The sequence below is a fragment of the Sycon ciliatum genome, chromosome 2 (genome assembly GCF_964019385.1).
Source record: "Sycon ciliatum chromosome 2, ocSycCili1.1, whole genome shotgun sequence".
Lineage (NCBI taxonomy): Eukaryota > Metazoa > Porifera > Calcarea > Leucosolenida > Sycettidae > Sycon > Sycon ciliatum.
Window position 1 is genome coordinate 15,975,662 of NC_088644.1, and position 71,678 is coordinate 16,047,339.

General features: G+C 47.4%; 6 protein-coding genes across 6 annotated transcripts; 3 read left to right on the forward strand and 3 right to left on the reverse strand.

Annotated features, from left to right (window-relative positions):
* Positions 1-3,774: 3,774 nt before the first annotated feature.
* Positions 3,775-4,254, reverse strand: LOC135810407 (antifreeze protein Maxi-like). The gene has a single exon (XM_065323899.1). The coding sequence runs from the start codon at positions 4,252-4,254 to the stop codon at positions 3,775-3,777; it is 480 nt and encodes a 159-aa protein (XP_065179971.1).
* Positions 4,255-19,442: 15,188 nt separating this feature from the next.
* On the reverse strand, positions 19,443-20,366 carry LOC135810408 (uncharacterized). Its single transcript, XM_065323902.1, has one exon. The coding sequence runs from the start codon at positions 20,364-20,366 to the stop codon at positions 19,443-19,445; it is 924 nt and encodes a 307-aa protein (XP_065179974.1).
* A 6,860-nt stretch (positions 20,367-27,226) lies between these two features.
* Positions 27,227-28,632, reverse strand: LOC135808919 (uncharacterized). Its single transcript, XM_065322167.1, has 2 exons — positions 28,488-28,632; positions 27,227-28,403 (listed from the first exon to the last, which is right to left on the reverse strand). Exons 1-2 carry the CDS (start codon positions 28,539-28,541, stop codon positions 27,651-27,653), a joined length of 807 nt encoding a protein of 268 aa, XP_065178239.1. The 5' UTR covers positions 28,542-28,632; the 3' UTR covers positions 27,227-27,650.
* A 6,179-nt stretch (positions 28,633-34,811) lies between these two features.
* On the forward strand, positions 34,812-35,615 carry LOC135810409 (uncharacterized). The gene has a single exon (XM_065323903.1). It carries the CDS (start codon positions 34,812-34,814, stop codon positions 35,613-35,615), a length of 804 nt encoding a protein of 267 aa, XP_065179975.1.
* Positions 35,616-39,300: 3,685 nt separating this feature from the next.
* On the forward strand, positions 39,301-40,104 carry LOC135810410 (paraneoplastic antigen Ma6F-like). Its single transcript, XM_065323904.1, has one exon. It carries the CDS (start codon positions 39,301-39,303, stop codon positions 40,102-40,104), a length of 804 nt encoding a protein of 267 aa, XP_065179976.1.
* A 6,567-nt stretch (positions 40,105-46,671) lies between these two features.
* Positions 46,672-47,453, forward strand: LOC135810411 (paraneoplastic antigen Ma6F-like). Its single transcript, XM_065323905.1, has 2 exons — positions 46,672-47,182; positions 47,245-47,453. Exons 1-2 carry the CDS (start codon positions 46,672-46,674, stop codon positions 47,451-47,453), a joined length of 720 nt encoding a protein of 239 aa, XP_065179977.1.
* Positions 47,454-71,678: the final 24,225 nt, after the last annotated feature.

Consider the following 71,678-nt stretch of genomic DNA (forward strand, 5'->3'; position numbering starts at 1 on the left):
AGCTGTACTGGTGCTCACTGATGTCTCGTCCTGAACTGCACTGGCCGCGAAAGGAACTGTCTGCGTTTCCTGCTCCATATCGCCACCACTCTGGCCTCAGCCCCGTGAGAGTGGACCAGCTGCAGTTACAGAACTGGTGTTCTGTACAATGTAGATATGTAGTTAGCAGTGTCAGGAGTCAGGACTGTTGCTGTACTATTGTCACCCAGTGCAGAGGTGTACTCTTTAGCAGTGAGCAGAGGTACTGTGCGTCGATGGAGCAGGAAGTGAGGTGGTTTGGCCAACAGAACAAGTACTAGCAGAATGATAATCCAACGCACTTAGATTGAAGCCAAGGTCGAAATGAAACGGTGCCAGTTACAATGAGTAAGTAATTATTGCATCTATATGCCACGCAACGCTAGATGCAAACACGTTCCGCTGTGGGGGCCAGTGCAATACGGACAGTCACCACGCAATAACTATAATGACAAGTCCACTCAGGGGCCGGGGCATCGGATCAAATATTGAAGCATTCAACTCTTCAAGCACTTGTTCAATTACTCCTACTCATAGTTGTAGCATTCACCTGTCGACCAGTCAGACATTGATCGAACATTGTACGTCAACGTCATGTCACTTCATACCTTCATGTACATTGGCGGACAGTAGTTCGCACAATCAGAGCCAGGGTCTGCCAGTCACAGTCACGACGTCAGTCACCATGCTTTGTTAGCAAAATGATCAGGAGACAGCCAGGACATCATTAGAAGCCCTGTGCAGGTGCAACTGTTGTGTTTAGAATGCTTGGAAGTTGGAGTAAAGACTATCAGTCGTATTGGACTTTCCTGCATCATTTGCTGAATGAGGGATTATCTGGTGTCTGTGGGCGGTGTGCTAGGAACTGCATTCATTACGTGTATCATTTTGAGCTACATGTAGATTATTTCCGGTGTCTGTTAGGCAGGCCAAGAATCGGTTGACCCTGGACCGTACTGTAGTCAGTGTCGGTCAACATGTGCGATTGCAGGTAGATCTACATGTGCATGTAACTGGACGTGTACGGTGTAGGCATGATGACCAATACAGAATACAATAGTAAACACGTACAGGTACAAAGTAAAATAATTATTATACATGTGCATATCAGAACAGGCAGGCATAGTGGGATGGTCTAAGACCATGATTGAGAAACAGAGGGTACCAGGTTCAAGTCCTGCTTGGAAGCGGAAGGAATTTTTCCAGCCGTGCTGCGACCCACAGTTAATTGGGAACTCGTGGCCTGGCACGAGGGTAACATGGATGCAGCTAATGGGATTTCGGTCTTTGACCACTTGGTGGTGGGTCTGATCTACTCACCTCCCACCGTTTAGGCGCTGCATCTGCGCCTTTGATCCTAGAGGGTGGTGGCGTTCCCACGGCGGATGCGGAAAACTCGGCTTCCAGCCGAGTCTCACGCGAACCGTGAAATTTTTTATTTTTTTATTTATGTGCATATCATAAGCGAAGCTGTGGACGCAGCATACTGCTGCTACACTTCAACGCGGGAATGCGTATAATAATAATAATATCATGTACACACACTTGAGAGGGACGAAAAGCGTTTCTTCTGTAACTCTGAGTTTCACGGTTTTAACCGATCATCAGACAGCAACTTGAACCGATGAAAATATATTTTTAATAATATCATGTACATGATATATTATATATATTACTTTTTATCGAACATACACAGACTCCAACGAAGCCACCACCACGTTGCTACAACCTCGCTCATACTGCACCAATCGTGATCTCTTTACTGCAAGCAAACGGCAACTGTACATGTACTTGCATTATTGTTGACTGCATTTCCGGGTTCATTGACGAGACGAAAATGGAATTGTCAAATCATGGTTTCACAGTACATCACGGCACATGTGCATCACGGCACATGTAAAATGTACATGTGCCGTGATGCACATGTGCCGTGATGTACATGTTGTACATTTTACATGTGCCGTGATGTACATGTGCAGTGATGTACATGTGCCGTGATGTACTAGAATGGACTTTTTATCAGCGCATTCAGAAGGGTGAATGTGCTATCTTCAAAATACCTACTTTGCTGGAAATATTATTTCTGGCTTGCATGTGCATTGCCTAGGAATATGTCGGCCATTTTGGGACAGGGCTTCATGGGCCCTGTCAGTCATACATTTCCATTATTTTAAACATTTGGTTTTGTTCTCAGCACAGATGGGCATCACGTATTAACTTGATATGCCAGCTGTACAGTTACATGTATATTTTGCTGCTGCTCTTGTAGCAGTTGAGCACTCTTGCGTGGGGTAGTGCCTTTGCTGTTTGCGTTTTGCAGAGCTCACTGACTTGTCAGTTTGAGCACTTTGGCAAGGTACATTCGGGCCTGATTTAAATCTGACTTTGGCAAATTTATTTTTCATTGCTATCAGGTTCGGCCTCGCTTCCTCTGTGCTGCGCTGATGAGTCCACAAAGGCCGAAACAGTTCTGTACGCAGATTTCGTGTTTCGCTCCTGCTGTCGTAGCAGTTGAGCACTCTTGTGTGGGGTAGTGCCTTTGCTGTTTGCGTTATGCAGAGCTCACTGACTTTTCAGTTTGAGCACTCTGGCAAGGTACGTTCGAGCCTGGTTTAAATCTGGCTTTGGAATATTTGCTATTCATTGCTATCAAGTTCGGCCTCATTTCCTATGTGCTGGGCTGATGAGTCCACAAAGGCCGAAACAGTTTTGTCCGCAGATTGAGTATGCCAGGTATACCGGGTACATGTAACACGTGATTGATTGATTGATTTTATTTGGATTCGCGGGACCAAACGAGCAGGAGTGCTCAATAACAGGGTAGCGAATGGTTGAGTTGTGCTATGTGACAATGTAGTGTGTGCGTGGAGGGGGGGGGGGGGGGGGGGGAGCTGCGGAGGCCCAATACAATACACGTGAGACGCTATTGGTAGGTCAGTACTGCATATCATACACGTGACCAATGACGATACAGCCAGAAATAGAGCAGGAAAGGGAAAGGCAAGTATTGTACCCAAAGGACTTGGAAGCATTGAAAGCGCATTAAAAAAATAATTGAAAACGCATTGAATATCCCGGGCAGCAACTTAGATAGGTGCGAGGTACGCCAATGTGGCTAGAGGGACGAAAACTCCTTCAAGACCAGAACAGGTGTCACACTATTGAGGTGTTGATTAATTAAAAGGAAATTGGAGAGAAGACAGCGACAAAGGAGATTAAGCATGCGTTCGGATGATGGGAACCTGGACGGTTCATACATCTTGGGATTTTATGGCCGATATATTGGACTCCAATTGTCCCACCTTGAAGACGATACGAGCTTCAGACTTGATCTCCGGGTCCTTGTTGTCCCAGGTTTGCACCGTGGAGAGAAAGGTTTCCGCTGCTTTCACAAAGGCATTCTTAGCGTCGTTCACCGCACCCTCTATTTTTCCAAGATCCTTCTTCTTGACAACGCCTCCCACCTCGATAATGAATGGCTGAAAGCTCTCCAGGATAACTTCGACTTTGGCGTTCATCTCCTCGCTGAAGACCATGGCTTCGTACGGCTTCGTCCCATTAGGCAAATTGTCGTACTTTCTCAACTTTCCTTTTCACACAGCTTTCGAGATCTGAGTGTTCCACGTCTTGAGGTTGTTCTTGGTATCCGTTATTGCCGTGAGAAGTAAGTCAAGAACTTTCTTGATTCTGCCGTTTCTTTCAATTTGTATGGTGTTGCGAGTGAGCTCTTCAACCACAAAAGCAGCAATCGTCGTTCTAATCACTCGCCAGACGATTCGAGACTCCGTTCTCCGCTGCCTTCTCGACTGCTTCACCCACTGCCATTTCCGCTTCCTGTTCACCGGCTTTAGCTCCGCATTCAGCTGCTGTTTCGGCTACAGTTTCGGCTGCTTCCTCTCCGGCTGCCTCGGCTGACCCTTCAGTGGCAGCTGTGGCGGCGAAGTCTGCCGCTGCCTCTTCTCCTGCCTCTGCGGCTGCTTCGGCAGCAGCCTGTGCTGCGCGCTTCACTTTCTCAGCAGCTACTCTTGCCGCAGCAGAGGCGTCTTCCAGAACCATTTTGGCGGCACGTCCTTTGTCAGGAGCCGTTGCTGCATCAAACGCTGCCTCAGCAGCTACTTCTGCCGCAGCAGCTGCAGAGGCTGCTTTGATAACCACTTCGGCAGCTACTTCAGCCGCAGCAGCTGCAGAGGCTGCTCGGATAGCCCCTTCGGCGGCAATTCCAATGACGATTCCCATCTTCAGAAATCCTAACCCGATCATTTGTTCAAGTAAGCTGCAGATGGCGGACTGTGCACTAAACCGTGACTGTCGCCTTCATACTTTTCACATGAGTGAGTATGATTATTGTCTTGTGTCCGTGGCGTTTCATACTGAATGCTGTTATAAGCGTTCTGAAGATTTTTTTGATCCGTACCATTCTCCATCACACCTGACAAGGATTGCTGAATAAGTCAGTGATCAAGCTAGCCCTCCGTTGTAGACTGTGTTGCGTTTATGTATACTGACACTTCCCTACTCCAGTGACGAAAATACATAATACGTAGGTGTAACACAAGCCCAAGCATCCTAACTACTCACCCACGATTGCCCACCGGATACGTTGCTCTTCATTCGTATACTGCAGCTTGCTTCTGCTAAATTGTAAAAGTGAATAATCAAGAAGCATTACGCTAGCAGCAGCAGAAGCAGCAGTTAGGGAATCTAAAGTTGTCAATCACCCCGATTGACAACTTTAGATTCACTAACTGAATTCAAGCGTCATTTTAACTCATTTACATAATTCACATTGCAAAGTATCAGTTCGACTGCACTGGTACACCTTTGATGTGCAATCATTGATTTACAATGTACATGCTTGTTCTTTCCTTTTTTCTTTCTTACTTTCTTTCCCTGTGTTTCTAATTTTTTCTTTTTAAATTCAATATTTCACACTCAACATTTCACACTCACTCACCGTTAGGCGCTGCATCTGCCGCTAGGGTTTATCGGGTGTTAGCGGCCGTCGTGAGTTCCCTTCGGGAACGGATACAATAATTTACTCTTTTTTTTGCGTACCTTCTCTCTTCTCGCCAACTATGTTACTACAAGTAGTACATACACAAATAGGAACTCCCGCAGATAGGCTTTAGCCTTTGAGCGTCAAGGTTGGCTCCGCTTTGTCATCATGGAAATCCATTCCAGCTGGAGTACCCCAGGGCTCTGTCCTGGGGCCTCTTCTTTTCCTGGTGTACACGATCGACCTCCCCCCAGCATGTACAAACTCTCACACTAAATGCAGCCAGTTCGCCGATGACACGGCACTCATCGCGACGCATTACACGAGGGATTTGTCAGCTGCATTCCTCCAACGTGCCGTGGATGCAGCAGGACGATGGTTGAAGGATTGGCATCTCCTCGTCAACACCACGAAAACCGTCGTCCTTTCCTTCCAACCCCAACACACCATCCACATCACGCTCCACTCGACTCGGCTGCAGCAGGTCCACCAACATAGGCACCTTGGTGTTACACTCCAAGACGATTTGCGATGGACCCAACACATCATAGAAACCACCAACAAAGCCAAAAAACTACTACACCAACTCCACAAGACACGTGGCACAATGAACGCTTCCAGCCTATTGTTAATATACACAAACTACATCCGACCCGTTCTCGAATATGGCAGCCTTGCCCTCTCGAACACCACACAGCAACAGCGGGACACACTGGAGAGAATTCAACGCCGTGCTATACGCATCTGCCTTCGGATTCCCCTCTTTGCACCAGTTCACCACAGCTCCCTCCTCCATCACGCAAAGCTCCCCACCCTTAGCTCACGACTCCTTGTTAAACAAGCCCTACTAGCATGGGACATCCACCACCAAACCTCCCCACCACACCTGCAACAACCACATCTTGCACCACAACGTCAACACCAACCATACACCCTTCGACAGACAAGGACCTACTCCATCGGACACGCACACACGAACAGGCACCGAGACTCCCCCATCAACAGTGCCCTCACCCTCTACAACTCACTCCCTATCGACATCACAACCCAACCTCGTAGAAATTCTTTCCGAAACAATGCATCCAGTCTTCTTTTGAGCAGTACATGCTCCTGCTCCGCGCATCCCCCTGGTTTCTGATATCTCGAACGTGTACTTAACTATCTCGATCACCCCTGCTAACATTATTGCCCCCGCTTGTTTTTCATGATCCATTGCTTCTTGCCTCCCGGTTAATTTCCATCTAGCTGTTTCTGGCTAGTACCAGTTCTATCGCACTTATTAATCATCCTTATTGGCGTCACGCCATCGTGGAATTAAAAAAAAAGAAAAAGAGTTTGGGTAACCCTGAAATAAAGAGTATTATTATTATTGAACTCGGATGGTGAGCCAATATAATTACTTCGAAGCGCATCATGGCTCCGTTTAAATGCTTTTCGGCTAGTGTGTTTCTGTGGTATAGCGGACTGAAGAATAGTAAACGTGTTTTGCAATATATGTATGAAGCTATTTTGTATATAGTATGTTCCCATTCCGTTTTTGCTTTGGTGTAGCCCTGAGGTTGATTTGCTTATTTATTTCTACCCTTCCTCTCTCCGTACTTCTGCCCCCCCCCTCTCTCTCTCATTCCTTCTGTCGTCCACATGTATCAAAGGAGGCGAAATCGCCTGTTTGTGGTGCGACGTTAAATAAACTTCTACAACAACAACAAGTATGATGAAGAAAGGAAAAGGACAAAATGTTACGAGTTATGACAAACTGTCCACCAACGTAACCAGATCTTATACAGTTGTCGTATCCGGACGGCCCGGGGTTAGACCCCAAAGCTGCGGTTCGACATGAACTAACTTACTTACTAAACCTTCACATTACAAGGCCGTGCAGTGGTGGCCACTTGGAGAGAGTCCACCAACAGAATTACTCTTACGCACGCACGCACATATACCTAGACATACTCTCACACACACACACACTCAGGCATATACAGACACGTACACTCACACCAGCGTTCAGGTTGACTCACATCTTCAAAGGAGCTAACTTGGTTCAAGAGACGATGTTGAGAGCACAAGGCAAGACAGACGAAAGGCTTTGTTTTTTCACGGCTGAGCGTAGCGAAAGAGTGCAAAAAACGTATTTTTCACTCACAAATATTTTCGTGCATTTGCTCTTGTTCTGCGCAACTCCATTGAACCTGCCATCGTGGTCTTTGTTTTTCCTCGTGGTAGTTGAAGTTTTCAAGTGCTCCAGTTTTTAGTTTCCACTCGTACTCGCAGCCACACAACTCCACAACTCATCTTATTATTTTTTCAGAGTAGATCTACAGTGTAATAGTCCGGGAGAAAGAAACGACAGTGCGGTGCACCGTCTATAATGAATCGGTCCAGCCTACAAAAGGTCCACATCGCCTGGTTGGGCCTGCAAACTGATGTACCAGTAACCTGACGTTTTTGGGAGCTGCAGATCGATCTGCGAAAGGCGGAAACAGCTAAAACGAGCTGAGCGTAGTCCGCCACACACAAGCAAGTTTGGTACCAGGCGGAGCAGAGTCACCGTTGACAGCTACACAAATCAGGGCGTTTCGGACGACCAGCAAAGATTGTGGAAGAAAAATTTAGTTGACAAAACAATTGGTCACTCAGTTCCGACATGTCGAGTCGACACCTACCTGTACCGCAACCATACTCTTCAAAGCTTCAGCGAGTCCTTGAGAGTTTTCCGTGGGCGCAGTGATGAGATCGAGAGTCTACGGAGTCGGTGATGAGCGCTGTCGATCACAACATCGTGTCCCAAATGGTGGCGAAGCTCCTGGCAGAGGTGACACCGCAGTCATACTGCAGTAGTTGTCTGATATCGTGGCGAAGGGCAGCAAGGTCGTAGCTGTCTGTTGACAACACCAACCGGAGTTCATTGGGACAGCCAGCCAGTTTTCGGACCGCACATGGACCGGAGAGAAAAGATAAGTATCAGTACTTGAGACTGTGGATGTTTTTTCGATAATTTAAGAAGTACATAATCATGTAGTTGACACGATCGAAAGGGGTGTACATGCCGTCGTATTCAAGGGAGCAAACAAACGCCCAGTTCGTACCGCTCTAGGCCCTACACAGGGTGCATGATCAATGTCACGGGACCATCAGAATGTTATGGATGTGCAGAGCGATGTACATGACTGTATCGTGTTTGTAGAGGCAACCATGAACAACAAGAGTAGTTAGTTTGTCAGTCTGAGTACAAAAATCGGGCAACAATGGCAGGGCAGTAAATGTTGTCCAAGTCAAACATCGTGCAAAATGCTAGTAGATTTCCGGCCAGGTGTAATCGGGGTGTAACAGATTTCGACGTCCGCTGCCATCGGACACACAAGGGGGGACAATTGGCCGGCAGGACGAGACAAATGTTTGTTTGTTTTTTCACGGGTGGGGCCCACCAGACATGGTTCCGGAAGAAATTCACGCAAAAGTTGACTGCTTGCTGACTTCAAACTTGTGTTCCCGAGGTGCCCATCCACCTCACTCACGTCAGATATTAGTAGTATTATTCACACATTTCTACCGAATGAGTACACGGCTAAGCAGTACAGGGAGCCAGCATATGTTCTCTCAGCATAAAAGCAAGCAAAGAATAAGGAGTACATGGGCAATGGAAACAGTTCCAAAGTACAGCCTGGGATTGTATGAGTGCAAACAAGTACGACAATAGTCATGGGCTATTGCAGCAAGCGACAACAACACAACAGATAATGGGACAGCAACCGCAGGGGGACATGCGATGTTGACCAGGGGTGGGAAGCAATACTGTCCAGGTTTCCTTCGTCCAGAGAGTAAGACTAGGGTTCCCGAACACGCTCAATATCAGGGTACGTTCCAGACGGAGCGATAACTAAAGCGGCAGGTAGCGCGTAATCCTCGCGAGGTGAGGTAACATGATGGCACACTGCACAACTCCACTGTTGTAACGCCAAACCAATTCATAAAAGTTAAGCCACCACTTTGATTGTGTACGGTGTGCGAGACACCCCAGTCAGCTGCCAGGCCAAGTCAACTGGCTAAAGCTTTACGTATCTTGATCTCGCTTGTGCATGCCGTCCTTATGTTGTCGGTGTTGAATATTAATGAAGTATTTATATGTTTTCCTCTTGCTGTCCTTTCAGTACCAAGCCAGTACCTAGGCCGTGGAACAGACACCGGATCACCCACGACTGGACATGATGCAAGCGATTGGGAACGGCCTTGTGTGGTGTATAAATGGGTAACCCGGCTTGCCATTATTTAGTGTGTATGTGAGTGATGATGGAGTGAGTAAGAAGCCCGATGGGCAGTGATGACACATGATTGCGTAGGGCTTGATGCCATACTCACGGAGAAGCCCAATGGGCAGTGAGGACACAAGATTGTGTATGGCTTGATGCCATAATGAGGGAGAAGCCCGATGGGCCGTGATGGCACATGGTTGTGTATGGCTAGATGCCATGATGAGGGGGAGGGAGAAGCCCGATGGGCAATGATGAGTATGGCTTGGTGCCATGATGAGGGAGAAGCCCGATGGGCAGTGATGACACATGGTTGTGTATGGCTTGATGCCATGATGAGGGAGAAGCCCGATGGGCAGTGATGGCACATGGCTGTGTATGGCTTGATGCCATGATGAGGGAGAAGCCCGATGGGCAGTGATGACACATGGTTGTGTATGGCTTGATGCCATGATGAGGGAGAAGCCCGATGGGCGGTGATGACACATGGTTGGGTATGGCTAGATGCCATGATGAGAGAGAAGCCCGATGGTCAGTGATGACACATGATGGTGTATGACTTGATGAACGATCATGTGGTTATGAGTGATTACAGACATGTTGAAACCGAGAGAGAGAGAGAGAGAGAGAGAGAGAGAGAGAGAGAGAGAGAGAGAGAGAGAGAGAGAGAGAGAGAGATAGAGAGAGATAGAGAGAGTGAGAGTTACATAGAGGTATGTGGGTTTTTTATGTCTCGGTACCGGCTTTTCACCCCGTTTTTTGTCGGGGCACGCGGAGGAGTGTACGTACACGGGCAGTACGTGGGTGTACAGGATGTGTGTGTGTGTGTACAGTACGTGTGGGTACAGTGAATGTGCGTAAGGGTGCATGAGTGTGCAGTAAGTGTGTGAGGGGCGGACGTGTGCATCCGATACAGGATTCCTTCTCTTGCAGGAACTGAACGGACGTCCAGCCCAATCACGGAAGTACAGCACCTCACATTGAATTTACTGGCAGTACTACTCCATGATGTAGCACTCGCAACCTAGCAGGGGAACTTTCGGGCATTTCGCAGAGATATTGTCTGGTCGGAGTGCACTGCTGATCATGTTATCCTGGCTGATGTGTGCTCGCCCGGTTTGCCACCGGACCCAACTTGGCCTACTAGTGAGCATCCCAGGGCAAGTCTGGCCGGGTCTCCATAATGTTCATAGTAACTATACACTTGGCCACAGATGGTGGTCACAGTGCTCAAGACTTTGGCACACTGGCGCCATGCGCCACACTGCTCGTTTTCCTTGTCCAAATCTATGTGTGCTGCTCTCCTATCGGCCTCACTATCCTTTACATCGTGAGTGTGATTGCTCTGGTAGACCACTACCCCATGTACTGAACAGTCGCTTTGTGAGTGAAAAGTTTTGTTTTTTCACGGCTGAGCGTAGCGAAAGAGTGCAAAAAACGTATTTTTCACTCACAAATATTTTCGTGCATTTGCTCTTGTTCTGCGCAACTCCATTGAACCTGCCATCGTGGTCTTTGTTTTTCCTCGTGGTAGTTGAAGTTGCCCGCCCACCCACCCTGGTTTCATGGGAGTCGTCCGCTGTTCTTCTTGACAATCTATGCCTATGTGTGTGGCTTATGATTATGACATACACCGGTTATTACATACCATTTCTTGCTATCTCTATTCTTGGGTCTGACTGGCAGCGGGGCAGGAATTAATGAAGTAGAAAGGTTTTTTGGCCGAAAGGCGAGTTTTTCCTCTAGCCCGGTTGAGCGGTCGCGGCTAGGAATGTAGGGAGTCATTGTTTTTCAGGCGCTCCCCTGCTGCCCAGTCACCCATGCTCACCACTGGCCATGCTGTTTCACTTGATTTCACGGCCTTTTCTCCCGCTTGCTGGCGGTTCTTTGATGGATTTAGATGTTTTTCGGCTATTTATCTATTATGTGGCTGCGAGTGTGGTTTTTTGCTTCTACTCATTTCTGGAAAACCACCACGGTGGTGAGTGTGATTGCTCTGGTAGACCACTACCCCATGTACTGAACAGTCGCTTTGTGAGTGAAAACCGAAGCTTCCGCCTGAAGGCGGAAGGCAAGAGAGAGAGAGAGAGAGAAAAGGAAGGTGATGGCAATAGTATCTAGTTGCGGCCATGGAAGTCCATGGCCACGAGATTGCTGGTCCCGCATGCAATAGCGTATCAAACCGTAGTAAATAGAGAGGTTCCGCATAACGTAATTACGTTAGTAAAAAACGTAGTCGATCTACGGAAAGTCTTACGTAACAACTGCATGCGGATCTGGGTTCCGCCATACGGAGTTTTCAAATCACGTAGCTGCCCTTGGCAACTCCAAACGCGGCAGTGTACGACCAGATCGACCTGGGGAGAGAGTCATAAATTTGTACCCAATCCATTAACGGACCAGCTACGTTATCAGAGCCCTATCTACGTACTCTCCGTAGACAACTTTCCAGTGGAGTGCAAACTCGCGAATTCACGGGTTTTTCCCGCCCACTAACGTAAATTTGCTCAACTAATTATTTTACGTAGTGCGGAACCTCTCTAATATGTGTAGATCTACGAACTGTTGCATAAAGAGCGGGAGCCATGTGGGGAAATAACAGCGTATACCAAATAAGGAAGGCCCCAGGCCTTGTGTGAAGACATAAAAATTAATAAAGACGATTATGAACCCGTTTACGGGAGATAGATAAATAATTAGACACCTAAATACTTGTCCCGTAGAGGCCTAAAAGGCACGTGTCAATAGTATGGATACGACACAGTCAGCGAGTGCGACAAAATGGCACAAAACTGACAAGGAATACTGAGACATTCGGCGACCTGACACCTAGCTCCAACACTTCTCCAAGGCGCAAACCAACAACCTTGGAGAAGTGTTGGAGCTACATGTAGGTGTCAGGTCACCGAATGTCTCAGTACTCATTGTCAGGTTTGTGCCATTTTGTAGCACTCGCTGACTGTATTAGATCTGGTTACGTTGGTGGACAGTTTGTCATAAATCGTAACATTTTGTCCTTTTCTTTCCTTCATCATAATTATCATTATTATTATGTCTCCTACGTATCGAAAATATCACCAACACCGGTACTCGGGCAGGCCTGAAGAAGGAACGCAACCGCATTCTTCACAGCATCAGAAGAACAGCGCTGAAGGAAGCAGAATTACGGCTGGACGAAAAGGCAAAGGAGGTGGAGAAGTTGCGGGACGGTGCTCGAATGTTCAAAGCTGTTCAGTTAATGCGGAGACGTGGAGCTGTGAAGCCTACAGTTGCTGACAACACCGGAAAAATCATAGTAAACGAGAAGGAAGCAGCTGAGGCAATTGGAAGCCATTTCTCAAGTCAGTTCAGCTCACCAAGCGCCACAGACATCTCACCGTTCCAGGGACAGCCACGTCCTCTGCAAACTCCCATTACATCTTCAGAGATTGCAGGCTGTCTCGGGAAACTGAACAATGGCCGTGCCGCAGGAGACGACAGTATCCCCACAGAACTGATGAAGTATGCAAGTGATGCTTTGGCTCCTGTGTTGACCAGCATTTTCAACGGCATGTTTGAGCAACACGAGGTGGTTGATATAGGCAGTGGCAGTCTGATCCCACTTCAGAAACCCAACAAGCCGCTGGGACCACCATCAAATTTACGTCCGATAGTTCTTCTCAACACGCTGCGGAAGACCCTGTCACTCCTCACTTTAGCTCGAGTCAGACCCAAGGTTGACCAGTACCTAGCCCAGACGCACAGCGGCTTCCGCCCTGGCCGATCCACCGCGGATGTGGTATGGGCGCATCGATGGCTTGTGGCAAAGACCCAGCGCTACCACAGCACCGTTCACCTGTTGGGCATTGATCTGTCGAAGGCTTTTGACACGATCAAGCGAGACACCTTGCTGACTGTTCTGGAGGCGTTTCTGAGTGACGATGACGTTCGCTTGATCAGGGTCTTGATCTCTAACACCAGACTTCGTGTTCAGCTTGGGAGGTGCCAGTCGGAATCATTTGCTACAACGAAGGGGACGCCACAGGGGGATTGCCTTTCCCCCGTTCTCTTCACGGTTTACCTGGAGGCTGCGCTCCGACAACTAAGGCAAGAGGTGCCAGCAAGACCTCTCAGCGACAACGGTCTGCCGCTCGAACTTGTATATGCGGATGATGCAGACTTTGTCAGCACCTCAAAGTCCTGGCTGGCGGACGTGGAGGCGACTGCCAGCACGGTGCTACCACAGTGGTCCCTGATCATGAACCGGGACAAAACTGAGTATACGGACATCTTCAGAAGTGCGGACAGGATCGATGAAGAGTGGAGGACAACGCGCAAGCTGGGTTCGCTGCTGGGCGACGAAGAGGATATTATGCGACGAAAACAGCTGGCGACTGCAGCATTTCAGTCCCTATGGAGCCTCTGGAAGAGGCATCAGCACATCAGCGAGAAGTTGCGTCTGCGGCTGTACAGCACTTTTATTGTTCCAGTACTGACGTACAACTCGGGTACGTGGGGGGTCAGTGTGACCGTTCTGTCTCGCCTGGATTCCTTCCACCGCCGTCAGCTAAGGTCACTCATCGGTGTGAAATGGCCACAAATAATACCGAATGATGCTCTCTATGCCAGATGCGAAGCTGAACCCTTGAGTGTCATGGTCAAGAGATCACGCTGGAGGCTGTTTGGCCACATCCTGCGGATGGCAGATGAATCTCCAGCTGTTATGGCTATGTTCGCGTACTTCGCCAATCAGCAACAGAAATGCTGGAGGGGTAGACCGCGGACGACCCTGCCGCAGGCATTGGTGGGAGATCTGCGCCAAGCCAATGCCGGATTGCTCGGGAACTTAGACGCTCTGCAGAGCCTGCGAGCCATTGCCCATGACCGACCCGCATGGCGAGATCTATGCATGAAGATCTGTGCATCGTGATATTCCGACAGGTCCTGAAACAGTCAAACTCAGGAAATAGCACTATTATTATCACTCAGGCTGCAATATTCAATGACATAATTAAAGACATATTCATAAATGACATATCTTCAATACCCATGAGCTACATTGTATATGATAATTATATCATTGTATCATCGTTCTAGCTCAATTTCTTTCCCCTGTCATAGTCCTGTTTATCATGTTCAGCATAAGCGAAGTTGTGGATCATGCTTGCATGGTTGACTCCAACGCGTACATGCAAGTAATAATAATAATTATGTCTCCTTTATTCACTTCTTTCGAAGGCGATAAGCCAGACCCACCGGGAAATACTTCCATGGGTGAGACAGCAAAAAGAAAGTGAAAAATAAAAAGCCAAAAACCAAAGGGACAAGAAACAGGGGAAGGAAGAGGAGAAAGGAAAGAAACTCAATCCGAACTCCAACATCAAAACAGTAATAAAGAATTTGCAGCGACAGGCATTGTACAAATGATAAGGACGTTGATGTTGTTATGGGTATTATTTTGACGTTGGGATTCGGAATCGGTACCAGTTTTTTGCTGACGCCTCTATAGTCCGCTCTGAAGTAGCACAAGGGACAAAAGCCGAACCCAGGACTCAAGTATGGCCTATGCAAATCGTAGCCACGTGCAAAAGCCTAAACAGGCCAGCGTCAAAGTGCTAAATCAAAGTACATCAACCAATGAAGGGAGTAACAAAGGAAATATCTTTATCAGTCGTTGTTCAAGTCTCTTGGCTATTGAATATGAAAACGCAGCAGGTGTGCATCTACAGGTACATGTTAAAGACAGTTCTTAGAATTTTAACCCAACCTTGAATAGCCTCCTGTTGCACAATAGCCAGGTCCCCTCCCTGCACAGTCCGAAGGCATTGAGGAGTCTCTCTCACCAAGCCTCCCAGGGCACTGACAACCACAGGGACCACGTCAACCTGGGTGAGGGACCAAATTCTGGAAATCTCCCGCTTCAAGTCATAATATTTCGAGCGCTTTTCAGCCATTTTCTTCTTGATGTTGTTCTCATCAGGGACGCTGATGTCTATAATGTATGCGATGCGCTCCTTGTCATCAACAAGGAGCAGATCGGGCCTGTTTGCTGATAGTTTCAGGCCAGTTGGAACCGAATACTCCCAATAGAGCCGATACCGATCATTTTTGACCAATGCCTTGAGCTGGTGGTCGAATCGTGAAGCACCAGTGGGTAAATCCCGTGCTCCACACATTTCGAAGTGCACATATTTGACTATCCGGTTATGACGTTCGATGTAACTGGTCCGAGCAAGAACTGGGCAGGCACTTACAATATGGTCAATTGCTTCTAAGCTGCCCTTGCAAAGCCTTCAATTGGCATCAGTTCGAGCAAATGACTTCATTATGGCGTATTGGTAATTTTTCGTTTTGAGAGGTTGGTCTTGTGCTGCAATAATCATACCTTCAGTTGAAGGTTTCAGTGTCCTTGATTTCAGCTACATAAAGGTAAGCTCCTTATCTAGGCGATTTTCCTCCAAGCGGCTCCAGTATGTCCCATGCAGCGGCATAGTGGAAAGTGTTTTGGATTTTCGCTCTGCGCACGCTTGTTTAATGGTATGCTTATTGGGTAAAGCTGGGGGGCTGGTGGGTAAAGCTGGTTATTATTATTATTAAATGAAAAGGCGACGAGGAGACAATAATTTTATTAATGCGATTAATAGTATAAGTGAAGCGGACATTACAAAATGATGAATGAGTTGATGATGGTTGTTCCTAATCGATTTTCTTGGGAACACTCTCACATCTTTTCTTCTAATTTCTTTCGTCTTCTCTCCCACTTTAGTTTTTTTCACACCTGACCTTGTATACTTCCCACTATCCGATAACCTATAAGTAGTTTGTTTCTCCGTATAGCCTCTATTGTGAGACGATTTTCCCTGATGATAGTCTCAAGAAAATCGATTAGGAACAACCATCTTAGATACATGTATTCTCATTCATCATTTTGTAATGTCCGCTTCACTTATACTATTAATCGCATTCTTATTATAATAATAATTATTATTATTGTTTAACTCGGATGGTAAGTCCATTAAAGTATGGTGAAAAAGTAGGACAAAATGTTACGAGTCATGACTAACTGTCCACCAACGTAACCAGATCTTATACAGTCAGCGAGTGCGACAAAATGGCACAAAACTGACAAGGAGTACTGAGACATTCTGCGACCTCACACCTAGCTCCAACACTTCTCCAAGGCGCAAACCAACAACCTTCCAACTTGGAAGGCTCAGGTTCGGAAAGGTCCAAGAGGGGAAGGAAAGCGCAACGAAGAAGAGCACGAGCTACGCATCACGGCAACAAAGAATGCCGAAAGTTACTGGATGATGACGAAACTAGTAAGACTATTGGACAGACCGGCCTTACTACAACTCGACGACGCAAAGCAACAGACCACCCAATTTGGGAGGCTCAAGTTTATGTAATAAACATAGAAGGGAAGCTAAGCGAAGACGAATTGTGACAAACCAAAACGCCAAAATCCTAGTGAACTCCATCATCATGTATGATGGACTAGTTATGTACAATAACAAGTAGTTCCACATCGCAGATGGCCTTCGCCATGCCGCTCACGATATTGACGCCGCTCCCTTCCCTTATCAACGCACTTGCCCGCTAGGTGCCGCTCGTACGGCGCAAATACGAATATCAATAAAACTATGAACATTCGCCTCTTTCTAAAATACATAAAACTCTCCTCCTCCATGCGCTCTAAAGCCGACCATTGCTTCCCTCTTTAGCCATTACTCACACCAATAATCTCAAACAACGAAGGGATCACGGGTAAAACATTTCCTTCTGACAGCTGTTTCGCCTATCAAAGGCTCTTCAGAGAAGGTGATACTGGATATTGTAATTGATATGGCAATTTACCAGTAATACTTATAAGGTAGGCTGAGGCTTCCTGCAGCTTCATCTGTGAAAGGAATTCGGGTGGACACACACCCATTCCCATAGCGCTGCACATCCGAACCAGTTCCGTTATTTTACAACGTTTCGGCACTTGGCCATCGTCAGGTAACAATGAATACAGTGCCGAAACGTTGTAAAATATGGGAACTGGTTCGGTTGTGCAGAGCTATGGGAATAGGTGTGTCCACCAGAATTCCTTTTACTTATAAGGTATAGAAATACCGGTAATTTCCAAGCTGGAAGGCTGTTGGAGTGCGCATCCAAGATGTGCTAGGGCTGATCGCCAGTTAGGTGTAGAACGTCAGTCTCAGCACCGTCGGTCAGTGTCGTGCAATGTAATCGCATGAGCTGATCGTAAAGTAACTGAAGGTGTTAGTGGATAGCATAGCGTATTAAACTGGTAGCTCCTTGGTCCTCGGTGAAGGTGAGCTACAGTTGCTTACCGAATGTAGCCGCCATCATCCGTTGACACAACAACAAGCTACTCAGCCCACAACAGGAAGACCTGCCATGCAACTGCCGAGCGAAGCCTGACTGTCCTATGAGAGGAAAGTGCCAGACACAGCAGCTGGTCCACAAAGCCGAAGTGAAAAGCAGTAATGTTAACCCAAGTATGTCTGGAAACTGAAGGAGAGACGGGAAGACTACTCGATCCAGTGGAGTATTTCGGAACGATCACGAGCCTACAGCAACATCAGCAAGAGTGGCCAACTTTGCCTCTCGGAGAAGTTCCGGATCATAACCGCGGATAGAGCAACATGCCTCAACAAGAGAAGCTAGCTCATCTCGAAGTGTAGACATTCCAACAAATTCTCGCTCGCAAACTACACTGGGGTCACATGATGAGATATGTGGTGTTTTCACACACACACACACACACACTTACACACACACACACACACACACACACATACCACACACACACACACACACACACACACACACACACACATACCACACACACACACACACACACACACACACACACACACACACACACACACACACACACACACACACACACACACACACACACACAACCACATATTGCGCGATTATCCACATTGGTATCTGCTATGTATCACATACTACCCAACCCTTTGGCGTGACACAACTCCCACTGAAACCTTTCTTGATTCCTGCGTCGGTTCTACATGTATCTCCCATCTTGGTTATAGCAATATACCTCAGTCATGACACTTGCACTCACACTACGCACAGTGTATTCCAGCGCTGCTGTTATCTGCTCAAGCTTCGTGGTTGCAGCACTGCATTAGCCTACATTACAATTACCCTATATAACTAGCGAATAGCATCATTATGGGTTATCGCCTGATGAGTGTTTATGAACACAAAACTCCGAGTTACGAGAAATATTTTCAATCCCTGTTGTTCTGCTTTTGTGTACTTCGTACATGTGCAGACTTAACAGTACAGTACAGTACAGTAGGTCCCTGTTCAGGATTCTGCCCATACGTTCATACACACGTCATAATGTCATAATGTGCAGACAAAGTGCAGCTCAAAGTAATCCAAAAATGTAGCATGTTCCTTGCCCTCGTTAACCCTCCATTTTCCATTTCATTCAGGCTCTCAGCTGCACCAACCACGGTGTGTAATGTGTATTGAAAAAGACTGCCAATAATTCGCCAGGCGAGGCATCATAAGAGCAATGATGGTGACCATTGACCAATAAGCGTAATACTCGCAACGGTTGCCCATGTTCATATATTTGTTTGCCATTTTCCAGTACCAGTACGTGATCGTCCCTCTTTTCCTGCATCTGTTTTCTATCTATTCGTAGGGCCATGGTGTTTAGGCTTAGGCCTGTTTCGAAAAGCCAACAACAAAAATTCGGTTTGCCCACTTCCCCGACACAGACTGAGAGAGAGAACACGGAAGCAGATGAGCTGCGGAAGGATAAGTTCAGGTTGAGATTTTAATGACAAGCTATTTGATAAATTGAAAGGAGCCTGTTTCATAGTGCATCACGATGCCAACGGATAACGTGACATTCACAGTACGAAACGCATGAGCTACACATGCAACAGTAACTCTGCAGTGAAACCAAGACAGCACTCCCTCACACTTTTGAATACAAAGAGAGCTCTACCTCAAACTAACACTTAACTTTTAAAGAATACAAAGACAGCACTACCTCAAACTTATGGATACAAAGACAAAGTGTGCTCTGTATGATACAGTCAATCGGCATGCTGCAATTATCACAGCAAGACCACAACCACATTATGTACCAGGCACAGACATGGATGATTGTGAACGTGGAGGACGGGGGACATTGTTCAAGCATCGTGCGTTTTGATGGCTTTAATGTTCGCCTCCAGTTGGGCAACCTGGAAGTTGATGCCAGCTTGCGACTTGATATCTGTGTCCTTGCTATCCCATGTTTTCACTGTGGTCAGGAATGGACCTGACGCCTTCATGAAAGCATCCTTGGCCTTCTTGACAGCATCCTCAATCTTGCCAACATCCTTCTTTTTGGCCACACCTGCTACGTTGATAACGGATGGTTGAATGGCGGCAAGAAAGGTTTCCACTCCACTGTTCATCTCGGAGCTAAACAGAAGTCCATCTGACCGTTTGAGGCCATCAGGCAGTTTCGTGACTTTTCTCAGTTTACCTTTCATAATGGCAGCCGTGATCTGATCATTCCACTGCTTCAGATTTGTCTTGGCATCTTTCATGGCCTTTAAAAGTAGTTGGAGCATCGTCTTGATTCTGTCCTTGGCTTCCAGAGTGTCCACTATCTTGATGGTGTTGCGGATGACTTCTTCGATCATGGACGCGACAATCGCTGCCTTAATAACTTGCTTGATGATCTTGCTGGCCCCCTTACCGGCAGCCTCCTCAACAGCCTTATCGACAGCTTCTTCTGCCGCTTGTTCACCTGCTTCCTCACCAGACTCCGCTGCCACGTCGGCTACTGTTTCCGCCGCTGCTTCTCCAGCGGCTTCGGCCGCTCCTTCGGCCGCTGCAGCTGCTGCAGTCTCAGCAGCAGCCTCGGCACCCGCTTCAGCTGCTACCTGGGCAGCCGCCTCAAGGGCTGCTTTGGCGGCTGCTTCGAATGCCTCGTAGGATGCTAGCTCTGCTGCAGTCCCACCAGCCGCCTCAGCTGCCTCTCCTTCAGCCACATCAGCCGCCTCAGCTTCTGCCTCAGCGGCTGCTTCGATTGATACTTCAGCAGCAATTCCAATAACAATACCCATGTTTTCTGTCAAATGTAGAATGAAATATTCCTCTCAGATTGTGCGATGGGAGCACGAAGGGGAGAAGTGGTCTGAGTGGCGCATGAAAGCCAAATATAGTACTCTTCTCTTCCCGATCCCGGCCGCGTAACCTCAGGTGAAGCCTGCATGATTGCACATGTACAGGACTGCACTAGTTCTGGCGTACTGAGTTCTATTGGGGTCGGTATACCCACACTACACAGTGACACACAAACATTCGCACGCTCACACATAATCATTGTGTCTTGGCTCTAGTCTAAAGCTTCGCATACTTGTACTAGTACTACAGTGCTGGCAACTGAGTAATATATAAGTGGTTGACGTTGAATGGTGTTTGTGCTAGTTGAACATTGTACGACGGGCTAATCATTATTAATTTTAGAGAATAGGAGTGCCACTGTAAACTGGACATACATGTAGAGTAAGGCTGGTCGGGCCGTGCTGGGGACCCTAGCAAAGGGGACATGATCCATTGCGGCAAAACCAACCGCCAGATGTTAAGCAGCAGTCAGCTAGCACCGCGATCGCCACTGTCACAGGTACACATAATTATGTGTATGTAGGTACAGGACAAAGAGCATTTAGTTTTGTATTTCTCAATCTCATCTGTGGATAAAGAAAAATAACCAGCCAACATCAGGCCACACCATTGTGTCCGTCTATTGATTCAGAATCAGCGGCATGTTGTTTATTCATGCCCCTCCCGGCGCCAGAGAGACAGCTGTAAGGCCACCACAGTCGCCGCCACTTTACCAGAACGCTGCTGTTATTGTCAGTGATGATCTCTGCTTGGGATAGCCAGATCAGGGCATGTGTCAGCTACCACACTGATGCCATGCAACTTCTTGAAAGTAGTTTGTTGTTGACGGCAGTAAACCTCTGCATGCCTTGAGGACTATTACTGAGTATTAGTACCTGGCTGTAGCTCCTCTACCAATGACTTTTGTATGTCAAATTTGAAAGATTGGACTGATGTCCTGTACATTGTTCTGACATGTATTTTGTTTGGTTATGCGGAGGAGTGAATTACTCTTATCTTGATACAATCGGCATCATCATAAATTAATTATAGAGCAGAGTTCATCTGGCGTGCCCTAACTCAAAACACTGAGTCTTTTTCTCCCGAGCGACAGACCTCCGGTGGCCGTTACATCACGCCTGCGCGCTGTTGACCGACCGCCAGCTAGCACTTGATAGCGATGCCTTCTGTCCGTTGCTTGCTGCCATTGACCATTGCATTGGCATCGAGACAAACCAAGCGTAGCGGCGGACAGAAATAAATACAAAAACTAACAAACAAATGGGAGTCCAACTAGGCGAATTCGCTGTCACGACCGCTCCTCTCCCGAGTCATCGCAGACGGCCTTCGCCATGCTGCTCACGATATTGACGCCGCTCCCTTCCCTTATCAACGCACTTGCCGACTAGGTACCGCTCGTACGGCGCAAATACGAATATCAATAAAACTATGAACATTCGCCTGTTTCTAAAATACATAAAACTCTCCTCCTCCATGCGCTCTAAAGCCGACCATTGCTTCCCTCTTTAGCCATTACTCACACCAATAATCTCAAACAACGAAGGGATCACGGGTAAAACATTTCCTTCTGACAGCTGTTTCGCCTATCAAAGGCTCTTCAGAGAAGGTGATACTGGATATTGTAATTGATATGGCAAATAACCAGGAATACTTATAAGGTGGGCTGAGGCTTCCTGCAGCTTCATCTGTGAAAGGAATTCGGGTGTACACACACCCATTCCCATAGCGCTGCACATCCGAACCAGTTCCGTTATTTTACAACGTTTCGGCACTTGGCCATCGTCAGGTAACAATGAATACAGTACCGAAACGTTGTAAAATAAGGGAACTGGTTCGGTTGTGCAGAGCTATGGGAATGGGTGTGTCCACCAGAATTCCTTTTACTTATAAGGTATAGAAATACCGGTAACTTCCAAGCTGGAAGGCTGTTGGAGTGCGCATCCAAGACGTGCTAGAGCTGATCGCCAGTTAGGTGTAGAACGTCAGACTCAGTACCGTCGGTCAGTATCGTGCAATGTTATCACATGAGCTGATTGTAAAGTAACTGAAGGTGTTAGTGGAAAGCATAGCGTATTAAACTAGTAGCTCCTTGGTCCTCTCTTCTTCTTATAAACCAGCACAAGTTGGTTGACTTCGTCGACCCAGCTCTCCCTAGCACCCAGTTTGCATTCCGCCCTGGAAACTCGACCGAAGATGCGCTGGCACTGCTCTCGGACACCGTCCTCCAAGCTCGAGACAATAGTTCTGTTGTAGCAACATGCCTGTTAGATATGAGTAAAGCCTTTGACAAGGTGAAGCATGCCACCCTCATCCAGGACTTGTTCAGCATCAGTATCTCCGGCACAGCCCTGAAATGGTTTCGGGACTATCTGTCTGGGCGCCATCAACGCGTTCGTATGGGCTCCCGACTGGGCAGAACTGTACCGTGCACTTGTGGTGTGCCGCAGGGCTCTGTATTAGGACCCATGCTGTTCTCCCAGAGATGTCCCTTCTGAATCTGCGCCGGCATCATCCTTGCAGTTTGCGGATGACATCGCCCTGACATGTGCAAGACGGACAGCGCAAGAGGTGTCTGATGCGCTCAGCTCGGCGGTTACCTCCCTCTCAAGTTGGCTGGACGCTAGTGGTCTTGTATTAAATGCAAATAAGAGCATGTATTGGTTTTTACCAGCAGCCGGACGTGGTTGTACGATGTCGAGATGATGTCCTTCCGCACACCACCAGTGCGAAATACCTCGGCGTCTTGATCGATGAACGAATGGCCTGGCAACTGCAAGTTGACCGGTGCATCTCACGCACTGCTAGGAAGATCCGTAGTCTGTGGCGAGCGCGACACTGCCTCACTCTAGCTAGTCGAAGCAAGTACTTCCTATCTGTCATCATGCCGGATTTGATATATGGATCGTCAGCATAATTATGGCTCCGGCTTGACCCACAACCAGCTAAACCGCTTACAGGTAGCCCAAAACCGCGCGGCAAGGGCGGTGTTCGGACGACCACGATTTACCAGGGCCAGTGGCCTCTTGGAGAGGCTCTCTGTTTATCGCCTGGACGAGGTATATCGCCAGGAATTGCTCGTGCTGGTATGGCGGTGCGTTCATAACCGTGCCAGTCCTACTCTGCAGGCACTGTTCGTTTGCAACTGCGGAGCAACTCGCCTTCAGCGCAGTCTGGGCCTACAACAACCAACAGCCAGAAATCTCGTCGTTGCCTGTTATGGAACCATAATTATACCTGACACGGTGCGAGCCATGGGCAACATCCTAGTATTCCGCCGAGCTGCCATTCCCTACACGTTGTAGACTGCTACACAGTTGTTCATACCATGATATTCAGTACCCACGAACTTTGCAAAGCCGATAATGTGATAATGTACCGTGGTGCGTGCACCAATAGTACCACCACTTCGTAGACTGCCTCCCGTTCCTTCCTGTGCTCCTGTCTTTATTCTCCTCAGCTGTGTACTTCAGCAGATCAATTCTGTGCTCCAGTCCTCTTTATTCTCGTGAGCTGTGTACTTGTTTTGCTGTTTGTTTGGTTTATTTGAATTTGCGCAGTAACCGTGTACTTCCGCTCTTCTCTCCACCCTCTTCTGAATTCGACTCTCCGCTGGCCTTCTCTTCTCACATCCCCTTACATTGTATTGGGCTTCCGCAGCTCCCCCCCCCCACCACCACCACCACCCACCACCACCACCACCACCACCCCACGCACACACTACATTCAATGATTGTCACAGAGCACAACTCAACCATTCGCTACCCTGTTATTGAGCACTCCTGCTCGTTTGGTCTCGCGAATCCAAATAAAATCAATCAAGTTATGTAGAACTTAGAAGTTGCGACTTCGGCGGTAATAGTCATGAAGTTGATTGTTCCAACTAGGAACACACGCTTCTTGCCGAACTAGACACTTGACTGACTCACGACTGCCATCCGGAGCACACGAGGAGCACGTCGCACCTTCCACTCAGCAAACCTGCAAGAAAGCACCACTCCCTGCTCAATACACGGTGTTTCGGGGAATTCACCCCTCATCAATTGAGCTTGAGTAGGCTGAGGAAGATTGTGCCTGAAAAGCAGCCGAAACACCGTGTATTGAGCAGGGAGTGGTGCTTTCTTGCAGGTTTGCCGAGTGGAAGGTGCGACGTGCTCCTCGTGTGCTCCGGATGGCAGTCGTGAGTCAGTCAAGTGTCTAGTTCGGCAAGAAGCGTGTGTTCCTTGTTGGAACAATCAACTTCAAGTTATGTAGGACAAAATATTACGAGTTATGACTAACTGAGTTACAAGTATGACTAACTGAGTTATAATAATGGTGATGCCATCTTCAGTAGGTCCGTCAAATAGTAGTGGTAGATTTTTCTTTTGAGCAGACGAAACCAGACGACACTTGCAGAAACCAGTACGAACAGTGCACCAGTCACACTCCACAACAGCTAGCAGTTTTTCCTGACAAGCTTTGTTTCGTTCCAAATGTGACGTTAGACGTCCAATATGATTTGTTGGCTGCCACTCGGCTCCTACTTTACACCCATCTTTGTCACCACGTCAGTATACTTTGTGACGTGTAGTTTTTTAGCGCAACCTAATCTGTGTACCTCTCTTTCTCCTTGTGATTGACTTAGCACCTGTGATAGTTGTGTCGGTAGTGTTCATAACACCTCCGTTCTACACTATTTCATTCGTGTTGATTTGTCACACATGACAGTTCGTTGAGTGTACTCGTATTGCGCCAATATCTTCCATAAAACAATATCATTTAGTTCGACCCATTTCATTCAACATCTACCTCTCCTCTGATGAGTTCCCAACACCATAATGGAACGAAATAAGGCTTGTCAGGAACAACTTCTAGCTGTTGTGGAGTGTGACTGGTGTCTGCAAGCGTCGTCTGGTCTCGTCTGGTCAAAAGAAAAATCTACCACTAACTGAGTTATGACTAACTGAGTTATGACGAACTGTCCACCAACCTAACCGTCCTTCTCCTGTTTCACCATAATTATTTAATTAGCTCACCATCCGAGTTCAACAAGTCATGTACATAATCATTACCAATGCGTTTAGCTGCACACAATGACCAGTACTTCGTGCATGCCAAATCCATTCGAAGGAGGCTGGCTGTCCGACATATCATCCAGTCGTGATGTATTCCGGGAGGCAGTACCGGTATACAGGAGCGCCCTGACCAGTAGCGGTCACTCTGAAATGCTGGAGTACACCGAAAAGGCAAAAAGAGGAAGAAATAAGAAAAGAAGAAGGAAGGTAATTTGGTTTAGCCCTCCGTTTAGCAGAAATGTATCAACGAATGTGGCCAGGTCATTTCTGATCCTAGGGGCAAAGCATTTCCCTGCGGCATCAAAGCTTCACAAGATCTTCAACAAGAACTCGGTGAAGGTGAGCTACAGTTGCTTACCGAATGTAGCCGCCATCATCCGTGGACACAATAACAAGCTACTCAGCCCACAACAGGAAGACCTGCCATGCAGCTGCCGAGCGAAGCCTGACTGCCCTATGAGAGGAAAGTGCCAGACACAGCAGCTGGTCTACAAAGCCGAAGTGAAAAGCAGTAATGTTAACCCAAGTATGTCTGGAAACTGAAGGAGAGACGGGAAGACTACTCGATCCAGTGGAGTATTTCGGAACGATCACGAGCCTACAGCAACATCAGCAAGAGTTGCCAACTTTGCCTCTCGGAGAAGTTCCGGATCATAACCGCGGATAGAGCAACATGCCTCAACAAGAGAAGCTAGCTCATCTCGAAGTGTAGACATTCCAACAACTTCATGCTCGCAAACTACACTGGGGTCACATGATGAGATATGTCGTGTTTTCACACACACACACACACACACACACACACACATACCACACACACACACACACACACACACACACACACACACACACACACACACACACACACACAACCACATATTGCGCCATTATCCACATTGGTATCTGCTATGTATCACAGACTACCCAACCCTTTGGCGTGACACAACTCCCACTGAAACCTGTCTTGATTCCTGCGTCGGTTCTACATGTATCTCCCATCTTGGTTATAGCAATATACCTCAGTCATGACACTTGCACTCACACTCCGCACAGTGTATTCCAGCGCTGATGTTATCTCCTCAAGCTTCGTGGTTGCAGCACTGCATTAGCCTACATTACAATTACCCTATATAACTAGCGAATAGCATCATTATGTGTTATCGCCTGATGAGTGTTTATGAACACAAAACTCCGAGTTACGAGAAATATTTTCAATCCCTGTTGTTCTGCTTTCGTGTACTTCGTACATGTGCAGACTTAACAGTACAGTACAGTACAGTACAGTACTCAGTAGGTCCCTGTTCAGGATTCTGCCCATACGTTCACTCACACATCATACTGTCATAATGTGCAGCTCAAAGTAATCCAAACATGTAGCATGTTCCTTGCCCTCGTTGACCCCTCCATTTTCCATTCCATTCAGGCTCTCAGCTGCACCAACCACGGTGTGTAATGTGTATTGAAAAAGACTGCCAATAATTCGCCAGGCGAGGCATCGTAAGAGCAATGATGGTGACCGTTGACCAATAAGCGTTATATTCGCAACGTTGCACATGTTCATATTTTTGTTTGCCATTTTCCAGTACCAGTACGTGTTCGTCCCGTTTTTCCTGCATCTGTTTTCTATCCATTCGTAGGGCCATGGTGTTTAGGATTATATTAGGCCTGTTCTGAAAAGCCAACAACAAAAATTCGGTTTGCCCACTTCCCCCGACACAAACTTAGAGAGAGAACACGGAAGCAGATGAGCTGCGGAAGGATAAGTTCAGGGTGAGATTTTAATGACAAGTTATTTTGATAAATTGAAAGGAGCCTGTTTCATAGTGCATCACGATGCCAACGGATCACGTGACATTCACAGTACGAAACGCTTGACTGCCTTGAGGTGCACATGCAACAGTAACTCTGCAGTGAAACCAAGACAGCACTACCTCAAACTTTTGAATACAAAGACAGCACTACCTCACACTTTTGAATACAAAGACAGCACTACCTCAAACTTTTGAATACAAAGACAGCACTACCTCAAACGTATGGATACAAAGACAAAGTGTGCTCTGTATGATACAGTCAATCGGCATGCTGCAATTATCACAGCAAGACCACAACCACATTATGTACCAGGCACAGACATGGATGATTGTGAACGTGGAGGACGGGGGACATTGTTCAAGCATCGTGCGTTTTGATGGCTTTAATGTTCGCCTCCAGTTGGGCAACCTGGAAGTTGATGCCAGCTTGCGACTTGATATCTGTGTCCTTGCTATCCCATGTTTTCACTGTGGTCAGGAATGGACCTGACGCCTTCATGAAAGCATCCTTGGCCTTCTTGACAGCGTCCTCAATCTTGCCAACATCCTTCTTCTTCGCCACACCTGCTACGTTGATAACGGATGGTTGAATGGCGGCAAGAAAGGTTTCCACTCCACTGTTCATTTCGGAACTAAACAGAAGTCCTTCTGACAGTTTGAGGCCATCAGGCATTTTCGTGACTTTTCTCAGTTTACCTTTCTTGATGGCAGCCGTGATCTGATCATTCCACTGCTTCAGATTTGTCTTGGCATCTTTCATGGCCTTGTCAAGTAGTTTGAGCATCGTCTTGATTCTGTCCTTGGCTTCCAGAGTGTCCACTATCTTGATGGTGTTTCGGATGAGTTCCTCGATCATGGACGCGACAATCGCTGCCTTAATAACTTGCTTGATGATCTTGCTGGCCCCCTTACCGGCAGCCTCCTCAACGGCCTTATCGACAGCTTCTTCTGCCGCTTGTTCACCTGCTTCCTCACCAGACTCCGCTGCCACGTCGGCTACTGTTTCCGCCGCAGCTTCTCCAGCGGCTTCGGCCGCTCCTTCGGCCGCTGCAGCTGCTGCAGTCTCAGCAGCAGCCTCGGCACCTGCTTCAGCTGCTGCCTGGGCAGCCGCCTCAGCGGCTGCTTCGGCGGCTGCTTCGGCTGCCGCTTCGGCTGCTGCCTCTGCTGCAGCCTCAGCAGCCGCCTCAGCTGCTGCCTCAGCGGCTGCTTCGATGGCTACTTCAGCAGCAATTCCAACAACAATACCCATGTTTATTTTGTCAAATGAAGAATGCAATATACCTCCTAGATTGTGCGATGGGAGCACGAAGGGAATAAGTGGTCTGAGTGGCGCATGAAAGCTAAAATATATACTCTTCCCGATCCCGGCCGCGTAACCTCAGGTGAAGCCTGCATGATTGCACATGTACAGGACTGCACTAGTTCTGGCGTACTGAGTTCTATTGGGGTCGGTATGCACACACTACACAGTGACACACAAACACGCGCACGCTCACACATAATCATTGTGTCTTGGCTCTAAAGCTTCGCATACTTGTACTAGTAGTGATAAGTGGGTTGACATTGAATGGTGTTTGTTAGTTGAACATTGCACGACGTGCTATTATTCTAGAGTGCCACTGTAAACTGGACATACATATACATGACTGTACAGTAAGGCTGTTTGGGGCATGCTGGTGACCCTAGCAAAGGGGACATGATCCATTGACGAGTGACGGCAAAACCAACCGCCAGATGTTAGGCAGCAGTCAGCAAGCTCCGCGATCGCCACTGACTGTCACAGGTACACACATGTACTTGTAGGCTCAGGACAAAGAGCATTTTCGTTTTGTATTTCTCAATCTCAGCTGTTGACAAAGAAAACTACCGGCCAATATCAGGCAACACGCATGTGTCCGTCCATTGATTCAGAATCAGAGGCATGTTGTCATTCATGCCCCTCACGACGCCAGCGAGACAGCTGTAAGGCCACCACAGTCGCCGCCACCCTAGCAGAACGCTGGTGTTATAGTCAGTGATGATCTCTGCTTGGGATAGCCAGATCAGGGCATGTGTCAGCTACCACACTGGCGCCATGCAACTTCTTAAAAGTTTGTTGTTGACGGCAGTCAACCTCTGCATGCCTAGAGGACTATTGGTACTTGACTGTAGCTCCTCTACCAATGACTTTTGTAAGTCAAATTTGAAAATATTGGACTGATGTCCTGTACATTGTTCTGACGTGTATTTGGTTTGGTTATGCGGAGGAGTGAATTACTCTTATCTTGATACAATCGGCATCATCATTATTAATTAAAGAGCAGAGTTCATCTGGCGTGCCCTAACTCAGAACACCAGAGTGGTAGGACAAGGTTCTCCAAACAGACCATTTTATTATTTACCTTTTTTACAGCTATGGACTCGGACAGCTGAGCCAAGGAATAATTTATACAAAAGAAAATGGCCAGCTGTAAAGCCATGCACCACAGTCGCCGCTACTCTACCAGGACGCTGCTGTTTTGATCAGTAGTACAGTACAGTGTGATGATCATTTAACGGCTAGCGCCGCCAAGAGCATGGACAGCAGCCAGGAGTATGATGTGGTCTTCTTGGATTTTGCCAAGGCATTTGATCGCGTCCCGCATTCTACCCTTCTGGCCCTTCTACAACCACTATGCAACCCAACGGCTACTACTTGGTTTGCAGGTTACCTTGAAGCTCGCAAGTTACAGGTCAAAGTTGGCGAAGACCTTTCCCCCATCGCCCCTATCTCGGCGGGAGTTCCTCAAGGTTCCCACCTTGGCCCCATCCTATTTCTCCTGTACATTAATACCCTCCCGAGATCAATCCCTGATGGCAACAGGACGGAAACATACCTCTATGCTGATGATACTGATGATACCATCTCGAATGGCGGGTGAAAGCTCTGTTTCTCTGACTTGAGCGACTGCGCTATGACCTTTGGACAGAGTCGCTTAGCTCTATAGCTGGTCTACGACCTTGTGGAGACTTGTGCTTTAGTTCATCGCTTTCCAGGAAGCTCTAGATCCGGGCAATTGAAGCATGGATGGATCCCAGAGTTACGAACTTTTTGTACATGTTGTATGCAGCTCAAATGTGAGAAGATTGGACTGATGGCCTGTGGATGTGAGAAGATTGGACTGATGGCCTGTGCATAGTACTGATATGTTTAGTACCTGTTATGGTTATACGGAGGAGTGAATTAATCGTATCTGGATACAAATGATGTCACTATTAAAACAGATATAACGCAGCGTTCATCTGGCGTGCCCTAACTCAGAAAACCAGAGTCCTAGCCCAAGCCCAAGGCTCTCGCAACAGACCATTATATTGCGCATTTCACGACGCAGATAACGTGCATGCATCAAAAGCATACTGCCCTGGGCACATTCTCAGCTCACTACTCATTGTTGTAATTACTTACGTCTGTGTGGTTCAGGATATCCAAACAAGAAACTACATGGCTGATTGTATTTCGATTGGTTCCTGGCACTTCCTGCACTCTTCGCCAGTTCATATGATGTGTAGTCCACAAGGTACATGTACATAATACAACCATGCTTCTTCACTTTTGAAACCACGCCGTGCATTATTCACACTTCTGGCCATGCATCACAGTGTTGCTAGTGGGAGAGTTTCCGTTTCGTGAGTCGCAAGCGCGCACATCCACACACAAACACACGCACGCACACAAGTATTGCCATGTTTAGAAAAATCTGCGAACAACGAACTCACGCTACTTGATAACTAGCTACTAGTGAATGCCAGAGTCACCGCGCGAATGAGCATTGTCTCCAGTCCAGTATCCATGCGCTTCCGCTGGGAGCTTCGAAGTAGGAGGTTGTAGAATCTGATGAACGGACTGAAACTAATCACTTACTGTTTCAGAGCATACACTACAGGACGACTAGTCACATGCGGAAGTTGGTTCTAAACAACACGGGCTGCACATTCTGTAATAGCACTACCACTCCTGCTATCTAATGTGTGACGCACATCATTCTTACTTGGGAACATTAACATCCAGTAGATGGTGGTGAATGAGAGGTCAAACTTTAAACAGATTATATCAACGAAACAGTGCCCAAAACATTTGGCAATTGTTTATGAAACAAGGCGATTAGGGCACGCATAGAAGCGTTACCGGTCTTTGCGTCAACACAATGATCCAACCTCTCACCATCGTCCGCACTCAGTTCCGGCCGACCTCTTTCATCGAACCAGCAAACCTTCAACAGAATGATACTGATTGAATTATTCCTTTAGTGATACATGTACATGTACGTGTACGTGTACGTGTACGTGTACGTGTACGTGTACGTGTCCACGTTGCCAAAGCTAGACGTACATATACATGTATTATTGTCCTTGCCTGTGTGATCGGCGGGGAGACAAAGATGAACATGTGTATAAACGACGTTAGTAGTCACGTGCCCTGTGTTGTTACTTCTGCTGCTGCTGTGAACATGATCCTGTCCTCCCCGGAAATTGAAAGACCTGGTTTACCCACTGGGATCCTGCCCCCCCCCCCCCCCACACGCGCGCGCACACACGCACACACACACACACACGCACGCGCACACGACACAACACCGCAATTTGTTGCTTTTCATTCACATAGCTTTGCTCTACAAGACCATCTCGATTGTTGTTGCTTGAAGGGATGGGAGGGGAGGTACAAAGATGCAACAGTGGAGAGCAACGAGAAAAGCAACTTCTGCCTTCTAATTGTCCAGTGCCCGTACAAGAGGCTCATGAGTCATGTGCCATGACTGTACCGGCCCATATTTTACTTTTATGTTCGGCTGGACTTCTTCATAACTGAAACAACAAGGAATGCCTGTGGCGTAGAGTTCAGAGCATCCAGTAGTATTCTACGATCTCTCCTTACTGTGTGCTCTGCAATCACAACTAGTTATACACATGTACTTCCAAAGACCTCTGGGCACACTAACGGCAAACGGCTAATTTCATTATTATGAGAAGAGCTTGAACTGTGCACAGGGGAACACAGCAGCCCTATCTAACCCTTGGGCCATGTGCCTGGGGATTCATACACGGGTATAAACTACCGGATGTAATTATGTTCTCAAGAGTGCTCACTGCTCAGACGCTGCCCAGCGGTCACAGGTCACAGTAATCCAGTTCAATGTGGTGCCTGCTACAAGCAATAACACTTTTCCTGTTTACCACTACCAGTACAGATTTCTGCCGCAGAGGCAGCTCGCGCATACTAGTATCGCAGCTGTCCGTAAAATCGACCTACTCAAAGTCAAAGCCTACAAATAATTTAATTTCACTGGTAGATCTACTAGTCTACACTACGTACCTGTACCTGTTACTGTGCATGTACTAGTACTCGAGTAATCCACACCACTTCCGTTAGCCTTGTAGTGAGCATACCGGTATGCACGGAGTTTGGTATTCACCGTGTAGCACTGTGTAGCATGATTAGGATGAAATACAGGATATGGGAATTCTTTATCACGGGTATATTCACAAAGGTTAAAGAGTTAAAGACCATTGCGTATACCCATGCAGTAAGAACCAAATCAAAAGAAAACAAAAAGGATTGTTGGCAATAAGTAGAACACTCAACTGATGTGTAAGATTGAACACATAATCTGGAAAAGAAACCTACATTTGTATAAATTATACGAACACTATTATTCCCTCTCTATGTAGGATGAAAAGAAGTTATTCTACTGACTTGCAGATAAATCATGCATGGGTAGCGATGTTGTAGTGTGTGCTTACAAAAAACTGCTTTAATTCGGAGAAAGATCCCGTTGAGGGAAGGTTGGCCAAAGCCAAGGCAATTCCAGGATGTTCCGATCTTGCGAAAAAGATGCTAGAAACGGTTTGCGACCATGGGTGTAAAGTAGAACACCCACGCCTTTATTAGGGCGGTGGGCAGTGCAAGATACATGTACATGTCCATGTACATGTGTGGTGATACTCAGTATTGCCAAGCTATCCTGGTGTTAAGGAAATATTTTGTACAGAGCGGGAATGTAAATGTACCCATTAGAAACCTGACCACTGTCTGTCTCCTTTAGTCTAGAGCTTAGACTTACACTGTACATGACTGTATACGTACACTGCAGCCTGTATAGCCCTGGAGGCTGGTCTGGACAGAATGAAAGACGTTCCTGACCAGACTTTCAAAGTCAAAAACGACAATAACAGCATGTGACTCTGATTGTGAGCAAATTATGTGGAATGGAACACTAAAAGAAAACAGTACCATGCATAGTGCATGTACATGTACATGTACATGTACATGTACATGTACATGTATGCTGTAGGTGCTACCGTGCGAGTGATCCGGCCGGCTCTCTGAGAGTGAGACAATGCCATTTCACACTTTTATTGTCTACAAGTACAACAACAACAAAACTCTACTGTATTCCAGTGCCAGCACACAGGTAATGCCTGTCCGAGTTCTTGTTATGAAGCTTAAATTGGTCTGAGGCGCCAAGCCGTGATCTTCCCGGATAATTCCCACTCAACTCAAAATTAATCGTGTGTTTCCGCAGTGACCTTCTACCCAGGGAATGATGACGTACAATGTACATGTACATGTACAGTCATGTAGTGGCGATGTTGGCATGTACAGTCAGTACGTGTACAGTGAATTCCGATGCATATTTTGGCAAAAGCAGGGACAGGGTGACTGTGTACGGTGTCCCGCTCAGGTCTACTCTAACTGTCTAAGCATACTTCACCCGTCCTAATACATTGTTTGTAGACCTTATGTTTAGTCTAAGTTAGTAGAAGAACAACAGCAAAGTATTAGTTGTTGTCAAGCGCTTCCATAGAGGGCTGGACTTGTGCTTTATACCTGGCATTCAGTGTCACCTGTGTGAATGCCTCTGTCACCTCGATCAGGTTGTTCTCATTAGCAGGTGTCATGACCTGAACCAGGGCCAGGTACTAGGTGGACATTGTCAGATTGACACGTCTTTCTCAACAGGAGCAGAAGATTAGATCTACAATGTACATGCTCATCGTAGGCGTTTGCACGCTCCTTCTCTTTCATCATCGTTCAAAGCTGTGGCCAGTGTGGGGTAGTCAATGTAGAGCAGAGATGATGTCTTGAAATGATGTCTTGAAATGATGTCTTGAAATGAATACAATCCACACAAAATAACCAATGCGTCATTGTACTTGTGTAATACGACTACTACGTAATCGCATACATGTCCATGCGCCTGTAATCCTCGCCGCTGAGTGCACGTCTGCACGAGACTGCTGCACATGTCGAAAATGTATCAGGTACATGTACACAGAGTTTACCGTTACGGTACTGATCATCGTAGTGTAATCCGTAGTCCACACTAAACGCAGAATGAATTATTTTCGTAGCCGATATGCAGCTTTCAGATGTCCTTACAAGCAGCTGCTGTGTTCTCGTCAGTGTCCGTTCTACCAAGGCGCTGAACAAAATTTAGAATTTCTTTCCAAAACACCCACGCTAGGCTCGTCTGAACCCCTGTAACTACCGGCAAGACTGAAGATGGGCATCGTCGTCGGCATCCTAGGAGAAGTTGGAGCAGATGCAGCTCTAGAGGCAGCAGGAGAGGCGGCAGCAGAGGCCGCAGCTGAGGCAGCAGCTGATGCTGCAGCAGAGGCCGTCGCTGAAGCTGTGGCAGAAGCCGCTGCTGAAGGAGCCGGTGAAGCAGCAGCAGACGCTGCAGGAGAGGCGGCTGGAGAGTCTGCCATAGACGCTGCACTGGAAGCGGCAGTTGATAAGATCGTGGGAAAAGGTGGAAGTGTAGTCGTTAGGGAGGTTGTCAAGGGCATCATCATTGTCAAACTAGTGCAAGAAATGTTACAGAAGATCCTCAGCTATGTTTCCAGTATTGAAATCGGCAGCACTGTGACTGATACACTGGAAGTAATACAAACAGCACTGAGCGAGGCTAAAGAGAACGTCGACCAATGGAACAGCCAACTCGTCAAGGCCATCGAGGCTGGCAAGCTAAAGGAAACAGTGAAATTGCCAGACGGCGAGGAGGTGTCCGTGGGTCGCATATTCAGTGCTGAGATGAACAGCACGGTGTCTGAATTTCTGGAGAAAGCTCGCCGAGCCACCCTCAAGATGTCCACCACAACAAAGGACAAGAAGGACAATAAAGACAAGATTACTCAGTCCGTCAAGAGTGCCAAGGAAGATTTCCTCACAGCAGCCGAGCCATTCCTGGAAATCATCAAGGTTTGGGACAAGAAGGATGATGCAATCAAGAAGGAGGCTGGCATTGACTTCAAGGTGGCGCAGTTCGAGAAAAACCTCTCTGCCATTCGCAATTCGGGTCTTTGACGAGTGAACAATTGGTATTGCATTTTCCCAATACGATCAAATTTTGCTTACAGCATGTGGGAAGATGATACTTTGTACGTGTTTCATTTTTGTACTGCTAATCACTCTATCACAGTACCAACAATGATGTCCCAGGCGAAAAAGAACTTTCTGTAAATGTTTAGATGATTAGACTACAGTACGGTACGGGCTCGTCATGATGCGAGTACTGCCACTTCACACATTGGTGGTGTACTATCATTTTCGGTACTTTCCGCGCATGTACATCTACAATGTATTTCATACCTAAAATTTCAATAACCGGACAAACACTAACACAAGTAATACAATAGGGGACTGGCCTTTTGCGCTCATACCAAACATTTTGAGCACCTAAAAGTTAGTTCCGAAATTAAAGTACGTTCTTCTCTTTGGTCTGTTTGGAGTTGACTCAACACGTGTAAGTGCCCCTCCCTGCATGTGCGCTCTTCTGCACTCACTGAGTGGGAATGTTGCTATACGTACATGTACATACTAGTCCTGGCTGTACCGCTAGCATCATTCTGTAAGAAAATATGGTTTTGAAAAGTTAACCTTGAATAATTAGTATTGCTAACGTACATTGTACACAGCATGAGGCGGAACTGCTTCGTGGGAGACAGCTGGGAGAAGTGAAGTGAATTAGGGAAGGAAGAAAAGTCAGTCAGATACTGGCACGTTTTTTGTTTTACGGACACGTTGAACAAGCATCCCGGTGCTTTCAATGGGCGGCATGATTGACTATGATCAGTCTGGATCCGTTTGAATTTCTCCTACATTGTACATTTGGTTGGGTTCGCAGGAAAAAGGGGTTCAGTAGGGACAACACAATCTGCTGTCGCACCACACGTCCAAGCAACAGAGGGGTCTAGCTGTTTACGTCTGGAATAATTGACATCCGGATACCTTTCACACACAACAGACATTCTTCCACTTCCAGTTACATGTGAATCCAGCAATGATCGGGGGAGCCGTGCATGCGCGTCAAAACCATTACCAAGGATTAGGTTCAGGCCTAAGCCAGTGCAGATGTCTCATGATACCTCCAGCACACAAGATGGAGCTGTGCACGAAATCTGGAACCTAAGAATCTAAGAACGCAACGTACAATATGTATGCTAATGGTGTCCCCGGGAGTCCCGGATCTGGGTGGGAACCGATATAACTACACACTGTACGTGTATGTAGCATGACGTATCCCTTTGTAAGGTATCTTTGTTGACAGCTAGTGCACTATTGCAAGCCGGCTTTGTACAAAGGCTTAGACCGTGATGCTACTTATCATTGTACTAGTAGGGAAGGCTCCTTCATATCTGTATGTACTAGCAGCAATCTAACAAGCACTGCGCAAGCTCTATTTCCTTCCTGACACATATCCAGTGCGCTGACATGGAAAATGCAACGGCAGGACATGCTGCAACCTGTGTACGACTTCAGTATTATATGGGCGTGTTTGCCATCACCAACATCGCCATGATGACGACAGGTCTTAACAATATGCCTTCTTCTTTCGTTTTCGCTGAGTAGCTAGATTCCTCTCCAATACAATCGCTGACAACAGCCTACTCTTCGCGTGGTAATCCCTTCACTCATCTCATTCACATCCCCATATCATAACACATTCTTATAACACAATGTTTACGTCCACAATATGCGGTATATCCTTGTACAGCTGGAGCATGCGTCAGCGTAGCACATGACAGCACTCCATCAGGGCACTACAATTAAGATGTCAATGACATTATTTTTGACATTGATCATTGATAACAATACTGCAATGTAGTACGACACAGTAGCATGCTGAATCTGGAACACACGACAACATTCGCACTACAGTACAGCAGGTCACTGATTATCACAGGATGGTGCAGGTTTGCATTGAATATCCAATTCCTATTCACTCTGCTACGGCGAATTGGATCACAATGGCCAATGCATTGAATAGCCATTAGTAGCAAAATATGTACCTCTGTTTACGAGGCTATTATGCGTGGCTGAATAGGCCATGGTTCTAAATGGTTAACCGGTTATAAATCGATCTGAATGTACATGTAGGTACATGTAACATGTACCTAATTGTAGGTGAATAGGCCCCCTGCTCTGCCGCAAATGCACCAGTAAACAGATACACTCTGGACGAGCGAAATTAGGCACTGTTTGTCCTTTCTAATCTACCGCCGTCCCTCTGCGCTGTTCAGACGTCTGAATAGAATTGAAGGTGAATAATTGGAAGCAGAGCAGCTGCCAAAACCGACATGTACATGCACGTGCATGTCGGTCTAGTAAGGAGTGCACTGCAGAACAGAAAGGTTCCTCTGAGTCGGAGATAATAATAATTATTCTAGAACACTACGAAAGATCACACACTTCAGTGCCTTCAACAAGAGCATTACATGTTTGAAACGTTTCACAAGTACAACTGTCGTTCCTTCTCCTCTGGTGACGTTTCGCAAAGTTGCTGCTGAAGAGCCTGATACGTGAGCTCTTCCTACGTGTAATACAGTACAGGTGCAGTACCGATGATTATTTTGATGTGTAGGCAGTACTAGGCACACACAACAACACGTGCAACGGATTTGGATGGTTGATAGGTAAAGTAAGACCAGATTAAATAATGAGTTTGTGATGATAATTACATGTATGACTATGAATGGCAAGCTGCGAAGATCTATTGTACAATCATGTACATGTATGTACATGTACATGTAGCTCATCCGTGATGAGTCGAGACACATCACTTCTCGCACTGGTACGACCAGAGCCTGTGCCTGTGAGGCTGTGGCAGAGGAGAAGCGTCAGGCCCATGATGACCATGACTGTGCAACCTATCAACTCCCACTCACCAATCAAAGACAGCCTGGCCTGGGGACATGAACGCGACTGGTTCGACATTGAATATTAGAATAAGAAGTGAACGCGACTGGTTCGACATTGAATAAGCAGTTCGCACGTGCCACATAATTCCAAACTTCCGGTGGCACCACTCGTCTTTTCCGCGCATTATCATTCCTAAAAACCTGTACAACAGGTAAAAGGCAGTCGTATACTCTATTACTAGTAAACCCGGGTTTACACAACTGCCTGACCTCTGGCTCTACTGCCAGTCCGCAGTTACCGATTGCTGACTTGAGCGACCGCTTTGTGTATGAGCTTGACGTCGTCGATGACCCTTGCAGGGGGGTGTGCTGGGGCTTGCCAAGGCAAGCGCCGCCACACAGGTTGGCGTCTTGATAACAGCTGGTGGTTTAGACGAGCAGCTGATCTGCACACGGTGCTGCTATACACTGTCATTTCAGTGTCATAGAGGGATATGGCTATGTGTCAAGAGGACCAGTCTTACTGCGTCATGCCATGGCATGGGTATGCGTTTGAGTTTGCTGCATTAGGCCCTGCACCGGTTTTCTGAACGACCCACGCAGACTCACACAGCGACTCGGCTAATGCAAACAAATCATGAAACGTGAAGCTGGAATAGAGACCGCTGCCAGTGATTCCGACGTTGATAATCTTGCTCTACGATATCCGAGTGCGGTAGCAGCTGTTCTCTATCGGACTTTGTACACACGGCTGCGAATAAAAGGCGGACGCATCCAATGCTAAAGCACAAAACATCGTTGTTTTTGACTTATTTTACTTCTTGAACCTACACAAAGTTCTTCGCGCCAATATGGGTATTGTCGTTGGTATTGCTGGTGAGGTTGCAGCTGATGCTGCTGCCGAGGCCGCTGCTGAAGCAGCAGCTGAGGCTGCAGGAGAGGCTGCAGCAGAAGCAGCAGGAGAAGCGGCTGCTGATGCAGCTGCAGAGGCAGCAGCAGAAGGAGCAGGTGATGCTGCAGCCGAAGCTGCTGGCGAAGCGGCGGGAGAAGCAGCAGCGGAGGGAGCGGTAGACGCTGCTGTAGATGAGGCAGCTGGCCAGGGAGCAAGTCAGATCGTCAGGCAGGTGATTAAGGCTGTTATTATTGTCACCATGATTGAGGAAGCTATCCGAAACACCATCAAAATCGTTGAAGCTTACGAAGCCAAGGGTAGAATAAAGAAAATGCTCGAGCTGCTTCAGAAGGCTCTTAAAGACGCCAAAGACAACATGAAGACGTGGAATGACCAGATCACCAAGGCCATCAAGGATGGAAAGCTGAAGGAGACAGTTAAGTTGCCTGACGGACTGGAGCTCAATGTAGGTAATCTTTTCAGTGCTGAGATGAATTCCAAGGTCAGTGACTTCCTGTCCGCTGTTCAAGGTCCCCTGTTGAATGTTAACGCAGTGGCCAAGTCCAAGAAGAAGGACATCGGAAAGATCGAGGATGCTGTCAAGAAGGCCAAGACCGCATTCCTGAAAGCCGCTGATCCTTTCCTGGCAACGGTGAAGACCTGGGATGCCAAGGATGATGCCATCAAGAAGGAGGCTGGTGTTGATTTCCATGTAGCCCAGCTTACAGCCAACATCAAAGCCGTCAGGGATCACGATGCTTAATCCTCTGGCCTCAAACACAGAATTATCGCACCAAGCCGCTGTGAATCATGAATTAGTATTCCATTTCATGACCAGCTATAGAATTGTCTTTCGTTTATGCAGCTATAGAATTATCTCGTTTTTGTATTTCCTTGCAGAAGCCAGTGTTGACTAGTGAAGACTTTGGCATCTCCTGCTATAGAAGATTGAGTTTAGTCTCTTTCATCCTCTGTAACACTATAACTACTTTGAAACTAGTTACTTACCAATCAATTGGTACAGGTGTGTTTTATGAGAACACAAACGTTCCAGTCATGCAACGTAGGGGAAGCCTTAGCTAGCTACCCAGGGGTACTGTTCATCCCAGAACATGTTCTGGTAGGCACATCATACACAGATAATTAGACCAGTTTTTGGTACGGATAATCGGGACAATCTAGTTAGATAAGATCAAACCCTTCAGTTCAGGCGAATTACGGGAGAGCCCTGGCGTATACTGCGACTTGGTTCACGGATGACCTCTCGTCTAGAAGCATCAATAAGGACAAAAGAAACGTGGAGACGTGAAACGGATCATGGTTCTGAGAGACCAACATTCTTGGACGCAGATTACTCTAAAAGAGTTGCCTGTTACAAATCTGATTATGGGAGACTCATCCCCCCCCCCTCATCCACTCATCCACTCTTCCCTGACTGACTTATGAGGTATTCATACAACACTAGGATGTACATGTACATGCACGGTGACATGTATGGGCGAAGGGGTGGCCCGTCGGTGCAAATGTCCTTTCTTGATGTGTTCATCAACACGTAGGGATGTGAGGATAATGCTCGAAAAGGTGGCAGATTCTGCTCGAAAAGCAGTGAAATTGGCAGAACCATACATGCGGCAATTCCTCGAATTCTGCTCCATTTCTTTATACACATACCAAACATGCATGAAACTTACCAGAAAAAGTACCGAATTCTGCCAATTTTTCTGCCGGCATTATCCGCATAATTATGCCTATCAACACGTCAGGTGATGCTGCCGCGAATCAAGCTCATTTTACTTTATTTATGAGGAGCAGTTGTTTGGATGAGAGAGTGACGCCTCTCAGCCATGGTGGTTCTGTTCTTGAACCCTATGGCCTATGTCTTTCGCTAATGAGCAGGTGGGTTTGAGGACCCGCAGTATTCTGAGTAGCAGTCGTAGAAACAAGAGTAGCTTGTTTCACGTCGGAACTTTCAATGTTCGTGGACTAAATTCAAATTTGAAAAAGAATCAACTTATTTGTGACCTAACAAGATATGGAGCTGAACTCTGCTGCCTGCAAGAGACGAAAATCTCTCAGGGCTTCGATGGAATTATTGATAATTATCGACTCCTGTGTCTTTCGTCGACCTCTCGACACTATGGACTTGGATTCGCCGTAAAAATAAGTTTACTGCCCCGAATTCACAGATACTGGAGTATCTCTGACCGGATCGCTGTGCTGCAGCTATGGCTATCCGATAGAACTCTGTGCTCGTTTATCAACGTTTATGCACCAACATCTGGACGCGTTGCGGAGGACCCTGCCTGTCTGGATGAATTCTACAACAGTTTATTGGAGACAATTCAGAAGCTTCGATCATCAGCCATGCTTTTCGTGATAGGTGATTTCAATGCAAAAGTTGGAAAACGTTCCGTTACAGCTACGGGGAGACATGATTTGTCGTGCTGCGGAGCACACTCAAGAGGCCGCCGCAATTACAGTGGACAGGTTCTGACTGACTTTGCGTCGGACAACCACCTGTTTGCTTGCAACACTGCATTCCAACACCGTGCGGCACATATCACAACATGGACAGGATGGCGTCACAACCCAGACGGTGGTTCAGCAATACCCATATACAACCAGATCGATTATATATTCTGTCGGAATAGTGAGCGTTCTGTGGTGGAAGATGCGAGGTCATATGCGGGGACAAAGATGGAGAGTGACCACCGCCTTGTCCTCGCTAAAGTCAACCTGACCAATCTTTACAAGAAATTGAATGCGCCATGCATATCAAGGGAGACCAATGACAAATTCAGTGTATCTGAATTCAGTGACTTGAGCAAGAGGGAGGCATACCAAGCGGCAATCGAGCGGGGTCTGGAATTGACATGCCGTGAGATGGACAACATGGGTGTTGAGGAGCATGCCCGGAAGATCACCGGCATTATGAAGGAGTCAGCTGCATCATCCATTGGCATAGTACCAAAAAGAAGAAAAGTACATACAAATGGCTATAACAATGCCATTGAACAGCTAGCCGAGAAAAAACGCAAGTTACGTTTGGATCTCACTAACTGCAAAGACGCTGGGAAGATTTCTGAGATGAAGCAAGAACGCAATCGCATTTCACACCAGATTCGGCGGGAATGCCTCAAGATGGCATCGAGCAGGCTTGATGAACGAGTGGGAGAAATAGGAAGAATAAAGAATGACGCAAAGATGTTCAAAGCAACCCAGCTACTCCGTCGTCAGAAACAATCACCGGTTATCGTTGAGGATGCTGAAGGCAAAATTATATCTCAACCTGCGGAATCGGTGGAAGCGGTCAAGGAACACTTCAGAACTATATTCTGCGACCAGGCACTAGCAACAACTATGTTGGAGAGGAGTGAAATGCCACTGAACCGATCCATAACGACTGAGGAGGTGTCCAAGGCTGCAAAACGTTTAAATAACGGCAGAGCATCCGGCCCCGATGGAATCCCGGCTGAGCTCCTGAAGTATGGGACGCAATCACTGCATGGTAACATAGCCACATTATTCAATAATTACGCTAAAGATCAACGCATCCAGCTTGGTGATGGTATATTGGTCCCGTTGCCGAAACCGGGCAAGAAGAGAGGTCCTCCTGCAAATTTGCGGCCAGTCACCCTTCTAAATACACTACGCAAGCTACTGTCTCTAATCGTATTGACGCGTATTAAGCCGGCAGTTGATCAATACCTCTCGCCCTGCCAGAGCGGATTTCGCAGCGGGAGAAGTACAGCGGATGCTGTGTACTCCTACAGATGGTTGGCAGCAAGATGCCAAAGAGTAAAGGAAGATATCGCCATTTTGGGAATTGATATGTCGAAAGCCTTTGACACTATTTCAAGACCAAAGCTCATGAACGTGCTGGAGACTATTGTGAACCGGGACGAATTACATCTTATTCAGTGCTTACTTACGGATACCACCATTAAAGTACGGCTAAACAACATCCTGAGCCAGCCACTTGAAACATACAATGGGACTCCACAGGGAGATTCTCTGTCGCCGGTATTGTTTACGATATACCTGGAAGCTGCGTTAAGAGAAGTACGAAACCGTCTACCGCCGCGACCAGACCGAGACGTCCAGCTGCTTCTGCCCGGAGAGTCGGAATATGCAGATGATGTGGACTTCATCAGTACCGACCAACAGTATCTAAAAGATTGCCTTCCTACAATATCCTCTTCGTTAGCAGAGTGGAACTTGAAGATGAATGAGGGGAAGACGGAACACACCATGATAAGCAGACAAAAGGATCGAATAGAGGAACAGTGGCGACACACAATAAAGCTGGGCTCGATGCTTGGAGTGGATGAGGACATAGGCAGACGAAAGCGGTTGGCTACAAGCGCACTTCACCGGATGTGGGTGATATGGCTGAGAGGGCAACACATCAGAGAGTCTCTACGAGTGCGCCTCTATAATAGCTTCATTCTACCAATCCTGCTTTATAACTGTGGCACGTGGAGTCTCACGGGGACACAGGAGCGGAAATTGGACTCGTTCCACAGGCAGCAGCTGCGAACAGTGATAGGCATTAAATACCCGCTCATAATAAAGAACACTTCCCTGTATAAACGCACAGAATCTCGTCCCGTGAGCCAAATCATCAGAGATGCTAGATGGAGGCTGTTTGGTCATGTGCTGCGTTTGGAAGAGGCAGCCCCAGCCAGACGTGCCATGGGAGCTTACTTCTTAGGGGGTAACGGCCCCAGCTTTAGGGGACGCCCAAGAACAACGCTCCCGCGAACGCTCAATAATGATCTCAAAAAGCTGAAAAATAATACCGCCCTAGAGACTGGCGATGACTTGAACATGCTGCAGCAGCTTGCCCAAGACCGTCGACAGTGGCGGGAACTGGTGAAGGCTGTATGTAGCTGCTAATGAAACAATGGACATAATTTATACCTTTATATATAGATAATGGAGATGACTGCAACAGGCTGCAGCAGCTCGCCCAGGATCGCCCTCAGTGGCAGGACCTGGTGAAGGTTGTATGTAGCCGCTAATGCAACAATGGACATAACTTTGCGTTTCCATCTTGTCTTTTTTGTGATTGTGATGCTTGATGTGCACTGTGCTTCCTCGCATTCACTTGCTCCTTCTTGCAGCTTGTCTCTTTTTTTTCTGTTTTTTTTGTTTTTTGTTTTGTTTTGACGCTCTGTGTGCATTGCGCTTCCTCGCGCTCACTTGCTCCTTCTTGCGGCTTAAGCGAAGGCTATATGTGAGCTTTATAAGCTCACTGATGCTAACGCGAATAGAGCATAATAATAAAATAATAATAATAAGTTGTAGGCAGTGCGGAAAGGATTGGAAGGATGTATACAATGAAAAAGATAAGGAATGAGAGAAACTGGAATTGGTATTGAAGGACTTCAAGATGAAAACAGTATTCGATTTTCTGCTTCAAATGTTCAATGTTTTCCTAATGCAGAAGTTGACCCTACGTACATTGTACATACATGTACATGTACATGTATGTACGTAGAGATAAGGATGCTAGACCGACAGCTGACAGACTGTATACATGTATGGAAAGAAGACCCAGGCCCAACAGCCTGGCAGATCTAGCAGAGGATTTAAAGTCACCTGAACACTCATCCTAGTATGAGTAGCCGTATGCTGGGTTGCTTAGCTCAGAATACTTGTGGGATTGATATAGATCTGTATTATTAATAGAGGTTTCTAGTGTGCTCAATTCAAGCCAAGCAGCGCAAACATGGGAATAGTTGCGGGTGTTTTGGAAGACGTCGGTGCGGACGCTGCTATAGGGTGCGGCTCTGGCTGCTGCTGAAACAGTTGCTTCGGCGGTTGCTGATACCGCTTCCAGCGCTGTGGAAACTTCTATTGTCAGCAGCGGAATCGGAGAAGGGACAGCGGATCATCAGGCTGCCACCGAGATTCAAGTAATTCAATTATGTCACTTCAGCTCGCCCTCGCCTCCTTCCCTTTGAATACATGTACAGTGTACAGTGTACACCCTGTACACTGTACATGTGTACATGATTATACAATTGTACATCATGTACACATGTACACATGTATGTGCGAGAAGAAAAGTGACGGAATGTGGGTGCGGTATCTACTCAGAAGACAGACAAAATGAAAGAACGAGAGAGTGAGTGAGTGGTGAGTTGGGTAAAGCGAGTATAAACGAGAGAGTGAGTGGTGAGTTGCGTGAAGCGAGTATAAACGAGAGAGTGAGTGGTGAGTTGCGTGAGGCGAGTATAAACGAGAGAGTGAGTGGTGAGTTGCGTAAAGCGAGTATAAACGAGAGAGTGAGTGGTGAGTTGCGTAAAGCGAGTATAAACGAGAGAGTGAGTGGTGAGTTGCGTAAAGCGAGTGTAAACGAGAGATTTGTAATGTACATGTACGTGACGGGTGTACATGTGCAATGTACATTGTACAAATGAGAGTCCTCGCGGCCTCCAGCTCGGTAGGCCATAGGGTGCTCAATATTCATTCCGACATTCGAGTAGAGCTACACACGACAGAGCTACAGTACAGAGCACCACGTATCATTCAAAAATAAAGAGTCCTCACGGCCTCCAGCTCGGTAGGCCATAGGGTGCTCAATATTCATTCGAGTAGAGCTACACACGACAGAGAGCACCACGTATCATTCATCATTCGTCGCAACGAATGATGATTGTGTGGTGCTAGTCTGTGTCGTGTGAAAATAATGATTTAATATGTACAATGATTATGTACACGTACAATTACAATGTACACATGTATGAGCTAGTGACGTAGTGTAGAGTGTATGACTTGTATTACTATGTAAGTCATGTCAGTGCAGTACAATCATGTGTCATACCAAGAGTACTCTTGGTCATACATGTAGGTGGTGTGTGCACGTGGCCGTGGGTGGTACGACCTGTCAACCTAGGCTAATGACAATGACTACATGTATGCCTGTACATCTGTAGGTCAGAGTGCTAACATTAGGCAGGCTACGTGTCAATAGGACAAGTCATACTGCGTCATGCCATGGCATGTGTAGGCGTTTGAGTCTGCTGTACAAAATAGGCCCTGCACCGGTTTCGTGAATGACCCACGCAGACTCACCTAGCGACTCGGCCAATGCAAACAAAATCATTGAAACGGCACGTACATGTACGTGAACGGTGGAGTAGAGACCGCTGCCAGTGATTCCGACGTAACTCGTTGATAATCTTGCTCTACGACATCCCCACGATATCCCTATCGGACTTTGTGCACACGGCTGCGAATAAAAGGCGGACGCATCCAATGCTAAAGCACACATCGTTGGTTTTGACTTATTAATTTTTACCAGAAAGTTCCCCTCGCCAAGATGGGTATTGTCGTTGGTATTGCTGGTGAGGTTGCAGCTGATGCTGCTGCCGAGGCCGCTGCTGAAGCAGCAGCGGAGGCTGCAGGAGAGGCTGCAGCAGAAGCAGCAGGAGAAGCGGCTGCTGATGCAGCTGCAGAGGCAGCAGCAGAAGGAGCAGGTGACGCAGCAGCCGAAGCTGCTGGCGAAGCGGCGGGAGAAGCAGCAGCCGAGGGAGCTGTAGACGCTGCTGTAGATGAGGCAGCTGGCCAGGGAGCAAGTCAGATCGTCAGGCAGGTGATTAAGGCTGTTATTATTGTCACCATGATTGAGGAAGCTATCCGAAACACCATCAAAATCGTTGAAGCTTACGAAGCCAAGGGTAGAATAAAGAAAATGCTCGAGCTGCTTCAGAAGGCTCTTAAAGACGCCAAAGACAACATGAAGACGTGGAATGACCAGATCACCAAGGCCATCAAGGATGGAAAGCTGAAGGAGACAGTTAAGTTGCCTGACGGACTGGAGCTCAATGTAGGTAATCTTTTCAGTGCTGAGATGAATTCCAAGGTCAGTGACTTCCTGTCCGTGTTAACGCAGTGTCCAAGTCCAAGAAGAAGGACATTGGAAAGATCGAGGATGCTGTCAAGAAGGCCAAGACCGCATTCCTGAAGGCCGCTGATCCTTTCCTGGAAACGGTGAAGACCTGGGATGCCAAGGATGATGCCATCAAGAAGGAGGCTGGTGTTGATTTCCAAGTAGCCCAGCTTACAGCCAACATCAAAGCCGTCAGGGATAACGATGCTTAATCCTCTGGCCTCAAACACAGAATTATTGGACCAATCCGCTGTAAATCAGGATAATTAGTATTCCATCTCATGCGCAGCTATAGAATTATCTCTTCTTAGTATTCCCTAGCCAAAGCATCTGTTGGCTAGTGGACATTTTGGCATAATTATACTGCTATAGAACATTGAGTTTAGACTCTTTCATCCTCTGTAACACTATAACTACTTTAAAATGAGTTACTAACCAATCAAGTGGTACTCGTGTGTTTCATGAGTACATGAAACCATACGTTCCAGCCTTGTAACGTAGGGAAAACGCTTCAGCTACATGTATATGCATGGAGGGATCACCCCACAGCACTGTCAACAATGTCCAGTACCTCAGGTATAGACAGCAGGTACCTCAGGTATAGACAGCAGGTTCTGTGAGACTTCAACAAAGTAACAGTTTAATCATGTTGCAGTGGTGTAAGAACATTTGTGATCTTATAAGGGGAAGTATACCCTAAAATCAAATTTTCACCAGTTGTAGTCTTCGGGGTGCTGAGTCGAATGGTCTTGGTCCGAGGAAGCTTCGACGCTCCCTTCCTCCTTTATTCCCAATCGAACTCGCGCACCTCCACCGAAACTGGGTGACTGCGCCCTACTAGATGGGGATTTGTATGCAAAATGTCACTAAAAGCGCCGTTTCGTTCTTATAAAAGCACGGGTGACCGCCATTGGCCCATATGTTGTGGTCTTTTGGACGCGGAGTCGACTGGTTTTGGTCCGAAAAGGCTGCGATGCAGCGTTCCTCCTTTATTCCCAATCGAACATGGTTGAACAAGCGGTCACGTGGTCCTGCGTACACCAGTCACCTGGTCACCGTGCCTGCAGGGTACAACTTACTAGCCTGTTTGACCTTTTTTGGGTGCAGTCCTGTCACTCGAGTTGAACTCGAGTTGAACCTTGGTGTGAAAGTTGTCGCCTGCTGGCGCGGTGACCAGGTGATTTGGGCACCCAAGAGCACGTGACCGCTTGTTCAACCATGTTCGATTGGGAAGAAAGGAGGAACGCTGCATCGCAGCCTTTTCGGACCAAAACCAGTCGACTCAGCGTCCAAAAGACTACAACATATGGGCCAATGGCGGTCATCCGTGCTTTTATAAGAACGAAATGGCGCTTTTAGTGACATTTTGCGTACAAATCCCCATCTAGTAGGGCGCAGTCACCCAGTTTCGGTGGAAGTGCGCGAGTTCGATTGGGATTCAAGTAGGAAGGGAGCGTCTCAGCTTCCTCGGACCAAGACCATTCGACTCAGCACCCAGAAGACTACAACTGGTGAAAATTTGATTTTAGGGTATACTTCCCCTTTAAATTTGGCGAGATGAAAAACCTAAATGTGCTAGTTGAGGTGAATACTGCGTAGCGGGAGGGGGGGGGGGAGCAATAGTTTAGACCAGCAACAACAGGATCAACATCGACCCATACAAGACCAATGGGGTACAAGTAGTGTTCATCCCAGAACATGTTCTGGTAGGCAAATCATAGTACACAGATAGCTAGACTAGTTTTTGGTACGGATAATCGCGACAATCTACAAGTAGTTAGGTAAGATCAAACCCTTCAGTTCAGGCGAGCCCTGGTTAGGGTCCAGCGGATAATTATCATCATCACAAGCCTACTGGCCATAGCCCTAAGTAAGGCCGTCGGGGCGTCACAGAGCAAGTATGAACAAGCGAGCGTCATAAACATCGATCGGGTGCAGCAGCGAGCAGGGACTGCACGCCAAGCCGCGATATTCATGTTAAAACAAAATGGCGTCACGATTTATTGAAAGTGGTATACATGTAGTTGGTGGTACGACTCCTACGAGTGTTCAAAACCATTAATTTTGAACTTAAAGGGGAAGTTAAGGCAAAAATTAAAATTTCAGCAGTTGTAGTCTTCGGGGTGCTGAGTCGAATGGTCGTGGTCCGAGGAAGCTGAGACGCTCCCTTCCTACTTGAATCCCAATCGAACTCGCGCACTTCCACCGAAACTGGGTGACTGCGCCCTACTAGATGGGGATTTGTATGCAAAATGTCACTAAAAGCGCCATTTCGTTCTTATAAAAGCACGGATGACCGCGATTGGCCCATATGTTGTAGTCTTTTGGACGCTGAGTCGACTGGTTTTGGTCCGAAAAGGCCAAATCACCTGGTCACCACGCCAGCAGGCAACTTTCACACCAAGGTTCAACTCGAGTTCAACTCGAGTGACAGGACTGCACCCAAAAAAGGTCAAACAGGCTAGTAAGTTGTACCCTGCAGGCACGGTGACCAGCTGACTGGTGTACGCAGGAGCACGTGACCGCTTGTTCAACCATGTTCGATTGGGAATAAAGGAGGAACGCTGCATCGCAGCCTTTTCGGACCAAAACCAATCGACTCAGCGTCCAAAAGACTACAACATATGGGCCAATCGCGGTCATCCGTGCTTTTATAAGAACGAAATGGCGCTTTTAGTGATATTTTGCATACAAATCCCCATCTAGTAGGGCGCAGTCACCCAGTTTCGGTGGAAGTGCGCGAGTTCGATTGGGATTCAAGTAGGAAGGGAGCGTCTCAGCTTCCTCGGACCACGACCATTCGACTCAGCACCCCGAAGACTACAACTGGTGAAATTTTAATTTTTGCCTTAACTTCCCCTTTAATACTGTTCGTCTTCTTTTTGACATGCTCTCTTTCCATCGTCCTTAGATTTTGTTTGTTGAGAGCTGTTTTGGCTTTCTCCTATACCTCTGGGGGATGCCAATTGATGGTTTTGAGAGGCTGGTGATGGCTGTGAGCGAGAGTTTGCCGATCGGCGTCGTCCTCGCTGTAGCGATGAAAATACTAGTTACTGCGCACCTGGCAGATATCACAACACGTCGGAGCGTCCAGGAGCAAAGGAATCTTGGGTTTTCGCTGGAATATAGTTCCTCCAGCATCGTGTAGCCCACCGTCGGTGAATGGCGGTCCAGAAAGGTCGAACCTGGTCTTCTGCAGCATCTCGCAGTCCTGCGAGGCACACCGTGTACGCCTGCCATGTATTGTACAAATAGAACTCATGCAGTAGTGGACTCTACAGTGATGAGTCTCAGCCTGTATGCTGCAAAAGACACAGGAAATGTGACTGGTGTCTGTACACTCAGTGACTGGACGCCAACACCCCAGTCTTCTCCTGCAGGATCTGTTTGACATTGACATTATGCAGTAGGTCGGCATTGACCTGGTTTGGCAGCTATCGTAATAGTATCTGCCTGGCTGGATGTAGCAGGTTGGCGTTTGCTCGTCGTCCAGTCCGGAATTTTCTTGTAACTCACGGTGGAGTACGCGCAGGGTTTGTGATCATCCCTGTTCACTTCAATATTATCAAACACAACGTTCCCTTTGTCACTCATCTTATCCTGAGTACTGAATTTGCTGACAATATTGCACCACACTTGTCACAACCTACCGCCACTGCTGGCGGTGGCGACTGGTTCGTCAATGGCGGTGACCAGGCTGACTGACTAGCTTCGAGACAGCGGCCTCGTTGTCAACCCCGCGGAAGCCTAAAGGTTGATTTTATCGATCCAGCCTCAGCGCCATGTTGACGATGCCTTAGTGACTCCGGGATTGCCTTGCCATCAGCGGTCATTGCCGTCCACCTTGGTGCAGCCCTCAACAACTGGCTCAGCCCATGGGAGTCTCAAGTGGACAAAGTTGTTGCCAAAGTAGCTCAGAAGATTGGTGCATCGTGGTGTAGGTGAGCACATAACTAGGACTTCCCAGCGCCTATTTGTCCAGGCTGCGATACTATGTGACATGCTGTACTGCACATTCTTTTCAGCACTGCAAGGCCGGCAGCTGGACCGACTGCAGGGGCCGCGCACATGCAGGCCGCCTGTTGCCAGTGCAGCATTCTGGAACGTTCCTTCCTTCTGAGATCCGTGGAGTAATAACTTTCTTTGCTTCAAAGCAAGTTGCTTACCTTTCTGTTGTGCTCCCAGTGTCCTTACAACAAAAACCTACAGCAATGTTTTATTTTCCTTTCCATTCCCCAACCAATGAATACTGCAATGTCAATTCTATTTCTGAATACTTTAGTGTATGCCCGCGCACGCACGTGTGTGTGTGTATACCTCACTCGCCACTCGAAGTTCTGTTCCCCATTACTGGAACACTCGTTACACTGCCTGTTCTTTCAGGACCTGCCATCATCTGCGGATGGGCATTCAATGATTGTATTGTGTGTGTGTGTGTGTGTGTTTCGTTCAGAATCAGATCCGCTATCGTTGCTATAAGAGAAAATCTGTGGGTTCACATCCAGTGCATTTGTAGATTTGCGTGCTTTTCTCGCCACGGGCGCATACATGGGACATTGTGTGTGTGTGTGTGTGTGTGTGTGTGTGTGTGTGTGTGTGTGTGTGTGTGTGTGTGTGTGTGTGTGTGTGTGTGTGTGTGTGTGTGTGTGTGTGTGTGTGTGTGTGTGTGTGTGTGTGTGTGTGTGTGTGTGTGTGTGTGTGTGTGTGTGTGTGTGTGTGTGTGTGTGTGTGTGTGTGTGTGTGTGTGTGTGTGTGTGTGTGTGTGTGTGTGTGTGTGTGTGTGTGTGTGTGTGTGTGTGTGTGTGTGTGTGTGTGTGTGTGTGTGTGTGTGTGTGTGTGTGTGTGTGTGTGTGTGTGTGTGTGTGTGTGTGTGTGTGTGTGTGTGTGTGTGTGTGTGTGTGTGTGTGTGTGTGTGTGTGTGTGTGTGTGTGTGTGTGTGTGTGTGTGTGTGTGTGTGTGTGTGTGTGTGTGTGTGTGTGTGTGTGTGTGTGTGTGTGTGTGTGTGTGTGTGTGTGTGTGTGTGTGTGTGTGTGTGTGTGTGTGTGTGTGTGTGTGTGTGTGTGTGTGTGTGTGTGTGTGTGTGTGTGTGTGTGTGTGTGTGTGTGTGTGTGTGTGTGTGTGTGTGTGTGTGTGTGTGTGTGTGTGTGTGTGTGTGTGTGTGTGTGTGTGTGTGTGTGTGTGTGTGTGTGTGTGTGTGTGTGTGTGTGTGTGTGTGTGTGTGTGTGTGTGTGTGTGTGTGTGTGTGTGTGTGTGTGTGTGTGTGTGTGTGTGTGTGTGTGTGTGTGTGTGTGTGTGTGTGTGTGTGTGTGTGTGTGTGTGTGTGTGTGTGTGTGTGTGTGTGTGTGTGTGTGTGTGTGTGTGTGTGTGTGTGTGTGTGTGTGTGTGTGTGTGTGTGTGTGTGTGTGTGTGTGTGTGTGTGTGTGTGTGTGTGTGTGTGTGTGTGTGTGTGTGTGTGTGTGTGTGTGTGTGTGTGTGTGTGTGTGTGTGTGTGTGTGTGTGTGTGTGTGTGTGTGTGTGTGTGTGTGTGTGTGTGTGTGTGTGTGTGTGTGTGTGTGTGTGTGTGTGTGTGTGTGTGTGTGTGTGTGTGTGTGTGTGTGTGTGTGTGTGTGTGTGTGTGTGTGTGTGTGTGTGTGTGTGTGTGTGTGTGTGTGTGTGTGTGTGTGTGTGTGTGTGTGTGTGTGTGTGTGTGTGTGTGTGTGTGTGTGTGTGTGTGTGTGTGTGTGTGTGTGTGTGTGTGTGTGTGTGTGTGTGTGTGTGTGTGTGTGTGTGTGTGTGTGTGTGTGTGTGTGTGTGTGTGTGTGTGTGTGTGTGTGTGTGTGTGTGTGTGTGTGTGTGTGTGTGTGTGTGTGTGTGTGTGTGTGTGTGTGTGTGTGTGTGTGTGTGTGTGTGTGTGTGTGTGTGTGTGTGTGTGTGTGTGTGTGTGTGTGTGTGTGTGTGTGTGTGTGTGTGTGTGTGTGTGTGTGTGTGTGTGTGTGTGTGTGTGTGTGTGTGTGTGTGTGTGTGTGTGTGTGTGTGTGTGTGTGTGTGTGTGTGTGTGTGTGTGTGTGTGTGTGTGTGTGTGTGTGTGTGTGTGTGTGTGTGTGTGTGTGTGTGTGTGTGTGTGTGTGTGTGTGTGTGTGTGTGTGTGTGTGTGTGTGTGTGTGTGTGTGTGTGTGTGTGTGTGTGTGTGTGTGTGTGTGTGTGTGTGTGTGTGTGTGTGTGTGTGTGTGTGTGTGTGTGTGTGTGTGTGTGTGTGTGTGTGTGTGTGTGTGTGTGTGTGTGTGTGTGTGTGTGTGTGTGTGTGTGTGTGTGTGTGTGTGTGTGTGTGTGTGTGTGTGTGTGTGTGTGTGTGTGTGTGTGTGTGTGTGTGTGTGTGTGTGTGTGTGTGTGTGTGTGTGTGTGTGTGTGTGTGTGTGTGTGTGTGTGTGTGTGTGTGTGTGTGTGTGTGTGTGTGTGTGTGTGTGTGTGTGTGTGTGTGTGTGTGTGTGTGTGTGTGTGTGTGTGTGTGTGTGTGTGTGTGTGTGTGTGTGTGTGTGTGTGTGTGTGTGTGTGTGTGTGTGTGTGTGTGTGTGTGTGTGTGTGTGTGTGTGTGTGTGTGTGTGTGTGTGTGTGTGTGTGTGTGTGTGTGTGTGTGTGTGTGTGTGTGTGTGTGTGTGTGTGTGTGTGTGTGTGTGTGTGTGTGTGTGTGTGTGTGTGTGTGTGTGTGTGTGTGTGTGTGTGTGTGTGTGTGTGTGTGTGTGTGTGTGTGTGTGTGTGTGTGTGTGTGTGTGTGTGTGTGTGTGTGTGTGTGTGTGCGTCTGTGTGTATGGGGATATTGTCTGTATCGGCTTTTGGTACTAATGTTCAGGTCTGTGCTTGCATGTGTGAACATGAAATTGTTCGGTTCTGTGCATGCTGCTGCTATGTTGTATATTATTGTACTCAATCTGCGGACAGCATGCTGTTTCGTTCTTTTTGAACTCATCAGCGCAGCACAGAGAAAATGAGGCCGAACCTGATAGCAATGGAAATAAAAATTTCCAATCAGGCCCGTACGTACCTTGCCAGAGTGCTCAAACTGACAAGTCAGTGAGCTCTGCATAACGCAAACAGCAAAGGCACTACCCCACGCAAGAGTGCTCAACTGCTACAAGAGCAGGAGCGAAATACTCAATCTGCGGACAGCATGCTGTTTCGTTCTTTTTGAACTCATCAGCGCAGCACAGAGAAAATGAGGCCGAACCTGATAGCAATGGAAATAAAAATTTCCAATCAGGCCCGAACGTACCTTGCCAGAGTGCTCAAACTGACAAGTCAGTGAGCTCTGCATAACGCAAACAGCAAAGGCACTACCCCACGCAAGAGTGAAAAAAATGAGGCCGAACCTGATAGCAATGGAAATAAAAATTTCCAATCAGGCCCGAACGTACCTTGCCAGAGTGCTCAAACTGACAAGTCAGTGAGCTCTGCATAACGCAAACAGCAAAGGCACTACCCCACGCAAGAGTGCTCAACTGCTACTGAAGAGCAGGAGCGAAATACTCAATCTCCGGACAGCATGCTGTTTCGTTCTTTTTGAACTCATCAGCGCAGCACAGAGAAAATGAGGCCGAACCTGATAGCAATGGAAATAAAAATTTCCAATCAGGCCCCGGACGTACCTTGCCAGAGTGCTCAAACTGACAAGTCAGCGAGCTCTGCATAACGCAAACAGCAAAGGCACTACCCCACGCAAGAGTGCTCAACTGCTACAAGAGCAGGAGCGAAATACTCAATCTGCGGACAGCATGCTGTTTCGTTCTTTTTGAACTCATCAGCGCAGCACAGAGAAAATGAGGCCGAACCTTTTAGCAATGGAAATAAAAATTTCCAATCAGGCCCGGATATTATTGTATGTATGTGTGCATTTCCACGAACAGTGTAGATGAGCGTGGAGAGTGCATTCATCCCTCATCGACCACTTCCCCTTGGGCTTACGAGAGTTTTTTCTGCGTACCTCTCATTTTTGTTTGTTTCTCTCTGATACTGTATTGATGCCGGTACCTGTACCTCGATGTGTTCCTCTATCTGCAGTCGCCTTTATCCTTCGGTCAAGTTAACGTTTATTGTGCTCTATTTATCGTGCGAATCAAAATAAACAATAATAACACAAGTCATGCTAGAGTGACGACATGTGCGTGTAGTAGGGTTGATGCGATGGGAAGTTATAATTAGGTGGAACAGAACACACATTGGGCAGATTGATTGGGCATCATTGATTGTGCTCAGTCTAAACAGTGAACATAATAATTATCTCCAGTGACAGACTGTAGCAGCTAGCCTCCAATAGGTAGCTGGCACTAGTTGCTACTGCTTGTTTGACAGGTGCCGCCAGAACCCCTGTTGTGTCATGCTATAGATGCACATGCCCTATTCTGGGGCATACTGAGGTACTTTGATTTTGTTGACTGCATGTAGACAGCATCCAATAGTAGTACTCGTAGACCTTGGCTCTTTGTAGGTCAACCACCATCGCATGGATCGATCGGTGACTATGCACTTGGAGGTTGGAATAGCCCGCGCTGAACAGATCTTGCCGTGGCCCAGGGAGTGAACTCGCTTACTCGACTATCCCGGTTTTAGTTAACCAGCATGAGTGGTGCAATTTGTCCATACCATGTTGCGAGCTCACAGTTGTTTGGGCAGGTTTTGAGCTGCACCACGAAACCGTTGAAAGCGAAATAACGGCGTGACTGTAGAGCAAGGAAGCGGCGAGACGGCACTTCCAGGACGAGACAGGCAGTAGAGATGTGTTCACAGCACGAGCAACCTCTCAAACCCTGCCGGTACTCCACAGTTACAAGAAAATGTCGGACTGGACGACGCGCCAATGCAAACCTGCTACATCCACCCAGGCAGATAGCTGCCAAACCAGGCCAATGTCGACCCACTGCATACCGGTATGTCAATGTCAAACAGATCCTGCAGGAGAAGACTGGGATGATATTGGCGTCCAGTGTACGGACACCAGTCACATTTCCTGTGTCTTTTGCAGCATACAGGATAGACTCATCACTATAAAGTCCACTACTTCGTGATTTTTATTTGTAGAATACATGACAGGCGTATTCAGTGTGCCTCGCAGGACTGCGAGATGCTGCAGAAGACCAGGTTCGACCTTTCTGGACCGCCATTCACCGACGGTGGGCTACACGATGCTGGAGGAACTAGAGTTCCAGTGAAAACCCAAGATTCCTTTGCTCCTGGATGCTCCGACGTGTTGTGATATCTGCCAGGTGCGCAGTAACTAGTATTTTCATCGCTATAGCGAGGACGACGCCGATCGGCAAACTCTCGCTCACAGCCATCACCAGCCTCTCAAAACCATCACTTGGCATCCCCCAGAGGTATAGGAGAAAGCCAAAACAGCTCTCAACAAACAAAAGCTAAGGACGATGGAAAGAGAGCATGTCAAAAAGAAGACGAACAGCATGAAGTTCAAATGGGTTTGAACACTCGTACCACCAACTATACCACTTTCAATAAATCGTGACGCCATTTTGTTTTAACACGCATACGGTCCAGTGCATGCAGTCCATGAAATAATAATGATATTATTATTATCAAGCCATGACATTCTGGGCCTGCCTCGGCCACGACCGGCCTCCAGCAACACAACCCTGAAGAACAGTCAAACAGCCGGAACGAACAATATGACCAAACAAATTGCAATTTCCTATTACGAACAGAAACAATAAGTGGGACTTGTTTGTGAATTGTATTTCCTCTTTAACAGACACAATCGGATAATGCCGGCGTTATATTCGGCATTATGGGACTATCCGAGCATCAGAGCATTGTGGAGCATGAGAAAGGAAAAAACGAGCATTTTGTGAGATTTGAGCGGCATTTTGACTTTCATAGTGCCAGTGTTACCAACCGCCCGTATTTGTCCGTATTTTTACGGAAATACAGCCATTTGTCCGCAGCACGGAAATGATCCAGATTCTCCCGGAAAATCCCAAAAACATCGGTAGCACCAAGAACGGCAGATTCGGTAGTATACAGAGTAGAATCTGGTCCGTGGATCAACGTAACTCTCCAGAGTGCGCCGCGACTTTATCAGATCTGGGACGCGTCGATCGACGGCGCAATCCGTGATACACGTTTGACATTTTCATGATTATTTTTTGTTTTGTTTCCTCGTGGTGCGCAGGTCGATTTTCACAACAAGTAAGTTGACTGTTGTTAGTTAGTTGACTGTTGACATCAGTTGAGCGGTTCACTTCACTTTCAATGTTGGATTTCATTTGACGATTATCATAATTATAGTGACTATGGCGGATTCTGACCCGGATTCTGCTTCTGACCCTCGGCCGCTTGTGGGGGCGAAGAAGAAACCGAAGTCCCTTGCCCAATTCAAGGCGACATGGGTGTTGCCACCTGGAATTGCTGCGAGTAAGAAGAAGGGCATTCACTTTGCTTTCTGTAAATACTGCAACATCGATTTTAGCGTCTCCCATGGTGGATTCAACGATGTCACCAGGCACGTGGATATTCAAACCCACAAAAAGAATGCTCGAGTAGTAGCTGGCAATACCAGTTTGGAATCGTTTGGCCCGGTTGTTCGAGACAGCTTGGCGACGAAAGTAATTACTGCTGAGATTGCCGTGTCTCTCTAGGTGACCTTATAATAAGAATTACGAATATGTTATGCTGGAAATCATTCTGCCCTTGCGGCAATTCATCAAAAACTCGAACGAAAATGACCGAAAAAATGTGGAACATTTGGATGAGGGGATACCAAAAAAATGGTTGGAGTACGCAACAGAGCAAAATATTCCGCAAAATGAGATCTGGTTGCACGCTTTCCAGGTAGAAGCAGTTGGTAACACTTTAGTGGATAACATCGGGAAATCCCAGCTTTTGGCAATAATCGGCTACATACACTCATGAGGTACACAGTGTAGGCGCAACCCTCCTCGTGTTACCAGGTTACTGGATCGTGGATCGCTTTGTGTAGACACGTAACAATTTTTAGGACTTGATGCAGCAATGACTACATGATTGTACGGTATGTAGTCTTGTCAATACAATGACTATCTACGTGCGCCCATGGCCCAACCAAAGCTATTGCAAAAATTCGCAACAAGGATTTGCAAGGAGGAAACTGTTTTGTCGAAAACGGAGAGTCATGTTGGCGAAATGAATATCGAAAAGCGGAAGAGAAGTTTCTCGTTGTGCCTCAGGCTCTGAAGATAGCGTCACTAGGCCAGTGGCGATACTAAAGTAGACGCCGATCCTTTGATAAAATTTGGACCAGGCTGAAAGAGAAGCTACAAGCAGAAAGAGATGCATGTTGTTCCGACGAACTGCCTTTGCGGAGTCCAGCCGAACTGGCTCGAAAAGAATTAGAATTGCTCATGGATTCAGCACCAAGTCGTTATGAGCACTCTGCAGCAGCGCGTGTCTGAGTTTCCTGATGAAACACGTACAGTTAGATGTGGACAGCTATGCTCCCAAGACAGCAGTCACTTAGCCAAATGCTTTTAACCAAGAAGAGTATTCTTGTCAATGTTCCCACCCGCACCAGAAGGAGCAACACCACAAGGAGAAGAAGACTATGAAAGTAAAGGAAGTTGAGCAGCAAAATAATCTGGCCACATTTTCTTCACGCTCACCGCAAATGGAAGGGATCTGGATCCAAGATCAGCAGAATATCTGCTGTTTCAGATGAAAAGATTATTCACAGAACAGTGCAGTGACAGCTTGTCTGCAGGCAGGACTACCAGTTGCCATGATAAACCTCATCCCGATAAATTTGAGTGCGGATGCAGATTTTCTCGTTCTGCGGTTTTCTTAGCTTATGTCCCCCCAAGTATGTCTAGCAGTACCTCCAGGAGTTGCTGCATCAACCTTAGTAAGGATTTTGCGTCAGAGGACCATGCCTTCTTCGTCAAGCTGCTTCTCGGAGCAGGGGTTCGGAGCACGGACATCCGAGTTATTGATATTCAGGGCAGGAGAGGTACGTGCAAAGTAACTCTTGCCTCGACAGCTGCCCGTGACACGTTGCTCTCCCGCGGACTGTCGGCCCAAGGGAAGACCTTGGAATTGTTGCCAGGGGATGGCACTGCTGAAACGGTGCATGTGTTTGGAGTTCCGGAGGACATGGTGCTGTCGGCCATTGCGTCTTCACTGAGTCGTTTTGGGACACTCTTGGGGCCCGCGAAAAACGAGAAAAAGACGGTTGAGGGCTGCACCTTCAGTACAGGTATCGTATACTACACCATGGTACCCACAATCGCTGTCCCCAGCTCCATCACCGTAGGCCGGTACAAACTGCGAGTTTGGCACAAAGGGCAGACCCCCACGTGCTGGAAATGTAGCACCCCCGGCCACGTGGCGAGGGATTGCAGGGCGATCTCGCAGCAGGGCACCAAGCCCAGTCCGGGAGCTGCAACGTCAACAAGCGAGCTTGGACCACCCCAAGAACCACTTGGGCAGGGGCAGGAAAACCAAGAAGTGGCAGCGCTACCAACACCAGCAAAACAGCAACAAGAAGGCAGTGTGAACAAGGAGGCACAGGATCATGTCCCTGATGCACCACAACCTTGGACGTACGCCAATGCGTTGGGAGTTCACACTCCCTGCACGAGTGCTCGAACCGAGGCGACTGCCCCCACATCTTCATCCACACCCGCGTTCCCGATGAGTAGAGGCAAAGCTGGTCACCCATCACCTGATGACCAAGGCTTCAAGCTGGCTCGTGGGAAACACACGTTCCCAGCGCGTGTTATTACTCCGGCTACAAAGCAAGGAGTCCAGGTGCCTGAGAGTGAGGAGAGCAAAGCCATTCGTCAACTCGTCACAAGGCTTCGGATGAGTATGCCACAGCGAAAGCTCGGGAGCAGGCGAAGGGACAGCTTGTAAGAGTGCTTCTTTGACCTGGCGAAAGCCTTTGACACTGTTTGGCATAGAGGCCTGATTGCTAAGTTGGGTGCCTATGGCATTGGTGGCAACCTGCTTTGTTTCTTTGAAAGCTACCTAACTGACAGGCTACAGGCTGTACGCGTCGGCAACACCCTCTCGTCTCCCCAGGCAATTAATTCTGGTGTGCCACAGGGGTCAATCCTGGGGCCACTATTCTTTTTAGTCTACGTCAATGATCTACCGATGTCTGTCCCTAATGTTTCACTGTTCGCCGATGACACCACAGTTTCCGCTTCAAGTAGTTGCAAGCAATTGCTAGTCAATGACCTCCAGAAAAAGATAAACTCCACCATTTCTTGGATGTCGACTTGGAAGCTGAGACCGAACACTAGTAAGACCAAAGTGATGTTCTTCTGTAGCGGTGCTAGTGATCAGTTCTGCAATGTGTCTTTATCATGTCCTGGCAGCTCATCGACCATAGAAATTGTCCATGAACATAAGCACCTTGGTATAATTATTGACGACTGTCTAACATGGGCTCCTCATGTAGACTATATTTGCAAGAAAACTAGTAGTGTTCTCGGCATACTATATCCTCATCGTTCTCATTTGCCAAATACATGCCGTTCTATGTTTTATCGCTCGTATCTATTACCCATTTTCCAGTATGCATGTCAGTCTTGGTGTAGTCTAAGTCAACATCTTGTGAACAAACTTGAAATCCAACATAAATCTCTTCTTAAAATATTGTTTAACAAGCAGCGTTTATTTCCTAGTCTTGAGCTCTATTGTATCAGCAATACTCAGCCACTGCAAGATAATCGCAAACAGCAACTTTGCGTTTTGATCCACAGAATTCGCCTAGGTAAAATTCCCATTCATCTCTCCGTATTCAATTGGTTTTCTCTGTCCCGGTCCACTCGTAATAGTCTCTCACTTCCCTGTGCTAATTCAGCCGCATTTACCAACTCTCCTCTGTTTTTGTCCTACAGCCTTTGGCTGCAACTTCCCCAGCATGTTAAGACATCAAAATGTCTTTCCAGCTTTAAAAATGCACTCCGATCGCATAATGTAGTACGATAGGATCTGATTGCTGGATTCTTGTCTATCCTTCTTTCTTCTCTTTTTCTATATTCCTTTCTTTTCTTTTCTTGCCGTGGTTGGCTATCACCCCTCTCTCGCACTTTGCGTGCCAATTGGTCATGAACCACGAGTTGAGTGAAATAAATAAAAATAAATAAAGTTGTTAGAGGTTGCGCGCCTTGCATTGTTTGTCTCATTGGCTTATTCCGCATTTGTCTGTATCTATCTGCATCAACATTTTAGCCCCTACTATGACTCTCCCTCTCAATCCTCATGCACCACCTTTTATACCCCATGCATCTACGCCGACTCAGTCTGGCATCAAAATAGCCACGCTCAATGCATGTAGTTTGAGATACAAACTGCCAGAGATTGCCAGCCTCATCCGCACGCGTCAGTACGACACCTTGGGTCTATCAGAGACATGGCTAGATCCCGAGATTACAGACGGAGAGCTCAGTATTGACGGGTACAATCTGATTCGAAAAGACCGCACTCAACGCTTGGGTGGCGGAGTCTGCTTCTACTACCGTCAAGATCTCCCAGTTCGATCCCGCCCAGATCTGCATTCTGAATCTACAGAAACAGTCTGGGTAGAAATAAACGGAAAACCAGGTCGACACCTGGTTGGTTGCGTGTACCGGCCACCGGGGGAGCCAGTGTCTTACTGGGCAGATTTGGAAGCAGATATTGTACGAGCAGCTGTGCAGTCTTCTTCCGTGACCCTAGTTGGAGACTTTAATGTAAATATGGACCCAGCCCACCCGGCACCCCAGCACAAACACCTCACCGACCTCTGTGCTGCGTTTGGCCTCCAGAACATCGTCATGCAGCCGACCCGTGAAACTCCACAGTGCCCTGAAGGCACGATGATCGATCTCATATTGACCAACCCGGCGCTAGTGTCCCTAGCAACGGTTGTGCCCACTGATATTAGTGACCACAGCGCTGTGGAAGCCTTTATTCAGCTTGCCGTTGACGTTCCACCCGCGTCATCCACGACGTCGCGGCTGACCAGGAATATACGTGGCGTTGACATTAACTCTTTTCGGCAAGATATCCTTGAGGCTTCTCTACATGATTTTTCGGATCACAATGATGTAAATCACATGTGGAAAGAGTGGCACACTAAGTTCCTGTACGTTTTGGACAAGCATGCCCGCTGCACAACTCTAAGCCTTCCCGGAGGGCGATACCTCCCTGGTCTGACAGAGAGCTGCACCAGCTCAAACAGCGTAAACGGCGGCTGCACAGACGTTGGCGGAAGGATAGGACAAACGGCACACTGTATGCAGAGTTTAAACAAGCACGTAGCACTGCTCGGAACGCGTATCGGCGCAAGCGAAACGAGTACTTCTCCCGTCAGTGCGAAGAAAATGTGGCCAACCCTAGGAAGTCTTGGGCCATTCTAAATGCAGTCACTGGGCGTTCACGTCGCCGCCAAGATCCTAGTTGTAGCATCAGCGAGGTGGCCGACACGTTCCACTCCATTGTCACCGATCCCAACCGTCCTGAACAACTCTGTACCCCGCACGGTCCCGCTGGACCCGTCTCCTTGACCGAACTTGATCCTGTGACTCCTGCTGACGTCCGACGTCTCCTTGAGAAGTTGGATGCGCGGAAAGCCACAGGTAGTGACGGCATACCGGGCTCTCTGCGACAGCAGTGTGCTGACTTGCTTTCATATTCTCTTGCTGTGCTGTTCTGCACCTCGCTGAGGACTGGAACCATTCCATCCGCATTTAAATTGGCGTCTGTCGTGCCACTGTACAAGGCCGGTGACCCATCAGTCCCCACCAACTATAGACCTGTATCCCTTCTCCCAATAGTGTCCAAGTTGCTGGAGAGGGTAGTGCAACACCAGTTAGTTCGTCATTTGGACTTGACCCAGGCATTACCTGAAACACAATTTGCCTTCCGCAAGAAATGTTCCACGGAAGACGCCCTCTGTGTGCTGACTGATAATCTGCAGAAGGCGAGAGACAGTGGCAAGACCACAGGGCTGTGCCTATTAGACATGTCGAAGGCTTTTGATAAAGTGCACCCCGACAAGTTAATTCAAGACCTCCTTGCGGTTGGAATTTCTGGAAAAGCCCTTAGTTGGTTCGTCGACTACTTGTCCGGCCGCAAGCAGCAGATCCTCATCTCGCCTTCAACCAGCCCTGCTCTGGCTTGCACCTGCGGAGTGCCCCAAGGCTCTGTTCTCGGCCCTGTCCTCTTCAGTATATACACACGCGATGTCCCTTTGGTTTCCTCGCCTGTGCCAAGTGTACAATTTGCAGATGACATAGCCCTGTACGACTCCCAGGCCTCAGCGGCGGAAGCGTCCAGAACCCTCACCACAGCGGCAACTGCTCTGGCCGGTTGGCTGAAGTCCCGAGGCCTTATCTTGAACGCCACCAAGAGCCAGGTTCTGACTATCTCTCCCCAGCAGCATGTACAGGAAGTAACAGTCAAAAGCGGCGACTGTCTCCTCCCCTCAGCGTCTTCTGCGCGCTACCTCGGCGTTCACCTTGACAATCGCCTAGATTGGGACACCCATGTAAACTATGTGGTCACCAAGGTTGCCAAGAAAATTGGCGCCTTGTGGCGGGCACGCCGAAGCCTATCAAGACGCTCTCGTCAGGTGTATGTGAAGGCGGTCATAATGCTCGACCTGCTTTATGGCTCCTGCTGTTTTTCAGCCGCAATGCGAGAGGGTCAACTGAAACGACTGCAAACCACGCAAAACAGAGCCATCCGCTGTATCGATGGCAACCCGCCCCGGACAGCCATGCAGCCGCTGCTCACTGCTCACTCCCTGTACCGTGTCAGCGAGCTCTACAGGCAGAAAATATTGATCACCATCTGGCGGTGCATCAACGCCCGCACCAGCCCTGTGCTCGACCAGCTTCTGACCCCGGCACAAGGCACCCCTACCCGCCATCAGCAGTCAAATGGCCTACTAAGCCAGGCAAACCGTAGCCGCCGCGGTCAGCGGAGATTTTCTATTGCTGGTGCTCTGCTGTGGAACGCTCTCCCTGGTGAGGTCCGCACAATTACCCGGCTACCTGAGTTTAAGCATGCATGTGTACCATACGCCTGTAGGGAGTAGTTCGAGTTGCTGCTGATTGCTCTGCTCTCCCTCCCCGTGCAGTTCAGTAACCCGCACGAAGTATCACAGATACATCGTATTCTCTCTCTCCCCCCGTTTACCCGCAGTTATTAGTATCCTATTCTCTTACTATGTGCTTCCATAGCTTTTACTATGTTCTTCCATAGCCACTTCTAGGCTAAGCCTTCGCCGTCATTTTATTGGGTCGTCATCCCGTTTGAATGTGCGAAGTGAAATAAAAACCAACCAAACCAACCAAACGATGATCCCTACCATAGTTTACACCTGTCACTCCCTGGATAATGTCCGGATAGTACATGTACTGTAAAAGCCATTATTCTAACGAGGCGCATATACATGTGTAACGTGCGTGATCTAAGGCTAGGAGGCTACTACCCACAGTCAGTCAACTAACGTATCAGAACTTACTCCGGCACGGCCTGGAGGTTATCTTATATCAAAGTGAAAGTGAACTTGCTCTCTCTCAACCACGACTCTCTCTTCTCTCTCTGATCTCTCTCTCATGAGATGCAAAACTAGAGAACTTATATAGAATCTAACAAGGCCGTTGGCAAGGGGGCCAGCTAGGAAGCTTCAGCTGGGGTCTATTGCGGGAAACAAGCAGCAGGCAGCAAAACAGCTAAAGAATGTATGCGATAGTGTAGCAAGCAACCTGGAAATGCCATTGATTACTCGCAGCGCGCATCAGTGCTACAAAGGAAGCATTGGAGCATGAGACTGATATCACAGTGAAGATAAGTCCATACAACTGCACAAGGACCTCTTGCAAATGAAACATAGCGGCACAAGTATTGTATTTGGAAACAATGAAGACTACTGATAATTAGTGTTGGTCTAGCTACTCTCCAGTGTGTAGTGGCGCCATGCAAGGATCATGGAAGAACAATCGTAAATGTAGGAAGTACGGTATGCTTCTAAACAATAAGAGTCATGCAAAATACATGTACTACTAGTCATGTGTAAACTGTAAAGCAGGGATACTACACCCTCCCTTCCTACACTAAATCACGCCCTCGTGATTTGACAGAGAGTTCGGTGATGTATGATGAACAGTACTCACTAGAACTAGAAGGCACCGTCAGCATGGTCAGTAGGTGGACTGGACAACTAACTAGTTACTTGCATTCACGTACATGTATTCTTGAATCTTGAACAGAGTGCTTGATATTCGGGCGAAAGGGTGACAACTGACACTTGTAGTAGCTGGAGCTCAGCAGCAGATCATTGGAGGCGGTGTGAACGTCATAGTAGTAGATAGCGTATTACTTGTAGAGCGTCAACCGGAATATGGCAAATAATATCGGAAATGATAACGTTTTAAGAGTAGACAGAAGAACTGAACTGATAACAAATCAAAAATAGAAGCACACCAGGTTCTCACCATCTCACGGGGTCAAAAGGGAATATTGTCCTCCAAATAGGACCTTAGAAAAAAACCACAGTTCACTTGCCGCACAACCCTGGCACAACCTGCCAGCCAAATCGCAGTTCCAAGCCGAACTGAGTACACAAGGGCATTCTCACACACATTGTCCCAGGTTAGCTAGGTAGACCGTGGCTCACCATGATCGGACGCCTACCGGACTAAACTGGATTCACTCACTCGCATAAAGGAAGACTGAAGAGAACAGGAAGACTGAAGGAAGACAGGAAAGAAAAGGCCATATCGGGAATTAGCTTACGTTGGACATGGAGCTTGATCGGTAGAGACGCTGTCCGTCATCATTTCGGGTTAGGGGGAGACGTGGCGGGCGAAGGAGTAGCGGCGACTGACGCATCAGGTTGGGCCATGCTGGTACCGGTTATACCAATAAACAATTTATCGCTGTCATCAATTCTGTAGCGCCGCTGCCATCAATGCAGTACAGATACTAGGTGGGTTCGAATCTAGCAATTATAAAATTGAACCACCGCTGCCATCAATGTAACGTTCGTCACCGCTGCCACCAATGTAACGTGCGTGGTCTAAGGCTATCCCACCGCTGCCACCAATGTAACGTGCGTGATCTAAGGCTAGGAGGCTACTACCCACAGTCAGTCAACTAACGTATCAGAACTTACTCCGGCACGGCCTGGAGGTTATCTTATATCAAAGTGAAAGTGAACTTGCTCTCTCTCAACCACGACTCTCTCTTCTCTCTCTGATCTCTCTCTCATGAGATGCAAAACTAGAGAACTTATATAGAATCTAACAAGGCCGTTGGCAAGGGGGCCAGCTAGGAAGCTTCAGCTGGGGTCTATTGCGGGAAACAAGCAGCAGGCAGCAAAACAGCTAAAGAATGTATGCGATAGTGTAGCAAGCAACCTGGAAATGCCATTGATTACTCGCAGCGCGCATCAGTGCTACAAAGGAAGCATTGGAGCATGAGACTGATATCACAGTGAAGATAAGTCCATACAACTGCACAAGGACCTCTTGCAAATGAAACATAGCGGCACAAGTATTGTATTTGGAAACAATGAAGACTACTGATAATTAGTGTTGGTCTAGCTACTCTCCAGTGTGTAGTGGCGCCATGCAAGGATCATGGAAGAACAATCGTAAATGTAGGAAGTACGGTATGCTTCTAAACAATAAGGGTCATGCAAAATACATGTACTACTAGTCATGTGTAAACTGTAAAGCAGGGATACTACACATGTAATACGATTTCCCAAAATTGACTAGTTTACGTGTACCAAAGGTAACGATTCTCACTCATTCTCAACGCTCAATAGGACAGTATATGTGTCGATTTCTGTATAACGATTTCTATTTTAACGTTAGAGTTAGCACTTCGTTATAATTATATAATATATACGGCTTTTACAGTATATGATATAACTATTCAGCCACAGCCCTGTGTCAAAGCTGCTATGCAGAGTAACCACTGGCGACTCGATTATGTCATTGTGCTACAACGTGGTGGAGATTGTGGGAAATTTGCGCCGGATTCAGCTGCAGATTGAATATGTGCAGCCATTCTTCCTTTCTGACCCAAACCAAGAGCATTATAGCCCTTGTTGAAGCATTATAATCAGCATTATAAGGTAGTTTTTGGAGCATTATGAGTAGCATTATACGAACATTTTCGGAGCATTATCCGCTGGACCCTAGCCCTGGTGTATTCTGCGACTTGGTTCGCGGGTGAGCTCTCGTCTAGAAGCATCAAAATGGACAACAGAAACGTCGAGAAGAGAAACGAATCATGGTGCAGAGAGACCAACTTTCTTGGACGCAGATTACTCTAAAAGAGTGGCCTGTTACAAATCTCATTATTGGAGACTCATCCCCCCCCCCCCCCCCTCCGCCTAATCCACTCTCCCCTGACTCATTCGCGAGGTCTCCCGTCAACACTAGGATCTACATGTACAGTCATGTACATGTATAGGCGAAGGGGTGGCCCGTAGGTGCGAATGTCTTTGCTTTCTGTGATCCTCAGCGCGTCGGGTGATTTTTTTTTACGAGAAACCACGAACCTCGAGAACAGAATACTGCATGATAGAGAGGGTTGCAGACGCAACTGGTGTGGTGGTGAAACTGGAGCATCTCCGCCGACCTGAGGTCTCGGCTTCAGCGACACTTCAGATGTGGCCGCGAATCAGGCTAATTTTACTTATTTTATGAGGAACAGTTGTAGGTAGTGGGGAAACGATTGGATAGATGTATACAATGAAACAGATAAAGAATGAGAGAAACTGGCATCGGAATCGAAGAAATCAAGATTAAAAGTGAATTCGACTTTCTGCTTCATTTTTCCTAACGCAGAAGTTGACCCTATACGTAGGGATAAGGATGCTAGACTGACAGCTGACAGACTGTATCGAAAGAAGTCCCAGGCCCAATAGCCTGGCAGACCTAGCAGAGGATTTAGTCACCTGAACACTCATCATAGTACAGTATGAGTGGCGGTGTGCTGAGTTGCTTAGCTCAGAATACTTGTGGGATTACTGGACATCTGTTAGAGGTTTCGAGTGTGATCAATCCAAGCCAAGCAGCGCAAATATGGGAATAGTTGCGGGTGTTTTGGAAGAAGTCGGTGCAGACGCAGCTATAGAGGGTGCGGCTCAGGCTGCTGCTGAAACAGTTGCTTCGGCGGTTGCTGATACCGCTTCCAGCGCTGTGGAAACTTCTGTTGTCAGCAGCGGAATCGGAGAAGGGACAGCGGACCCGGCCGCAGAGGCTGCCACCGAGATTACCATCAACGGTTTAATGGAAGCAGCAGTTGATAATATTACAGGTGGAAACCTAGTCAATCGGCAAGCTGTCGAGGGACTCATCATTACGATACCGACCGACTGATGTTGAACCACACTGCATGATACTAGTAGTATCCAAGGAACTGAACAGTCCAACATGTACCGGGACTGTCCACTGGGCAATGCACTAGGCCTCGACCAAATATGCTTGCGCATATTTCCGCATATTTTGTGAGACAGTTCATACATGTATATGGCATATTGAGCGACAAAGGGAATATTGGAATGAAGCCAGCATAGGCCTTGACGGATTATGCTAATATTTTCGTGAAATTATGCTTTTCGCATTGCTGAAAAAATGGCAGAATTATGCTATTTTTATGCTAAAAGTTATCATATTGTAGTATCCCTGCCCGACCAATATGGAAGTAGTACGGAACTAATACGGAGCTTTGCCTGATGTATAGTTAGTGTATCTCCGTATGTAAGCGTACGGCGTCTGCTGCATAAAAGCGGCTGCGCATTTCTGTTTTGATGAAGATGAGATTTTGATAATAACGAGCTATTCAACCTCCAGGTGTGCACCGGAGAGAAAGTCAGTTATTTTGCCGCTTCTTCTTTCACTAATAATTATATCTCAGGTGTGTACCTGAAAGAAGTAGAATAAAAGTAATTCTTGTTGATTTCACCGCGCCTACCACTCGGCTACCCATTACATTGGTGGCAGCGGTGGGATTCGAACCCACGCCTCCGGAGAGACTAGCCGCTCTGAGTGACCGGCTCAACCAAGATGAAGATAAAACCTGGCTTGCTCTCCGCCGTAGCTCCAGCCGCCGCCGTGGTTACTAACGCTGATTCCAGGTATGGCATTTTCTTTCCTGTCTTCCTTCAGTCTCCCTGTTCTCTTCAGTCTTCCTTTCTGCGAGTGTGTGAATCCAGTTTAGTTTGGTAGGCGTCTGATCATGGTGAGCCACGGCTTACCCAGCTAACGTGGGACAATGTGTGTGACAACGCCCCTTATAGTCATAGTGTATTCAGTTCGGTTTTTGAACTGCGATGTTCCTGGCGGGTTGTGCCAGCGTAGTGCAGCAAGAGTGCTGTGGATTTTCAGGTCCTATTTGGAGAACAGTTCTTTCCCCTTTTGACCCCGTGAGATCGTGTGAACCTGGTGTGCTTCTACTTTATGATTTGTTATCAGTTCATTTCTTCTGTCTACTCTAAACGTTATCATTTCCGATATAATTTGCCATCTTCCGGTTGACGCTGTGTTCATAACTCTTCACTAATTTTTTTGAAAATCACGGGGGCGTGATTATCTGTAGGAAGGGAGGGTGTAGTATCCCTGCCCGACCAATATGGAAGTAGTACGGAACTAATACGGAGCTTTGCCTGATGTATAGTTAGTGTACCTCCGTATGTAAGCGTACGGCGTCTGCTGCATAAAAGCGGCTGCGCATTTCTGTTTTGATGAAGATGAGATTTTGATAATAACGAGCTATTCAACCTCCAGGTGTGCACCGGAGAGAAAGTCAGTTATTTTGCCGCTTCTTCTTTCACTAATAATTATATCTCAGGTGTGTACCTGAAAGAAGTAGAATAAAAGTAATTCTTGTTGATTTCACCGCGCCTACCACTCGGCTACCCATTACAATATTATGCCGCATTATGCTCACATATGCTGCTAATGTACATGTATACTATGATGGTTCTGTGAGGCGTCTTGAAGGTGATGATGCGCAACTTTTCTGCTAAACACAAGCAGCACCTTTTGGATATGTTGCTGTAGGACTTGGCCCGATCTATGACTGCCCATTTGATGCTGTATTCCTCACCTTGGTCAGCCAGCGCCCATGTGTGCTTGGATAGCTCGGTCTTGGTACGGTACTTTTCATGCCGCATGCTGGTTAGATGGTTGCCATAGCGCACCTTGAAGGGCGTCTCGCACAGGCCGATGTATTGCCTTTCCGACGAGCGCTAGATATGAAAATCAGGAATTTCAGTCGTGGAGAATGTATACTTTAAATACTGGTTCTTTACGAGAAACAGAAACTTAGAAGAAGATCACTCCCTGTGCGTAGGCTCTTAGGGAGCTTGTTCCAGAATTGTAGTTAGACCGCCTTATCAAGTATCTTACTGGGCTCGTCATCGTCCAGTAACAATTGACATTCTTTGTTCCCGTGGGACTGTAGCTTGTGCTCATTTTCGTTGCGCTTACCTTCCCCTCTTTGATCTCTCAACCTTGACCCTTCCGAGTTGTAAGGCTGTTGGTTAGCGCTACGGAGATGTGTTGAAGCTAGGTGTCAGATTGTCGAATGTCTCAGTACTCTGTCAGTTTTGTGCCTATTTGTTCTAGTTACAGTGGTGGACAGTTCCTCTTTTAAATTCGTATCCATATGTCCTTTTCCTTTCTACATATATTATTGGCTCAACATTCCAGTTTTAAAATAAACTAGAGAAAGAATTTGAAGACGCCATTGGAGCGATTCCCAGTCACACAGATGATTCAAAACATTCTTGGATATTGTCCAAGTAGGGAACCGTCGGTTCTTACACAGTCGGATCGGGCAGCAGTAGCTTGCGGTCGATCCAATGTGCAGGATTGCGGAGACAAGATGGCGAACAGCCAAACAGGGACAGTATACCCCACAAAACATTTACACAGTAAATTGATGGTTGGTGCATCAAGACAACGGGTCATGTGGTATAATAGAAAATCTGTACTGCGATACTTACATGATTGTAATACTAGGGATTTTATTGTCAGAGAAACTAAGGTCTGGGGTAAGGGTAACACCAAAGTGACAGTGCCAAGTGACAGTGCCTGTCAGTCGTCGTAACCTCGGTGTCATCCATTTTGAAGGGGTGGGCCACAGCATGTTTCTGAAAGGACACATGAACACACTTTCTGGCTCAGTGTTAAATGTCATGGAAGTGGGTGTTGACCATTTGAGGCATTGTTCAATATCAGCCTGAAAGCTGGCACAGTGAGCGGGCACTGACGTTTTAGGCGGGGAAACAAGGATTAAATTGGAGTCATCAGCAAAAAGAGAGAGAGAGTACTGGAGACAGGAGTATCAGGAAAAGAGTTTATGCATAGATTAAAGAGAAGGGGGCCGAGATGAGACCCCTGGGGCACTCCAGCTGTGATGGGCAACAGATCAGATCGACTTTGCCCAACTCGGAGATATTACGG

What these genes read in the sequence shown, in the direction of transcription:
- LOC135810409 (XM_065323903.1), top strand. Translation starts at nt 34,812, where the DNA reads ATGGGCATCGTCGTCGGCATCCTAGGAGAAGTTGGAGCAGATGCAGCT.
- LOC135810407 (XM_065323899.1), bottom strand. Translation starts at nt 4,254, where the DNA reads ATGGGAATCGTCATTGGAATTGCCGCCGAAGGGGCTATCCGAGCAGCC.
- LOC135808919 (XM_065322167.1), bottom strand. Translation starts at nt 28,541, where the DNA reads ATGGGTATTGTTGTTGGAATTGCTGCTGAAGTAGCCATCGAAGCAGCC. An exon ending in CCATCGAAGCAGCCGCTGAG is followed by an intron (nt 28,404 to 28,487) that starts GCAGCAGCTGAG and finishes GCAGCCGCTGAG; the next exon opens with GCGGCTGCCCAGGCAGCAGC.
- LOC135810411 (XM_065323905.1), top strand. Translation starts at nt 46,672, where the DNA reads ATGGGTATTGTCGTTGGTATTGCTGGTGAGGTTGCAGCTGATGCTGCT. An exon ending in CGGACTGGAGCTCAATGTAG is followed by an intron (nt 47,183 to 47,244) that starts GTAATCTTTTCA and finishes GTGTTAACGCAG; the next exon opens with TGTCCAAGTCCAAGAAGAAG.
- LOC135810410 (XM_065323904.1), top strand. Translation starts at nt 39,301, where the DNA reads ATGGGTATTGTCGTTGGTATTGCTGGTGAGGTTGCAGCTGATGCTGCT.
- LOC135810408 (XM_065323902.1), bottom strand. Translation starts at nt 20,366, where the DNA reads ATGGGTATTGTTATTGGAATTGCTGCTGAAGTATCAATCGAAGCAGCC.